Source organism: Paramormyrops kingsleyae, chromosome 6, assembly GCF_048594095.1.
Source record: "Paramormyrops kingsleyae isolate MSU_618 chromosome 6, PKINGS_0.4, whole genome shotgun sequence".
Classification (NCBI taxonomy): domain Eukaryota; kingdom Metazoa; phylum Chordata; class Actinopteri; order Osteoglossiformes; family Mormyridae; genus Paramormyrops; species Paramormyrops kingsleyae.
Genome location: NC_132802.1, coordinates 36,927,244 through 36,999,332, shown reverse-complemented (window position 1 = coordinate 36,999,332; position 72,089 = coordinate 36,927,244). Strand labels below are relative to the sequence as shown.

Genomic DNA, 72,089 nt, shown 5'->3' with positions numbered 1-72,089 from the left:
GAATCTGAGATTGAACGGTTTGGTTGAAAAAGCGGGAGAAGACACCAGAGAAACTGTCATTGGGATTCTAACCAGAGTGGTTCCCATTTCAGTGGAAAAGCTTCGTGAGGATGTGGACACGGTGCATCGCCTGGGCATAAAAGGTACTGCAGCAACCTCCAATAATCGTCCGCGGTCCATAATCATACAGTTTGCTAGGAGAACGCTCAAAGATGACGTCTGGAAAAGGTCTAGAGATGCCCTTGTCTGCAAGGAGCTGCACATCCACTTCAAGAAAGATTACATCAAAGAAGACAGAGAGGCACGTGCCAAACTGTACCCATTGGTCCAAGAAGCTAGGAAGAAAAACTTGAGAGCATACCTGTTGGAAGGATATGCTATGATTGATGGTCGACGTGTGGACCCTCCAACTTGAACAGGCACAGATAACTAAAGAACTGCACTGTAATACAAAAATGTTTAAAAGGACACAAATTGTCTCATTCCTGCGCATCAGAAGGTTCTTGCGCTTTACCTAAGTTTACTAGGTATGTTATCTTTCCTTTCTTTAAATGCTAGGGGGCTTAAAAACAATGTTAAGCGAAAAGCAATTTTTTTATTTTGTAAGGAGCAAAAAACAAATTGTGTTTTTTTACAAGAAACTCACTCCACTGTGGAAGATGTTAATTTTTGGAAAATGCAATGGGGTGACTCTATTTTTGTTAGTCATGGTACTTCACATTCTGCTGGTGTGATGATTTTGCTGAATAGATTTCCGGGAAATATTATTAATTACATGGGTGACACAAATGGCCATTGGTTGGTAGTGATTGCCGAAATTAATGATGAAAAATATATTTTGATTTGTGTTTATGGCTACAATGAAAGAGTTAGGAATAAAGCACTGATTGGTGACTTATGCGAGCAGATAAATGACTGTAGGAATACTTACTTAACTGATAAAATAATAGTTGGTGGTGACTTTAATTTAGCGCCAGATCTATGGTTGGATAGAAACCCTCCTAAAGCTCAATGCCATAAATATGATGATCTTCTTCTCACATTGATGAATAACGCAAACTTAATTGATTACTGGAGAGTTAAAAACCCACAAACATCTTGTTTTTCTTGGTTTAGTGCATCTGGAAATGGGCATAGCTCAAGAATAGACCTTTGGCTGATCTCTATGGCCTTGATCAATTTTATTAAGGATTGTATTATTTCTGCTTCTCCATTAACTGATCATTGTGTTATTACAATTTCTCTTCAAATTACAAAAACTGATCCTAGACTGACTCAAATTTGGAAATTCAATAATACTCTATTAGATAATTCTTTTTTTTGTAAAAAAGTTAAACAGTTGATAATTGAAACTGATGCCTTGGACATGTTGTCAGCTAGTAAGTGGGACTGGTTAAAGTTTAAAATCAAAGAATTAGCTATCCAAACTAGTAAATATTTGGCAAGACTAAAAAAGCAAATACAACTGGAAATTATAAATCAAATTAATAATCTGTCAGGAAAAAAACAACTGTCAGACAGTGAAACTGCTGAGCTAAATAAACTACAATCTGATTTGGACTCTCTGTACTTGGATAAAGCGAAAGGAGCATTTGTTCGATCCCGTGCTCGATGGCTGGAAGAGGGAGAAAAAAATACTTCTTATTTTTTCAATCTGGAAAAACATAGACAAGTCAAAAAGAAAATTACTAAAATGAATATAAATGATTATGTCACTGAAGACCTTAACTTGATTAACGAAGAAATTCATAGTTTTTATTCCAAGCTATATAAGTCAAATTACTCTGAAACTGACTGTCAAATGTTCCTGAATGCTTTAAAAGATCTTAAAAAAATTGATTTAGACTTCAAACAGTTCTTGGACCAACCATTAAGCATTGACGAAATGGATAAAGCTATTAAAAAAATGTCCTTGGGTAAATCTCCTGGTATGGATGGATTAACTGTCGAATTCTATAGGCATTTTTGGCAAGATCTCAGGAGTCTGTTGTATAAGGTTTTTTTGGAATGCATTTCTGCTGGGACTCTTTCTAATTCTATGAAGTTGGGGATCATCACTTTAATTCCAAAGCCAAAGAAAGATGCTCTGCATTTGGACAATTGGAGACCGATCACCTTATTATGCAATGATTATAAGATCCTAGCACACATTTTTGCTGAACGTTTGAACAGAGGACTGGAGAGCATAATTGATGAAAGCCAGTCTGCTTTTATTAAAGGGAGAAATATTCATAATCATATAAGGCTAATTTTTGATCTGTTGGATTATAACAATTTGATTGATGAAGATAATCTTATACTATTTTTAGATTTCTATAAGGCTTTTGATACGTTAGAGCATTCTTTCTTATTTCAAGCCCTAAATTACTTGGGATTTGGAGACTATTTTTGTGCAGTGATCAAAATGTTTTATAATGGTATATTCAGTGTGGTATCTCTTAATCCAGGACTTACTCCCAGATTCCAAGTGAGGCGTGGTATTCGTCAAGGATGTCCAATTTCCCCAAAATTATTTATCTTAGCAACACATCTTTTAGCTTCAGTTATTATGAATGACCCCACAATACAAGGAATCAATGTTCTTAACAGACAATTTAAAATAAGCCAATTTGCTGACGACACGGTTTTGTTTCTTAAAAATAGTCTGGTGGTGGGAAATGCTCTTGACTCGATCACTATGTTTTCGAAAGCTTCAGGTTTAAAGCTGAACTTTAAGAAGTGTGAAATTCTTCCTATTCATGCTTGTCACCTTGATATTATTTCATCAATAAGGGTTGTAGAAGAAGTTAAATATTTGGGTATATTGATTTCTAAAAATGTTATCAGAAGGGAGCATGTTAATATTACTGAACGGTTAATGAACATGAAAAAAGGTCTAAGTCATTGGTTGACTAGAGATTTAACTTTATTTGGCAGAAACTTATTAACTAAAGCAGAAGGTGTTTCTAGGGTAATCTACCCTTGCCACTCCATGTACATCTCACCAAAAAATATTAAGAAGGCTAATTCCATTATATTCCAGTTTCTATGGAGAAACAAAACTCATTACATTAAAAGATCACAATTGGTTAAAAGTTACGATAATGGTGGAATTAATGCCTTAGATTTTGAAGCCATGGTAGGCACATTTAAAATCAAATGGCTAAAATCCTTTTTAATGAACAAAAATTCAATGTGGTTTCACATCCCGAATTCTCTATTTAAAAATCTAGGAGGAATTGATTTTTTATTAAGTTGTGATTTTGAGACTACCAAAATACCATTAAGTCTATCGAAGTTTCACAAACAAATATTGCTATTTTGGAAAATGATTTTCAACCATAACTTTTCACCTCATAATTCAACTCTTTGGAATAACAGATCAATTTTAGCTGGAAGGAAATCATTATTTATACAGGAATGGTTTGATAAAAATATTATATTTGTTGGTGATATGTTAGATAATAATGGTAATTTTCTGAATTTTACATCCTTTGTGGACAAGTATAAGGTAGTTTGTGAATCTAAAATTTTTGATAAAGTATGTAAATCAATTCCAAAATCACTTCAACTAATCCAAAATACACTTTTGTATTCCCAGGTAACAATATCACTTCCTAAACTGACGATAAATGGTTGTGAATTAACTGCTTTCAAATGTAAAAATAAGGTTGTTAATGAAGGTTTGCGACAAGTAATATACCATGATTATCACGGAGCTTCTTTCAGGACATTGGGCTGTCCAAACGATTACTCAATTAAAGTTAAAGCTCATTCAGCTTTTGTTAAATGGCCGATTTCGCCAAAAGTTAAAGAAACCCACTTTAAAATTATTAATAATATATACCCTGTAAGCCAATTTCTTGAAAGAAGATTTAAATTTGATGTTGATCCATGTGTTTTTTGCAACCAGGAAAATGAAACTATAAATCATTTGTTTGCTGACTGCTTTTTTTCACAAATTTTTTGGAAAGATGTCCATAGTTGGGTTAACCTTAAAAAAGAAATTCCCCCTTTTAACGCCTCTCATATTTTGTATTACATGGAAAATTTGGACTCTTCATCAATAAATGTTATTAATGTGATACTGCTGTTAGCCAAATATCATATTCACTGCTGTAAGTGGAAGGGGAGAAAGCCATCCTTCATTTGTTTTATGAAAGAATTTAAATTGTATTATGGCTCCTTAAGGACTTTAAAAGATTGGAAAAATGCACGAATCCTTAGTCACCGAATGTCTAAGTTGCTCCTATTTTGATTTTTGTTTGATATGTCTTTTGTTGCTCCCTAGCATTGTTTCGTTTTGTTGGTTTGTTTTTATTCTCCTCTATGAGAGTTTGTATATGTTTGTATTGTGTCTTTTCTTGCAATAAAAAAAAAAAAAAAAAAAAAAAGAAAATGTCCTACCCCAGTTAACTGCGCATGCTCATGCGCTACTTAACACACGCCAATAAATAAATGCTGCTTTCGAGTCTCTGCCTTTCGAAGAAGAAACAAGGTTAGTTTTATCGCATTTTTAGTTTTTACATATATATATATATATATATATATATATATATATATGTATGTATGTATGTGTATATATATGTATGTATGTATATATATATATGTATGTATGTGTATATATATATGTATGTATGTGTTAACATGTATGTATCTATGTGTGTGTGTGCGTGTTTGAGTGTCATACATTCTCGACTTACCATGTGCATGTGCAGTTTGAATACACTCTTGCCTCAATTTTCACGCTGCTTTAGAACTTGGCTGTGTGCGAATTTAACAGTATCCATAGTTTGCATAACAGTTTACGTCTCTATGATCGCATTCTTATTATCTGTTAATAAAAAAAAAAAAATAAGATTTCTATTTCATGTACACGTTTTTACTCACGAAAAAGTGAACAGTATTTCTAATGATCCGAGCATAATGTTTGCATTAACAATCTAATACTGCACTTAGACCCTGGCTATAGATACATTATATGTGAAACGTAATGAAAACAAAATGTATGAATCGATAAAAACGGAATTTACTTAATTTTTTAGTGCTGAAAGTTATGTCGTGACTTCTCTATGCAAAGACTACATTTTATTCCAAGACACATGTGACCGGTAGTATGTTGAGGGGAGTTGATTCTCCCTTGTTGGGTATGTAAATTTGGATCAGGGGGGCGTGGTTTTTGACCGGTGTAGTCCTTCAGCTTAATTAAAAGACGTCCGGGTTTTCCTAGACCTTTGCCTATTAAAACACACGGGTTTCCGGTTAGTGTTTTGTGTGCTGCCGTAAGGGCGACGTTTAGACTGGTGTGGGCAAGTGTCTGGTGTCAATTTGGGCCAACGTAAGCGGAGGTATTTGCGAGGCTTGTGGGCGAAAGGTAGGAGATGAATAATTTTGGGTGTCGCTATCTATTGTAAAGCAGCCTATTAATTCCTGCATGTTTTGTAGGTATCGAGTACGGGCGGTTGGAGTGGTGTGTGGGGAGAGTGAATCTGGTCTCCGGATTGGGTAAAGTAAACTTAGTTTGCGGGTAATGTGATTAGTTGGAAATGTGCTTATGGGGTTTATGATTACTTCTAGGCTGTGCTGCCCTGCCGCTGTACCTCGCGGCTTTACCCTGCTGCTTGACTGATGCCCTGCTCTGCTGTGTGGCTGCTGTCCTGTTCTGCTGTGTAGCTGCTGTTTGGTGGCCATTTGGTCTTGTTTCTCTATTACGTTTTGCCTGGTTGCTTTGCTCCTACCGTCTTGCTATTGTTCCGCCCTGCTGCTTTGCCTTGGTTTGTCTTATACATTTTATTCGGACCACGGGTTTTATTTGATATTTGTGGTTTTTTTATATGTTTGGGTTATTTTATGGATGTATTTTAGGATAATTAAGGATTGTTTCTTTGTTTTGTTTGATGTATAAATTTATTGAGTTTGTGTTTGGTTGGATGTTTTCTTTTTGCTTTGATTCGGATTGTTTTCTGTGGTTCTTGTCTGGGTGGCCTTGTGGGCTGGGGGTGGCCGTATACTCTGTGGGGTGGAAGCCTTGGGTATAAGAGGCCGCTCGGGTTTGTGTGTGATTCGTGCGGTGTGGGTTTAGTTTTAGGTTTGTGGTAATGCTGTGATTTGTTAGCGCTAGCGGCCGGGTAGTACCTTTTGAACGTGTGGTTGTGTCCCCTTCTAGCGCATATTGCCTCCCTGCCTGGGGGATTTACGAGGAATCAAGACTCCGCAGCGTGTTTTATTTGTTTTACGTTTATTTCTGTATTGTTAAGGTTGTTTTATCTTTGCTGTGGTGTGAATAAAAGTGTGTGTTTTTATCTTTTGTCCCAGTCACGTCTCTGCAACAGTTACTGATAGAACCAGTGGGTGGGGCGTGTACGTGTCGGTATACCCTTGGGTGGGAGGCCCAGGGTGGTGTAGTCGGACTAGGTGGTAGTGGTGGGCGTCTGCCTGTCACACGCATTATATTGGAACACGCATGAATATATTATCCTTTCTGTTACCATTTCTGAAAATATCAGTTTTCTGAAGAATCATGGGTTATAAGAGTTTTATATTTTTTTCTTTTACAAGTATGTGCTGCTTTGTGTAACATTATTAAATTTCCTCTGTTTTCAGGTGCTGTGTAACTAATGAAGCTAGTGGGGACATTGTGATTGGACAAAAAAAAAAAAAACATTATTCCAGTTAATTAAATAACAACTTAATTAGTAAAACCTGTGTGATCCATTTATTGCTGTTCTTTTCTAAGGATATTTTTATATATACTTATTTATTTATATGCAGTGTATTCTATACTCTACACCAGGGGCCTGTACTACAAAGCGGGGTTACTGGCCTATCGGGGTAACTTTTCGGATTTAAGGTAGTCTTGGCAAAATGTAAGTGAGCGAATACGAAGTCCATTTAAACTGTGGTACCTTAAATCCGACAAGTTACCTCTAAGCCAGTAACCCCGCTTCGTAGTACAGGCCACAGGGCTCTTCAAATCTGGACCTTGATTCCAATTCCAAGGCCTTGTTTTCAGTTCTCCTAGGTAGTTTAATAATTACTGATTCTGATTGGTCAGAGGCTTCACATCTGGCTCACAGGTAAAGGAAGGCCCAAAGGGCTTTAAAAGGGATACAGCTGATGCATATGGCAGAGCCTCCTCCTGTACATGCTGAATGTATGTCAGATGGTCGCTCCCTGATTATAATCAGTCAAGAGAATAAACCGGTGATTTGCAACTTCTCCCCGTGTCAGCTGTGAATCTCGTCTCATCCACGGACTCGGTGGAAACGGCCTACTCCAACAATTTGGGGGCTCGTCCGGGATCCCCAGGAGATTCGCAGGATTCGGCTAAGTGTTGACGCAGCCTACTTGGACACAGAGACCTGCAGGGCCCAACCAGAAGAGGTAAGCAGAGCCTGTTATATCAAAATCTGCACATTGGATATGTCAAATTGAGCAGTTTGAAGTGTCCAGTGGTCTGGCGGTAAATTAAGACGGAGGAGAGGTTGCACGCACTGTGTTTATATATTGGGTATGTCTATGTATTGTGTATGCATTGTGTCTAGGGATTGTGTGCAGGCATCGTGTGTGAGGAAGTAGAACTTTAAGGAGTGGAGGGTATGGGACCCCCGCAGTGAAGTAGGATCTTAAGGAGCAGAGGGTATGGGACCCCCGCATTGTCCTTGGTGTGGCAACCCCACTACTTGCTGACAAGCGGTAGAAAAGCTGGGCTAGAGGCCCGGGGAATTCAGGACCCCCGAATCACTAATTTGGCAAGAGGGAAAAAGCTCCCCCTCTTTAAAACGGGTTGGAGTCCCTGGAGTAAAGTCCCAAAAGTACTGGGTTGGAGTCCCTGGGTTAGAAACCCAAAAGTACCGGGTTGGAGTCCCGAGATGAGGAGTCTCAAAGCTATTTGTGTGTAGTTGTACTGATTTGAGTGTGAGCAGCGTTGTGGGTTCTTCCTGTCCTGGGTGCTTATCACTCCCTCTCTGTTGGTTGAACTTGCCCGTGGCTCTGCTGTCACTGCTTGCGATCTTACAGTTTGTCAGAACCGAAGGGGAGTTCTCAGCAATTGGACGCCCAAAAGCGTGCCAGCCCGGCCGCACCCGCTGACTCAGTACGGGATTCATAACCCCGGTTGTAAAAGGAGCAAAAATGTGAGCTGCAGCACTTCCCTTCTAATGGTGATGATCCACTTCTCTGTGCCATCAAACTGGCTCATTTCCACCCCTTGATGGCCATACTGTATATTTGACAACAATTATACATTAACACTAGAACTCCCAGAGAGGGGCCATTTGGCCCGGTTGTTTTTACCTAATATCCTTAATCACGTGTGAACGGTTGCCTTTGTTCTGTAAATGTAGCAGACCCTCCTAACCAGAGCGACGTACAAAGTGCTACTGACTTTACAATCAGGGATCACAGTCATCTAGGAGCAATATGTAAGGGGCCACACCAAGGGTACAATTGGTGTAGAAAAAATTGATTCAAAGATTCCAAAGTTCAAAGCGTTTATTTTCATAAACAAAAACATTCAACATAAAAACTAATTCCACTAATAGAAAAATATATATTTACATAAATGTGCAACATCTGGTGTTTGTGTATGTGTGTGTGTGGGAGTGACCAGTATTTTAGCAGTTCATTGGTGTGATCTGTTGGCACATATCTGGCACTGCCACTCAGTCTGCTTTTTGCATTTTCCACATGTGTACTTGTAGCAGTCTACACAGCGTAAGGTTGCATGATTTTTCTTGCACTGGATGGTCACCTGACACTTGGCCCTTTTCCCTGGGTGTGGTGTGGCAGGTTGTTGCCAAAGCAACTGCTCCTTGTCCACCATCCTTTCTTGCATAAACCGCTTAGCAAGCTCAGTTGCAAGCTGCGCCAGGAAGTCCACCCTTCTCTCCTTCACTCCGGTGCATGCCTGATATAGCACGGGAGCATTCATTGCTGCCATATCAATCATGTTGTGAAACACGGCAACTGGCCATCGCCGTGTTCCTGCACGTACGGTGTACTGTCGAACCTTCTGGTCCATAATGTCCACGCCACACTTCATGGTGTTGTAGTCAGTGACTGTGTTTGGCTTCCTCTTTCGGTTATCCCCAATCCCAACTATGTTGTGCATGGTGCTGAGGATGCAGAAGGTCTTCCTCCGCTTGGGCGCATAAACTGTGAGTGTAGTGCCAGTTGTTGAAAACACCTGATAAGTAAGATAAGAAAAGATAAAACGTTATTGTTATTGCACTTTTATACACAGTATAATAGCACAATGAAATTGGAGCTCTTGCTCTAGGTGCAAAAAAGAAAAGAAAAAATAACACAGCACTTTATATAAATAAAGATAAAAATAGATAAAATATATATAAAAATAGATAAAAATAACGACAACATACCTGTGTGGTGAATTCGTTGTGGTTCGAAGATTGTTTGGCTGATTGTGGAAGCTCGCGACGAATCTTGTTTATGGTGCCAACAAGGGTAGTTTTCCGGCTGAGCAGTCGTCCAGCAAGTGACAATGAAGTGAAGTAATTGTCAGTGGTAACAGTTCTTCCCTTGTCCATGAAAGGCTCCATCAGCTTCATGACCACATTCTCGGACAGTCTCTCCCCAGAGGGACGACTGAGGTCCTTGCCAAGATGAGGGATGGCGTTGCACATGTATTTTGACTTCAAGTCACATGCAACCCAGAACTTGATTCCAAACTTGTCGGGTTTTGAGGCAATGTACTGCTGGAAAGGACAGCGAGACTTGGTTGGAAAAAGTTGCTCGTCGACAGTGATGTGCTGGCCTGGGTTGTAAGACTTGATGCAGTTAGTAACAAACATCTGCCAAACGTTTGAGACTGCTGCGAACTTGTCTGTTGCTACACGTTGTTTGGTGTGCATGTGTTATTTCCTTTAGCTATTTAGGATTAGTAGGACCTCAATCATAAAAACCAAATATTTTTTTGAACAATTAATAGTTTTAAACAAAAATGATGTCCTTATATGAGGACGTAGGGTCTCAGGAGGTTAAGGTAGCCTAACTCGACAAAGTAGCTCAACTCGACAGAACACCGGAACCATCCGCATCTGAATGTAACATGAAAGCGCAGGAAAGCACATGCAGAAAACTTAAATATCAATACGAAACTATAGCTAACTTGCACATAAAATTTTGATAGAATTAACGAAGTAGCCCGAAACAGTAAACATATTTTAATATACATGCAAGTTTGACAGATACTAAAAAATAAGATCATTTATATGATAATATGGGAGCAGAAACTTAACGTACCTCGCCATCTTGGTCCAGAAATGGAAGTGAGGCTGCGTGTTTCAAACTGGCAGTGTCCCACATGCCATATGATGCCTAATACGTAACCAAGCAAAGCGGCCATAATGTGATTAAATAATAACATACCAATAATTCGCGTTATGTAATAATAAGAACAGAATTCTATAAGATGAATTTTAAAGATTAGTATACAACAGCATAAAAATGATGACACTGAAAGGTTGATTAATTACACGATCAGCTCTGGATAATATCAAACAATGACTTAAAGAGACACGTGAAATGAACGCTACTGTCGGAGGGTGGCTCTCCCCAATGCGCTATGCAACATAACTTCTTAAACACGGAAATTTAAAAAAATGACTGAATCTTAACACTTAAAATGTTGTATTGCCATACCGATATAAAGTGATATCGGTATGTCAAAACGTTATGTTACACACACCGCCCAACAATTCAAGAAGCTGTAGCTAGATTAAGGCCGTATTCACAATTTACCCGTGTGCCTTTTACCGTAACCGAGCACGATTATCCCCGGCTGGTCTGCACTCTCCACATTGCACTTAATGATCCTGGCCTGAGCGATTTTTTTTGTGTTGAAGAAAACGAGCAAAGGGAAGTGCTGTGGCATAACTGACTGAAATTCATGATTAATGCCTTTACTGTACATTGGAGACTGAAAGGTTAGCATGTTTTCACTTTATTCATTTAATTCTATTAGCAATTTTTTTCAGTCAATTTTTTTTTATAAATAAAACAGAATTGTGTTTCCATATATTTTGTGAATGTGTGTCTTTCATATTTGCAGGTCAGTCAGTGTGTGGGATATTCTGTATAGATATAGCAGGTGTTTGTGAAGGTTTCCATTAGGGATGGCGAAAACTAAAAAATTTCTTGACCGACCACCGAGCCTCAGTAGCCGGTTGAAACCGGTTAACCGATTAGTTTAAAATATGGTACGCTATTTGAAATAACAGCCATTTCGAGCCGCGCCTGCAATTTCGCAACTCTGTCGCATCTCTCTGCCGCTCTGCCTCCCGCACACACACACACACACACACACTGCCACTCACGTCACTTTTTTAAAATCCCCTACAGCGCGAAACATGAGTCCCGCAAACGCGGCGCCGAAGAGCTTGTTGTATGTAATCGTAGGACAAATGGCTCCTTAGTTTCAAATGGTTTGGGTACAAGGTGATCGCTTTGAAAATAAAGGCGTTTGTCTAGGTTAGAAGCTCATTTGAAACATTGCCACGGCTCATTTAAGAAAATGACAGCTCCGAAGAGACGCCGCTTTAGTTGAGGTAGTGCTAACCATAATAAAGAAAGATGATGATCATCATCACCTTATCGGTTACCACTGAAATGTAGATGAAATGTATTTCCAAATCTAAGCCCATCTTATGCGGAATGTTGCCTACATGATAAAACCAATGGATAAAACAGGCACCTTCAGAATGCGTAAAAGACGCACCGGCCAAGGCAGGTCTAACTCACTGTGTGCCTTCTAATAACGGACAGGACAACTCTGTTGTATAATTAATATTATTTTTTTATTTTTCACCTAACCCTAACCCTTTCTCACCCGAAGAGGCTTGCGGGTGTCGCGTTTTCAGGTGATACATCATAGATGATGTGCTGCTACTATATTTAAGCACTGTATCACACAAGTTGCAACTTACATCTGTCTCATTCTTTTTGGTGAAATGGTCCCACACACTACTTTTCTTTGCACGCTTCATCCTATCGTCTGCCCTGGCTCTAACCTCGAGTGTTTTAGCCTGTTGCCTTTACTTTTCACAAACCTTGTGAGCGCGCGAACCCAAACGCTGTGACCTCGCGCCAAATGTTTTTATTGGTTTATTAAGTACAAACAGGCGAGTTATGAAAAATTGAGTGTGAGGGATAATTTGTTCACTTAACACAAAAAGATGAGGAATGAGATGGCTAACTGTAGTAGCGTATAGTCCACTGTCTATAATAGCCTAATTTAGATATCACTTTTTTTTTTAACCGACTACCGACAACTTTGACCGGTTAACGTTGATACGGTCAACCACCGGTCAAACGGTCATCGGTTAACATCCCTAGTTTCCATGTCATACACAGAGGTTTGGCCTGCCTTGGATTTGAGCTAATCTGAGTAAACAAATGTAAATGTGGCAGGCCTCACAGGTAATGGATGTGTTTGCACAACAAAAGACCTGCGAAAATCTCAGCAGGGGTGAAAAACACCTCGGGACTTTCACCAGAAAATAAAAACTCTAGATCTACTGACCTTTTTATTTTCTGGTGAAAAATACCTAGGACTCCTAAACCTGCGCAGGCCTTCAGCCCCATTGTCCTCCTGCTTTTGTTGTGCAAACACACAAATTACCTGTGAACCCTGGCACATTTGCATTTGTGTACTCAGACTGCTAGCTCAGATCCAAGGCAGCCTGAACCTGTGTGTGTCACATGGGAACCTTCACTGAAGCTTGTCATATCTATACAAAATATCCCACATGCTGACTGACCTGCAAAATGAAAGACACACATTCACTAAGTGTATGGAAACACAAGTCTGTTTTATTGTAAAAATAGAATGAAGAGTGAAAATCGAATGAAAAGTTGCTAATAGAATGAAATGAATAGATTGAAACCATGCTAAAACATCAGTCGCCAATGTATGTTTGTACACAAATGTCATAAGCTGCGTGAAGTCATGGTCCATGGTTGATGACGTGCCCGTACACTCTGTTCCAGGTTCATTTGTCTCAGTGGCCACTCTCCCACACAGTCTGTCTGTCTATCATAAGAACATAAGAAATTTACAAACGAGAGGAGGCCATTCGACCCATCAAGCTCGTTTAGCTCTGATTTAAAGGAACCCAGGGTTTTAGCTTCTGCTACACTAGCAGGAAGACTATTCCATACTCTAACTACACACTGTGTAAAGAAGTGCTTCCTCAATTTTGTTTTAAAATGTTCTCCCGCTAATTTCCACTTATGGCCACGAATTCTAGTATTTTGACTAATATTGAAATAGCCATTTGGCTGAACAGCATCCAGACCTGTTAGAATCTTATAGACCTGGATCATGTCCCCCCTTAATCTCCTTTGCTCAAGGCTAAACAGATTCAGCTCAGCTAACCTCTCCTCATAAGACATTCCTCTAAGACCAGGAATCATTCTCGTAGCCCTCCGTTGCACCTTTTCTAAGGCAGCAATGTCCTTCTTAAGGTATGGTCACCAAACCTGCACAAAATATTCTAGGTGGGGTCTTACCAAGGAATTATATAAATGTAACATCACCTCCCTTGACTTAAACTCCACACACCTAGAGATATAACCCAACATTCTATTGGCCTTTTTTATTGCTTCCCCACACTGGCGAGAGTGGGACATGGAAGCATCAACATACACACTGAGATCTTTCTCCTCTTTCTCAGCTACCTTTATTTCAGTGGAACCCATAAAATATCTGTACTTTATATTTCTGCTCCCAGCATGGATTACCTTACATTTATCTGTGTTAAATTTCATCTGCCAAGTATCAGCCCAGTCGCTAATTAAATCCAGATCCCGTTGAAGCCTCTCTGCTGCTAGATCAGTATCTGCTACACCGCCCACCTTAGTGTCGTCTGCAAATTTAACCAGTTTACTGTATGTATTGGTGTTAATATCATTAATGTAAATTAGGAACAATAGTGGTCCTAAAATTGAACCCTGCGGTGCCCCACTATGAACGTAGGCCCACTGTGACATCGTGCCTCTAATAACTACTCGCTGCTTCCTGTCAGTTAACCAGTTTTCGATCCAAGCTGCCACAGTTCCTAAAATCCCTGCACCTTTGAGCTTTAGCAAGAGCCGTTTGTGGGGGACAACATCAAAGGCCTTCTGGAAATTTAAGTAGATCACATTGCAAGTCTTCTTGTGATCAATTTCACTTGTAGCTTCCTCAAATAACTCAAGTAGATGCGTTAAACAGGATCTACCTCTCCTAAATCCATGTTGGCTATCCCTCAGAATGTTATTTGCATCCAGGTAATCTACCATTTTCACTTGGAAAATAGCTTCCATTATTTTTGCAGTAATGCTAGTTAAACTGATTGGCCTATAGTTTGCTGGATTACTTCTATCCCCTTTTTTGAATATGGGCATTATATTAGCATGCTTCCAATCTGAAGGTTCTAAAGGTGAAGATCTGAACCTTTTCAAATTTTGAGACAAATTGCACCAAAAGTTAAGCAACAGCACTTAATGACATCATAAAGAAGGATGAGATAATTAGAGGCTTGTGAACAGGATCACTCTATTTGTTATTTTTACTGTACTTTATATTACTGTTAACCCTGTTCTGTCTACGACTGTTTCAATTCCGTCCGTGACAGCTCTTGCCATGCCGCTGCTTGGCCCACCTGTGTATTCCACAGCTAAGCCCATGGGGGTCTTTCCTGCTCAGCCACCTGTGTCTCTTTTCACATTCAGTGTCAAGTCCCATAGTCTCTGGTCTGTAAACTGGCACCTCAAGGCAGCTGAGAGCAAAAATGTAGACTGCAGCCACCATCTTGTGAACACCGATATCTAAACTTATTCCATGGATCTTTATTAAATCTTCCCAGGAACACTGTACAGGTTAGTGACTCAAACTGTGGGGCGCAAGATGATTTTCTGAATATCAAATAATAAAATTTATAAATTTATAATTTATATTAGCCTCCCCCCCAGCTATATTTAACTTGGAGGAATTTTATTGTGTTAATTAGCCCTAGTCCCACACAGTGGTGACATAAGTAAGAAGAGGCGCAGATTTCCCCAACCTACACTGTATAAAAAGGCATGTAAAATTACAGTAAAATACTGGCAGCAGTGAGCAGGGACCACATGGTGGACAGAGAGACAGAGCAGGGACCCCAAGGCGGACAGAGAGACAGAGCAGGGACCCCACGGTGGACAGAGAGACAGAGCAGGGACCCCACGGTGGACAGAGAGACAGAGCAGGGACCTCACGGTGGACAGAGAGACAGAGCAGGATAGAGATACAGAGCAGGGACCCCACGGTGGACAGAGAGACAGAGCAGGATAGAGATACAGAGCAGGGACCCCACGGTGGACAGAGAGACAGAGCAGGATAGAGATACAGAGCAGGGACCCCACGGCGGATAGAGAGACAGAGCAGGGACCCCACGGCGGATAGAGATACAGAGCAGGGACCCCACGGCGGATAGAGAGACAGAGCAGGGACCCCACGGCGGATAGAGAGACAGAGCAGGGACCCCACGGCGGATAGAGAGACAGAGCAGGGACCCCACGGCGGATAGAGAGACAGAGCAGGGACCCCACGGCGGACAGAGAAGGGACTTCACGGCGGACAGAGAGACAGAGCAGGGACTCCACGGTGGACAGAGAGAAAGTGCAGGGACTCCACGGTGGACAGAGAGACAGAGCAGGGACCCCACGGTGGATAGAGAGACAGCGCAGGCACCCCACGGTGGATAGAGAGACAGCGCAGGGACATGCCCATCAGACAGACATACCCATCAGACAGACATACCCATGAGACATGCCCATCAGAAAGACATACCCATCAGAAAGACATACCTATCAGACAAATCCATCAGACATACCAATTCGACATACCAATCAGAATGACATCAGACATACCTATCAGAAAGACATACCGATCAGACAGACCTATCAGAAAGACATACCCATGAGACATATCCATCAGAAAGACATACCCATGAGACATATCCATCAGAAAGACATATCCATCAGAAAGACATATCCATCAGAAAGACATACCAATCAGAAAGACATACCAATCAGAAAGACATACCCATCAGAAAGACAGACCAATCAGACAGACCAATCAGACATACCCATCAGAAAGACAGACCAATCAGACAGACCAATCAGACATACCCATCAGAAAGACATACCTATCAGACAGACCAATCAGACATACCCATCAGAAAGACATACCGATCAGACAGACAGACCAATCAGACATACCCATCAGAAAGACATACCGATCAGACAGACAGACCAATCAGACATACCCATCAGAAAGACATACCGATCAGACATGCCGATGTTGTTGTCCTGGAAATACGGCCTTACTCTTGGGTGTTATTCTCTGGTGTTCCTCCCTCAGTGTTACACCTCCAGTGTTACTCCTTGATGTTATTGTCCTGGCAATACAGCCTTGGCACTGCTCTCAGATGTTACTCCCCCAGAGTTAATCTTCGGTGTTCCTCCCTCAGTGTTACACCTCCAGTGTTACTCGATGTTATTGTCCTGGAAATACGGCCTTACTCTTTGGTGTTATTCTCTGGTGTTCCTCCCTCAGTGTTACATCCCAAGTGTTACTGCCCCAGAGTTACCGTGCCGAGTTACTACTATTTAAACGCCAGGAGTATTAGGAATAAAATTCATGATTTAGAGGCTCTTATCTCATCAGACTCTTATGATATTATAGCAATAACTGAAACGTGGTTGAGTGATAAGGATGGACAAGAATATAATATGGATGGTTACACATTGTTCCGTAAAGACCGTATAGGTAAGAAGGGAGGTGGTGTTGCAGTATATGTAAAGGAAAACTTGCAAGCAAGGGAGCTTACTGATATAAGTAAAAGTACGGAAGCTATATGGGTAAAATTAGATGCTACAAACTCAAATAGCCTAATTGTCGGTGTTTGTTACAGAGCACCCAATGTAGCTGCTGAGGAAAGCAGATTGTTATACAGTGATATTAGGATTATGAGCAATAAAAATGATGTGGTAGTTATGGGTGATTTTAATCTACCGGGGATGCAGTGGGACATTGTTGCTGGCTCTTCTGAAAATGAACTTGAGATGGTGGAATTTAGTACAGGATTGTTTTTTTACTCAGTTTGTTAACACCCCTACCAGGGGAGATGCCATTCTTGATCTTGTTTTGTCTAATAACCAGGATAGGATTGGTAAATTAGACGTTTTAGAACCACTTGACAGTAGCGATCATAACATGGTTAAATTTGAGGTTAAGTTTAGTGCCCGAAGAGCAAAGTCCAAATCAAAAATATTTAATGTTAGGAAGGCTAACTTCAATTGTATGAGATTAAAACTAGAAACTGTGAACTGGATGGAGTTAAATAACCAAACTGTTGAAGAGGCATGGGAATTTTTTAAAAGCACATTATTGCAAGTGCAAGAGGACTTCATACCTGTTTCCAGCAAGAATAAATCTAGGAAATTGCAACCTAGGTGGTTTACTAGGGAAATAAAGTATAAAGTAAGGAGGAAAAGGGCTTTGTTCCAGAAATGGAAAATAACTGATGATGACAGAATAAAGCAAGAGTATCTAAATCTACAGGCTGAATTAAAAAATGACATTAGACGAGCTAAAAGGAATGTCGAAAGGAAGATCGCATTGGAAGCTAAGGATGACGTTAAAAGTTTCTTCCAGTATTTTAACTCTAAAAGAGCTCTAAAAGCTGAAATTACTAATCTGCAGGATAGTAATTGGGTCTTATAATTGAAAACGACATTGACATAGTAAATGAGTTCAATGATAGTTTTGCACGGGTATTCACTGTTGAGGACACTAGTAACTTACCAGTTCTTATTACTAATCCAACATCGTCTATAACTAATATACATATAACTGAAGCTGATGTTTTGCAAAGCCTAGCTAAGCTCAAAATAAATAAATCACAGGGCCCTGATGGCATCTTACCTATAGTATTAAAAGAGATGAGGGATATTATTTGCCGACCCTTAACATTACTGCTTCAAAAATCCTTATCTGAAGGTGTGGTACCTTCTGATTGGAAGCATGCCAACATAACGCCCATTTTCAAAAAAGGGGATAGAAGTACTTTGTCAAACTATAGGCCAATCAGTCTAACTTGTATAACTGGTAAAGTTATGGAGGCTATAATCAAAGAGAAAATGGTAGATTACCTGGACTCAAATAACATTTTGAGGGATAGCCAGCATGGATTTAGGAGAGGTAGATCCTGTTTAACAAATCTGTTGGAGTTTTTTGAGGAAGCTACTCAGGAAGTTGATGATAAGAAGGCCTATGATGTCATCTACTTAGATTTCCAAAAGGCTTTTGATGTTGTTCCCCACAAGAGGCTCTCACTTAAACTCAAAGCGACAGGTATTTTAGGAACTGTAGCGACCTGGATTGATAACTGCTTAACGGATAGGAAGCAGCGAGTAGTTATAAGAGGCTCAATGTCACAGTGGGCCTGCGTTCATAGTGGGGTACCGCAGGGTTCAATTTTAGGACCACTTTTGTTCCTAATTTACATAAATTATATAGACAGCAATATATACAGTAAACTGGTGAAATTTGCAGATGACACCAAGGTGGGTGGTGTAGCAGATACTGAACTAGCGGCTCAGCAGCTACAGCGGGATCTTAATTTAATTAGTGACTGGGCTGACACCTGGCAGATGAAATTTAACATAGACAAATGTAAGGTACTCCATGTAGGGAGCAGAAATATAAAGTACAGGTATTTTATGGGACCTACTGAAATAAAGGTAGCTGATTATGAGAAAGACCTTGGTGTGTATGTTGATGCTTCCATGTCTCATTCTCGCCAGTGCGGGGAAGCAATAAAAAAGGCCAATAGGATGTTGGGGTATATCTCCAGGTGTGTGGAGTTTAAGTCAAGGGAGGTAATGCTAAGATTATACAATTCCTTGGTGAGACCTCACCTAGAATATTGTGTACAGGTTTGGTCACCATATCTTAAAAAGGACATAGCGGCCTTAGAAAAGGTGCAGCGTAGGGCCACAAGAATGATTCCTGGTCTTAGAGGAATGTCATACGAGGAAAGGTTATTTGAGCTAAATCTGTTCAGCCTCAAGCAAAGGAGACTGAGGGGGGACATGATCCAAGTCTATAAGATTCTAACAGGTTTGGATGCTGTTCAACCGAATAGTTACTTCAGCATTAGTTCAGATACAAGAACTCGTGGAAATTAGCGGGAGAACATTTCAAACTGGATTTAAGGAAGCACTTCTTTACACAGCGTGTAGTCAGAGTATGGAATAGTCTTCCTGATAACGTAGTGCAAGCTGAATCCTTGGGTTCCTTTAAATCAGAGCTAGATAAGATTTTAACAACTCTGAGCTATTAGTTAAGTTCTCCCCAAGCGAGCTCGATGGGCCGAATGGCCTCCTCTCGTTTGTATAGTTCTTATGTTCTTATGTTCTAGATCTCACTGACTTTTTGACTTGGAAAATGCAGTGGTTAAATTAACTTCATATTTGATATTCCGTTTTCCAGCTTTAATATTTTTAACAGAAGCATGTTATGCAGGTTTTAATGACAGAATTGTGATGTCCAGTACAGAGACAATGACACACACTGATTTTTTTGGCCATTTCACAAATGCTACTCGTTGAATCTTATGAGCCATATTATACATAATGGTTGAAAAAGGGCGAGCCTGGAGTACTTCATGTCTTTGCTGAATGAAAATACTGTAGTCCAGTGGCAGCAGAATCCTACTGCATGTGGCACCCTAGGCTTCACCCCCATGTGCCAGCCATCCCCACCTCCTCCTAGCCGTCAAATAAAGATGTCGACTAAGGGGGTGGCGAGGGTAAAATTATCAAGTGGGTAATGGAGCAATTTGGCGCCCATGGTTTAAGTCGGCACGCCCTCGGAACATGCAGCTGCCCTGGGCAATTGCAGATATTCCCGTTGCCAGGATCCGCCACTGCTGTAGTCTAAAGAAAATATTAGGTGAACCTCAATACCAAGAATGCAAAGACTATACTTGTGGTATTGGCAATACCGTTATTGCGAACTTATCTTCCAAGAATGAACTTGGGGTGAAGTGAATCATGGGATTGGTCTTGTTGGGGAGGATGCAACTGATGTATCCTTGATATTTGGGGCGGAGCAAGACCAACATTCAGGGATTTTTACCATCCTCATCTTCTGGTATTCTTAGTATTGGAACTGGTCTTCGGCAATGGAAGATGATGTAAAACAGGTACACGAGAACACAAGTACGCATATTGAAATTCAGCCATTATTACAAGCCTACTTTACACACTCTCCCCATGTTTCAAAAAAGTGACATAATTAAATTCTTTTAAAATACATTTCCCCAGCTGGCTATCAGACTGATAGGGATAAAGTTAGTCAAACTTTATTACAGAATATTCAGAAAGTAATTTAGTGTCCTACAGTTTTAGAACCACAGACCTATACAATGTTCCTGGGAAGTTTGCTGAAAATTCAAGGAATTTGTTTAGATGGCAGATGGTTGTGTTCACAAGATGGCAGCTGCAGGCTTTATTTTTGGTCTTGGCTGCCCTCTGCTGGCAGCTCCAATTTTGTCCTTAAAGTTAAAAAATTGATTCTGATCAAGTGCACATTTTTAGGTGATTTTCATCTATACCAAATAATGTTTTTTGAAGTGGTGAAAAGACCCATAAAAGATAAAATAGTATAGTAATAATGACAAAAATTTGATCCTGTTCACAAGGATATGCTTCCAATCATTCTCATCCTTCTCTTTGCTGTCACTAAGCACAGTTGCTTCAATTTTGATGCCATTTGTCTCAAAATCTAAGGTTGTCCAGGTCTTCACCCATACAATATTTCTGCAAAGTTTGGAAAAGGTGAACCAAAAAAATTTTTGAATTATCATGCTTGTCACGCCCAGCTCCGTCCGATCCTAATGTGTATTGTTGAATGTTCGTCGCCTGTCTGCCCCGATTAAACTCCGTATTCCTGAGGTTACGGCTCTCTCACCTACTTCCTCGTTCGCCCGTCCGCCGAACGTGACAGAATGACAGATCTCCTAAACAACGCACTGCAGCAGGAGGAAGATCACTGGCTCCTCCTGCTGCATGAGGTGATGTATTGGCGCGAGCAACCGGAGATCCAAGAGGACCCCGGCTTGTTCGCCCTGGCAGACCAAAGCTGGACCCTGCTACAAGAGATTACCCTGCACACAGAAGAACGCGGAAGTGCGCGTAAACCTCCAGCGGCTTGTCGGCACGGTAAAGGAGAAGCGGCTCCAGCCGCTCGCCCCCACAGAGGCAACCCCGCCTCAACCTACCTGTCTGGGTCGGCGTAAAAAGAAGAGGCGAAGGGGAAAAGGAAAGGAAGCCACCCCGACGCTCTTCCTGGGAGCGTGCTCGCTTTTCCCCGCCTGGGAGGACCCCGCTGCTGCAGAGCTACTTGGCGCCGGTGAAAAGCCACCCCCTATGGAGGCTTACTTTTATCGGCCGGAGCGTCTGGGCCACGGAGGAATACGTGCCGTGAGAGACGCTATTCCCCGGGTCCCTAAAGCCCTTAAAGGGGCAGTTCCAGGCTTACCTGCTCCGGACCTGCCCGCAGCAATGCCTGCTGCTGCTGCCGCCGCTCTGCCCGCGGCAACGCCTGCTGCTGCTGTCGCCGCTCTGCCCGCGGCAATGCCTGTCCGGCCTGAACCGCCTGTCCAGCCTGACGCCGCTCTGGCTGAAGCGCCCACTGAGGCGCCCCCTGCTGGCTGCATGTCGGAGAGGCCCGCTGAGGTGCCCCCTGCTGGCTGCGTGTCAGAGGCGCCCGCCGAGGCAGCCCCTGCTGCCTGCTCTTCGGTCCAGCCCGGCTCTCCAGTCCTGCCCGTCCAGCCCGGCTCGCCTGTCTTGACTGCCTCTCCGGCTGCACCGCCCGCGGCTCCGGCTGCAGTCCCCCCAGCTCAGGTCCTAGTCCCTGAGGAGGTCCCGGACAGCCTGACTGCCGCTTCCACCTCCATAGAGGAGGAGCTCGAATGGGACCCCTCAGGGACCTTCCTTATGACTTCTCCTCTCTCGCCTCGACGAGGGCGACCCCAACTAGGACCCCGCCTATCTGTGTCACGCAAGGGGAGGGGACATAGACGTTGGGCCGGGGTCCCGCCCGCCCTACCCCCTGGCTTGCCCTCGCTCGCTTTGGCTGGGGCTCGGGGCCCGCCTGCGGTTCCTCCTGCTCCGGGCCGGCGGTCGCCTGTGGGTCCCCCTCCGCGGCCTCATCCCCTGGCCTCGGTCCCGCCTCCGACTCCGCGTCGGTCGCCTGCAGGTCCCCCTTCGCTGGCTGCGGCTTCCCCCTTCTCCTTCCCTTTGCTGTTGGCCCCTCCGACTCCCTTCTTGTCTCCTTCGTCTGTCCCTCGTCCTGTCTCCTTTTTCCCTTCGTGGTCCCCTCCTGCTCCCTCCTTCCTCTCGCCTGCGGCCCCTCCGGCCGCCGCCCGTCTGGGCTCCCTCGGGCTCCCTTTTGTCCCCCGTCCATTCCTGTCTGGTCTCCCCTGTCTGCTCCTCCTCCCTTTGTCCCGCCTGTTATTGCTCCTCGTCCCTCTGTTCCTCCTCTGTTCCCTCCTGGCCCCTTCGTGTCGCCTGTGGGTGTTCCCTCCGTGTCACCCTCCTGGCCCGGTGTGCGTGCCTTTGGGGGGGGGGTTCTGTCATGCGCAGCTCCATCCGATCCTAATGTGTATTGTTGAATGTTCGTCGCCTGTCTGCCCCGATTAAACTCCGTATTCCTGAAGTTACGGCTCTCTCGCCCGCTTCCTCGTTCGCCCGTCCGCCGAACGTGACAATGCTGACAGGATCAAATGTCTGAGCTGGCCTTGTTTTTGTTATCACTATGCAGATGTCTGCATAGGTTGAAAAAGATCTGTCAAACACTTTTTGAGTTATCTTGGTTACGGGATCAAATGTCTGAAACTACCGCCTTTTTTGTTTTGCTATCACTATGGGTGAGTTTTGGGGTGATCTGTCTCAAAATTTGATCACTTTCAGTTTGTCACCTCTACAATATGCTGCAAAGTTTGAAAAAGATCCATCAAAAACCTTTTCCGTTATCGTGCTAATGGTATCAAATGTTAAAACTGCCGAATGACCATATCCTCCTGAGACCAAAGGAAAAAAGTGTCCTTCAGTTGTAGGTTATTTGTCTTTGGAGGAAATGACATCTCAATTTAGATTTTTTCAAATTTATTTTTATTTTTAATTTCACAGCATGTCCTCTTTAGTGTACAACAGGAATAAATATGTTTCCTTACATCAGTGAAAAGATAAATGCAAAAACAAAATGTCCACTACAATGGACATAAATGAATGGGTGGGGTCTCAGGAGGATATGTCTTCCCACGGGTCTATCCATTTAGTGAGAAATAAAATTATTAATAACGTTCACATAAAACAATTTTTCAATTAGTACAATTTTTTTTATATTACAACCTTACAACAGATAAATCTGGGTCCTTAAGGACTGCATGTTTAAACCTAATGCCATGCCATACCTGCCAACATTCCAGTTTTTCCCTGGTTTCTCCTGTATTTCAAGGCCATCTCCCAGTGCCCTCCTGTTTTGTTGTTTTCGCCTGGAAAACTCTCAGAATTGGCATGGTTCTCAAACTATACTACTGTAAGTGCGCTGAGCATGCTGGGTAATTGTAAATATCCCTCTGTTTTGGTCATTGTTAATACTTGTGTTTTCGATTGTTGTGTGTGTATTTGCCTGTGTCTTGTGTGAACCCTGTCTGATCCTCGCGTGTCTCTAGTTATTGTGTAAATTGCCCACCATATGTGTATCTTATTGTTCGGTGTCTGACCTCCCTGCTTTTCCCTAGCATGTGCGGTTCCAGTGCTTGTTTGGTGCCTGTGTTTGTCTTTTTAAGGGCTGAACAAAAGAACAGTCTTTTCTCCTTCAAGCAAGCCTCATTTTTCACTGCTGCAATGCCAGAGTGAATGTGTGACTATGAATAATCATCATACATGGATCCGTAAGTTTTGTATGTTTGTCTGATGTTACCCAAGTGTCTATGAAACAAAGTCCACATACCAGGTCTATGATTTCAACCCAACTGTCACCACAACCCACAACCCGATTCAAGGGATGCAATGTTTTGTCATAACATAAATGAAAATTAAATCATAAATAAATCTGGTTATTTTTTTTTTACATATTCATCCTTAGTTATTTGTTTATGCACCCTTCATCCCTGCCCAATATCTTATGCCCAGAACCATATCACTACAAAAGGGTCGGCTGTGATTGTATAGTAGTGAGCACTGTGTGTTGTGGCCACAGCAACCGTGGTTCAAATCTGGTGCACAGCAAATTACTGCAAGTTATTGCAATGACCTGCTTGATTGCCAAGATTTTTTTTTTTGTTATAAACTCAGGTGAATAGAACCAGAACCACCAAGTATATCTTAACATTTATTGAAGAGTATGAAAAACAGGAAATACTGTAATAAGTTACTTTGACTTTTCACTTATAGCAGACATACGTTTTGCACACATCAAGCCCACACTGAAATTTAAATCTCTTAAATTTCTGTTCTCAGTGTACATAACACTCAGTATACAATTTCTCTGAAGATCCTGCAATTCAGCATCTTTGTGGCAATCACGTTAATCAGCTTTCCTTCAAGTTTCAGTTAAATGCAAGTGTTTTCCCATCTTCAAACATGGAAATCGGTGTATGTGACACAAAAATGGTTCTATTATATAAGCTACAATGTACATGTTACTATTTACCTTTTTTGAATCATTCTCTGGAGAATACTTTGTGGATACGTTGTGGCATGTCCTGCTTAATCTTGACCTTCAACAGTAGGAAAATGGATGGATGGATGTCTTATTTACAATTCAACCTGAATAGAAATTTGGTAGAAACCGATTACAATAAAATCATGTTCTGTGAGTATAAAGCTCTTAAGTGTAGGTCATGAACTTGGAAGAAATCTTGAATTTGTAGAAGGCACCCTTATAACTTAATTTTACTGAAGATAATGTCAATACCATGTCCCATTAAAGTGTGAAATGTGAAAATGTAAAAAGTATTTTAAAAATGTGATTTTTTTTTATTTGATTCTTTGTGTCTGAACAAGATATGTCTGTTGGCCATTATTCAGAACATTTATTGAAGTTACTGGACGTTAGGACTTTTTTGTGTAATACACAAATGTGATTAATTAATTTGCTGCTGAAATACATGGATGGCTTTTCAGTGAAATCTTCTGGCTTCTTAAGGGGTCGATATCACAATGCTTTGCAGAGAAAGCTGCGGGTGGAGATTAACCTTTGGGAGTCATGAGAGGATGCAATTCTTATCTTTCCCACTGAAGCTGTGCGTCCTTCCCCGTTCCCTCCTCTTGTGAGAGTTCTGCAAGCCATCTTCTGTTTCTCCACGTTTCCCTCTTTCCCTCTCCCCAACACCTGCTTGGCTTCGACACAGCTGTGGGGGTAGTGGGATAGGCTGACCCAGGAAGTAGCCCTCTTCCTCAGACTCGGAGGAGGAGGAGCAGGTGGAGCAGCAGTCTTCATGCTTAAAGTATCCGGGGCAGAGGGAGAGGGGTGGAGTCGCTGGGATGCTGCAGCCCTTCTCAAGCTCTCCCCGCCAGTCCAGAGAGTCCAAGCGCGGCCTGTCAGACTGCCCCTGTCGGAACCGCGTCTCAGTGCCAATGGTGACAGCGCAATCGGAGGCAAGGTGCTCACGCTTGCAGCTCTGCGGCCCTCGTCGGTAACTGCGATGTGGGAACGGGCCATCCACTGGGAGGTGTGCAATCAGAGGGGCATCGGGACCATGTGGGACAGGATAGTGGGGTATGAATTAAAAGTCACGTACAACATATTTTTAAGAGGACAAGAAAACACCAAGCAAAAGGCAGGAGGAACAAAGAGATAGAAAACAAAGAGAACAAATAAGTCATTAAATATCAGAACTGACTTTTCCTTGTTTCTTAACAGACATGAAACGTTAGCAAAGAAATATAGAATACAGTTACATGAAGAACTAAGTACACCCCACGTAAAGTTTACATTTTTCAACATATTTCAACATCATCTTTGTTTCAACAATATTGATACACAAAGGTGATACAACAAATAACATGCAACATTTATATTATGCAGTCCCTTGTATAATTTAAATAATCGTAAATACAAATTTTGTGTGCGTAAAAAGTACATTATCACTGCCTAAAATAACTAAAATTACTATCAAATGATTATAATATTGTTAGAGTAGATCTTGGAGGAAGATGGATTATTAAAACCTCAGACATTTAGTTTGGCTTGCTTGTTGTTGTATGATGTAGTATTACCATGCCTAGATGAAAAGAGCTCCCTGATGCCTTCAGAAAGAAGGTTATTGTCAAGATCAGTCTCTGCCTGGATACTTTTTTCTGCTGTTTCCCCATTTGGCCAGCAGGTGTCTCTGGTTATTCCATTCCGCCTAACATAGTCCTTAGTCTGGTCCCCTGCCACATGGCTGAATGGGCTAAATGTGCCACAGTGATCCCCTACTATCCTGAAGTATGTTGATCTGTTCATCTATTAGTTTTCCTTTTTCCTCTTGTTAATATGTCTTTGTATTTTATTTTGGTATAGGTCCTTGTTTTTGTACCCCTGTCCAAATATTCCTACCTTTGCTTAGTTTTGCAGTAATGTCATTTATCCTTGCTTCTAGTCTCACCTAGTGTCAGAGTCCATCATGTTTGTTAATACCCTTCACCTGTTTCCTTTAGCCCTGAGTTCCTTGTGTGTAATTAGTAACTGGCCCACAACTGTCCTTCATCTAGCTTTGTTAGAGTATACAGTGGTACCTCAGAAGTTGAACTCAATCCATTCAGAACTTGGCTTCGAATCTTAAAAAGTTCGAGTTCTGATTGAATTTTCCCCATAAGAAATAATGGAAAACCAATTAAGTGGTTCCCGCCCCCTCAAAAAATACACCTAAATATGTTTTTTTAGCATTTAAACACAAAATGAACAAGATAAAACAAGAGCAGCATTTTTTTATTGGCTTCCAAAACGATAAAGAATGTACCCCAACACTACCCCTGTCCTACCCTGATCATCCGCTCCATCCGTGTGCCACGCCCCCTCGTTAACCTCGTGTGGGATCCCCGTGTGATCGGCTGTTTCTGGTTGTTATCATTAGTCCTCTGTATTTAGTCCGCGTTTCAGTTTGTTTCCCCAGTCCAGTCATTGTAACGTCATTGTGTTGTTCTGCCTGTTCTCAATTAAACCCTGTGTTTCCTGATCGCTTGAGTCCAGTCCCTGCTTCCCTGGTCCCGGCTCGGCAGATCGTGACAACCCCAAGCCATGCTCCAACACTGCGCCAACACTAGACTATGCCATGCGGTCCATTGTTTATTTTTATTATTACTCTGTATTCGTTAATTTGTACATTTGAACAACTATTGCACAACTTTTTGGTGAGCAATGGCTACCAAAATGATATAAAGTACAGTGTATTACCTGATGCAGTATTTTCAATTAAAAAAGCACTATCACCAACAGACGATGCTGTCACAGCGAATGCGAGGCTGAAGGTGAAGTGTTACCCTTTGTTTCCGCCGAGTGCTGCGTGACTCACTTCCCCACGCGTACAAGTTATCTTAGGTCGGCGTTCACAGTTTGACTTCTGAGATTCAGATCGAGTTTGAGAACTGAGGTACCACTGTATATGTGCCTGTCCTTGCCCTGTTCCTTTGTTGGTCATTGTGAATGTTGTTGATGAAGATACCTTTGTAATGCGTTATAATGGTCAGTATAAGCCATTATAATGCATTATGAAGGTATTTATAGTGCATTATAGATGAGAGCTTCATAGAACATTCATGATGCATAATAAATGAGGCTATCATGTGTTTTGCCTTTTAATAAATAGCTATAGCCATGTTTATAATACTTTATGAATGCGTTATAATGCATTATGAAGGTATCTATAATGCCGTATACATGGGTGCTTTAAATATTACCTAAATGTTTTATCAATCATTGTAAAATCAAATTAAACTTTTTTTGTTATATCATTTATATCTATAGATACTGTTTAAATGAAGATATAATCTTGATGTCCACATATGTTAAAAAAGAGAGACCTTTACATGGGGGTACTTACTCTTTCACACAAATGTACTTGACATTAATGAAACTTTAAACGATACACCTTGTATAAATTAATTAATTCAAAAGGGTGTTATGTTCTTACCAAAGAGATCCATCTGAGGTGGGAAACTCGACAACTTTCTTCTAAACCCTCCAGGCACCACCTGGCCCTGGTCTCCTTGCTGAAGCACCTCTTCTTTTTCCTCAGTCTTCTCTTCATTATCTCCCACCATGTAGCTGCAGCTGACTGGTTCTTTGAAGCAGACCCTGCTGATTCCGGTGCGAGCCAGTTGGGTCCCAGGGGTTGTGGGCTTGGCTTCAGCGGTTGTGGTCTTTGCTTGGCAACACTGGGAGTAGCCAGACTCTACAGAGTGAGGGGGGTTGGCAGGAGAGAGAGGACCACCCACATCTGGCACAGAGTAATGCTGGGGTGAAAACTCTGGAAAAGGGAGCGGTGACAATTAGAAAAAAAATAGTTTCCATAGATGTTCATTCAAGATTAAACCAGTGATATTATTGGACTGATAGGACCATGTCCACATCACATTTAGTATTATATAATTTTCCTAAGAGCATTGTTATCTGTTCAGTTTCCATTGTGAACATACCAGCGTCCCTCTGCTCTGCCTCACTGCTCCAGCTCCTTGCAGTTGTTGTCCCTCTTGATGTGCTGTTTGGGTAGAAGTGCTCCAGAAGCGATTGCTCCAGCTCCCGCTCTGTGGCCTTGGCCTGATTCTTGTTGCCGGTGGTTACGTTTACTGGCTCAGGATGCTGCTCATGGGAGGGCTGGCTGAGGGGATCTGGGGATGGCGTCGTTCTGCTGTGTCCATTGGCTAATGTCTCTGCATTCTCCAAAGTCTGCTGCGGTGTGAAGCCAGGCAGACCTGAGGACGGGGGAGAGACAACATGACTGCAAACTGGAAGCTTCTAATAGGCCTTAATGAGACTCAACACCCTGGTGCCCTCATAAACACCTATCCATGCTTACAAATATACACACACTGGTCACTTTATTTTTATTCATCTATTTATTGTCAATCAACTGACACTATATTTATTGCACTATATTGCTGTATATGCATGGTATGACACATGAAATGTGTTTTTCAGTCTTCTGACACTAGAGGGCACTTTAGCGCTTTATATATTGTCTGTTCTTCCATTTCTCACACACATTCCTCTCTTTCACTTTCCCGTACTTCTGTTTTCCAATTCCCCATTCCCTCCGGTCTTCCCGGGTGCCACTGAGGGTTCGTATTCCGTTCTGGGCTGTGGATGGGCCTGTGGTTTTGCTTCTGCACTGGCAGCTTGGAGTACTTTGGGCTTGGAGAGGCTGCTCTGGAAGGCTGAGTCACAGGAGTCAGAGTTGTTGGGATCCTCCCCCAGGGAACAGGGGCGGGAGCAGAAAATGAGGCCTCCGCGTGGAAGGAAGGGTCTGCCCAGCAGGGGGAGCTGGCAGTGGGCACAGCAGAAGCACGCCTCTGTGGCATGCCAGTGCTGGCCCTCATACGTCATCTGGCCCTGGTCAATGCCTGGAGGGCAGACAAAACAACAGGGGGACATTTACACTCGGAACTGGCGGATTTACTTTAATCAGAATGTTTTTTTGGTTTTTTTTGGAATGAGTGCTTCTGAACTTCTTACCCAGACCATTCACTAAATGTCTTGATTTTTTGCAGCTGAAAGTAGTACACAAATCAGCATTCTGTGCAGTGCACGTCACAGCACAATGCACAGTGATCCCCTATTTGCTGATATGTAATTCTATACTTGTATCATAGTTAAGTATTGTTATATTACTTGTAGCTACAATATGATGCGCATTGCTTGTGTGTCGACTTTCAGCTTAAGGGTGAACATAAACCTGCCTCGTGTTCCGTCTGGGAAAGAAGAAAATGATGGGTGGGATTATCATGCACTGTGAATCACCAACTGACCTATCACTCTTCTCATTGGTTACTTGGTTGTTTTCCATTGGTTTCGATCAGGCAGTGACTGCAATTTAACTGCTGTGAGTTCCAGAGTCTGGCTCCTCCTATCACCAGCCTGTGTAGCCAGTTTGCATTTGGTACACTCACTGAGCATATGGCAAATGAGACTTAAAGTATTTAGACTAGCTACCCCACTCATCTCATATTAATGGTGCTGCTGGAATTTCTTTCCCATCATGTGTCAACATGTTAAGAATGACAATAAATAAACCTTGAGCCCTCGATTGCTCCCTACTCCCTAAAAAGTGCACTATACAGTGCACCTGCCATTTTGTAGTGTTTTTTTAGTTCTCAACAGCAAATCAGGGGTACTTTATAGCAAACAATAAAATACACACTAAGTACTGCAAATGTTGTGCAGAGGTTGCGTGCTAGCATGCTCCCTGAGTACCGTAATGCAGTGCAACGGTGATGTATGTTGCACAAACAACGCATTTTTAAAATAAAAAAAAAACTTAAAAAGCCACCTCTGCAAAAAAGTTGACACTTCAATTTTAAATAATAATATTGCATTATTATTATTCACGATAATAAATAATAATAATAATAATAATAATGATGATGATGATGATTAAAATAAATGACAGGCTTAGGCATCCATATCCACTTCATCGCCTTTATGTCATCTCTGTTAGGTTTCCAACACGGGGTCTTTAAATGTAGCTTCTGAAACCATTGTCTTGTTTCACTAATTTCCCATATAGTGCACTACACAGATTCTCCAACAAAGGGGATAGTGAGTGAGCCATTAAAAAATAAAAAAACACAGCCATAGCTTTCACTTAAACGATGCTGCGAGCGCAGAGGAGCATTCCCAGGCTGCTACCCTTCCACTTCCCACCACTTGAGGGCAGCACTGAGAGGTCATACCTATGTTCTCCCCGCAGGTGTCGCAGTACTCGGTGTAGAGCGACTCGTAACAGGAGCAGCAGTAGGGCCGGCTCTCCCGCATGATGTAGCGGCGACCGCCCAGCGCCACCTCGCACTCGAAGCAGCAGAAGTGCCGCATGTGCCAGTGACGACCCTCGGCCTCCGTGCACTCATCCGCCAGGATGATCTGAATACGAGAGAGAGGCAGGGTGACAAAGAGCCTCGGCAAGATCTGTGAAAAGCTCACCACAAATATCCATTAAAGTTTACAAAGAGAATGTAGAAAAGGGGAATACGTGACATGAGCAGAATTGGAACAGTTCTGATTCATAAATCAACTTTAAAAATGTATAATCATGTTGGGCTGACTTAATCATTGATATCAAAAGTCCATTCAGTGCCAGATTAGAACTGCTCTCCTGCTCCATCACACTTCATTAATCCTGTCTGGTCAGAGCCCAAAATGAGGAGGACAGGAACTGCTGAACCAGGATCAGAATACTGTATAACCAAAGCCAAGCCACCACACAGACCTGACCTGAAAAATGGTCCCCACAATGTAATACAAGCACAATCCACACACATTCACGTACACAGCCAAATCTTAGTGTTTTAATGCGTCGTGGTAACAGACAGGTGGGTCATGCCTGACCAGCTTCATTATGAACCAGAGCAGCAGGCCAGTAGCCAGAAATAAATCTCATGTGGGGGTCTGAAAACCGTACCCTCAGTAGGGTTGGGAGTGGGGGGTGGTCTCCCTCAGTAGATTTTGTCGGCCAAGGTGGGAGTTAAACACAAACTTTGGTAGGGGTTTAAACCAGAGCAGTACAATCAGATTATGACTGAGTCCAGGTTTAAACAAACTGATTGTATGATTTTAATCCTTATTATCTAAAAAACATGGACATGCAGCTTGCAATAAAAATGTGGCGTGTGGGTGCCCACCTCGTCGCAGGCCTGGCACCGCGGTTTCAGCTGCTCGGCGTGGTGCCGCCCGCAGTACACCTTGCCATCCTGGTAGAAGTAGATGAGGTCCACCAGCAGCTCGTGGCAGTGGGCGCACAGGAAGCACTGGGGGTGCCAGCAGGCACCCAGCCCCGCCCTGCTGGCAAACACGGCGATGTCACCGCCCCGGATCTGCCTGCCACACTAAGACATGGGGGGGAAGACAACGTGAGCACCCACCCCCCTAAAAAACTGCCACTCGTCATCCCCGGGGCTCTTTCACGATGGCTGCCTGACGCCGCTCCTCACCTGCTGACAGACGGCACCCATCATGGTAACGGGGAAAATCCTGACGGAGCCTCTGCCCAGGTTTTCCCGTTTCCTCTTCTGACTGAAAAGTCGCAGTTCCTTCTTCTCCTCCTCATCCAGGGAGTTACAGTACTGGGGCTGGACACACACAAAACACAATCACAAGAGGGATACCCATGCAGTGGACGTGCGTGCATACATGTGAGTTCTGGCGCCCCCTACCTCGCTGTCATGGGCCGGCAGCTGGTGGAGGAGCTGCTTGATACGGTATCGCTCCCCAGGGCTGTTTACATATGGGACCCTGTCCTCAGGAATACAGCTGAAATACTGATACACCTATAGGGGGTGCAAGGAAGAGCGAGTTCGTGTCAAGAGGCGGGATCGTAACCCCACACCCAGCCGGGACCCTGCTGACACCACACATGCAACGCCAGGGCGCAGAGGGAGTGCGGCTTCCATGAAAAATTCATGGCTGCTTTCGGGTTGTTAAGGGACCCAGCTGGCAGTCAGAGATGCAGTAAAGGTGGCTGTTACAGCTCTGAGGAGACGCTGGAGGTGATCTGGGGCAGGCAGGGACAGCGGAGACATGCTGCTTGGCACCTGAAATGCCCCAGGAAAGTGCACAAGCGTGGCTCCGTGTCTGTATGTGGGCATGACTGATGCACACAGACTGATCCGACTCCCAGCGGAAGCGCGGCCCTCTCCACATGCCGCCTGCCTAGAACTCGCCCTGTCCCGTCCCACTCTTCCTGCTCTCCCACTTTCCATTTCCCCCAGCGGACGGATCTCGGGCTCTGACCTGCTCCGGTTTTAGCCCGGGTGGGACCCAGGAGTATTCCTCGGAGGCGCACCCAGAGTCATCGTCGGAGATGGAGTGCCGTTGAAAGTCGAACACCAGCTTGGTCATCATCCTCTCCAGCTGGCCCGGTGCGGGCCGAACAGCATGCTCCTCACGCACGCACTTACAGTGGATGCAGATCTTCCTGCGAGAGAGGGGGCGGGGGGCTTGTGTTGGTATGCGTCCAGCAGATCAGCGCAACAATGGAAAGAGTGAGAGTGACAGGCACAGAAGAAGATTCACAGAAATGGAGCATGACTACAGCTGCATTTGATTCCGCCCAGAAGAGGAAAACAGAAAGTGGGTGAGAGATGGAGAGTGAGAGGCTGGGGAAGCGGAGGGTTCAAATCCCACCAGCAGAAAAAGAGGCAGCTTGTTTGATTTAGTAACTACAACTCAACGGACAATGAGGGAATTCCAGGGTAGGAAGGGTAGTGAGATCAGGGAGAACCTGTGATACAGCACGCGCACACACACAGACACAGACTCACGCACACACACAGCCACATGCGTGCACACACACACAGACACATACACCCGTGTGCACACACAAGTCTCATGCGCGCGCACACACACACACACACAAACATACACATGTATGTACACACATACACGCACACACACACACACACGCACAAACACAGCGCTTGACTATAATATGATGTGATGTGAAGCCTTCAATAAAATTTCATAGGCTGAGTTCCTCCTCCTACCAGTGTCCATCCTGTAAACTTTTACTTTAAAAAATGGCTTTCGGTGATCTTTGAAGACCCATAAAAGCTTCCTTAACATTCACATTCACATGAAAAGCTCCTTCCATACTGCAAGCCTCATAGATACAGAGTTAATACTCGCACTAGTGGCAAACATACAAAGTTGAGCAGCATGAGTCGATCTGAAAAACACAAAGACAAAAAGACTTCAGCTGATCAGCTGCCAACTGCTGCTGGACGTAGATCCAACAGGACGAAGTCTAATGTAAACAACGTCCCAATTATATTTTTTTTAGTGACCTCCATTTCATCTGCACTTTGTGAGATCTCCAATCTTCATTCCAGTCCCAAAGCATGACGCGGTTTAGCAGCTTGAGCACATTACGCGACACGTTTCCGTGTGATACTTTCCCCTCTCTGTCACTGCAATGCTCATCAGACACAGAATGCCTGCCAGCTGAAAGAAACGCGGACTGACGCTGGTGCATGTCTGTCACCGTACCTAAAGCAAACGGTCCTGCAGGGACTCACCAGCGTTTGCATGGTGGGATAGGTTGCAGGCGGGATGTTTGGTGATTTACAGAAACGTAAAGAAAACAGGCTGAACAACTTACAGTGACCATCATACACAGTCCAAAAAAATCACCCTGCTTGAAAAAGACGAGAGGTTCAAGGAGGAAACAAGGAGGTTCATGAAAGGGACCCTAATAGCTTTTTTTAAACTTTGGATACTACTGGAGTGCATTCACAGTGACACGCTCTCCCAGAGCAGTGTCTCCGTGTCAGGAAGTGAGCCAGCCAGAATCTCTGGGCTCTCCACTCCACAATTGGGTCTGAATTGGCTGAAGCCTTTTTGGAGAGGCACCCTCTGATTGCGTAACAGTGGGCCATTTCAGCATTTGTGGCACAAGGCCCCATGTCGAGACATATATGGGAACAAAGCAGCTTTACTCGGGCTTTTCATCCCTGTTGGACTGCACTCTCAGTACAAACCCCACACCTTCCTGCCACTCTCTAGGGAACTCCCACCATATTCACATTAGACAAAGGCCACCAAATGCAGCCACAACAGTCAAAGCCTGATGGAAAAGGACCTTAGAAGTTCATGAAAGTTCAGTACTTAACTCATAAATATATTCAATCTAGAACCTGCACAGGCCCAGTGGTGCAGCAGGCAGCACAGTCAGCTCAGGCCTCTGCAGAGTGACTCTCATACCGCTCTGTGCTCCCTCTGTGTTGCATATTCTGCTCCTAACAATGCTGTTTGGCATTTCTAAATTTCCCACGGATTGTGTGCCCTGCGACGGACCGGCATCCCATTTAGGGTGTTCTAATGCCTTACGCTGCATAACATAAGCTCCATGCCTCTGCAGACCTATACTGGAAAAGTAAATAGAAAGTGGATGAACACAGCAATGGATAGTTCAGGTCCAGAAGGTAAAAATCCAGACCAAGATTTTGTTTCAACCAACCAGTTGAGTATGAAGAATCACAGTCACGGAGTACTCAACTGGTTGGCTGGAAAAAAATCTTGGTCTGGATTTTTACTTTCTGGACCTGAACTATCCACCTCTGGATGGGCATAATCTTTACATCAGCCACACTAACATGGGTGTAAACAAAGAAACATGTGAAAAGCAAGGCTGGAACAAATAATGACAAACACAGTAGATCAGGTTATGCCCAAGTCTAGTCTTTCTTCTCGCTATCTATAATCCATTTTCTGTGACCTTGCCCTGACACTGACAATGGCCCAGGAGGCTACATGATGATCTCACAGATTAATATTTATACTCCTATGGAGTGCATAAATGCCTATTTATTAAGGAACACACAATTTAAAAACTTCACATGATCCAGTCCCCAGTCATTATTATACTGACAGCGAGATGGAAAGACTGCAGGATTTCAAATGAGTCAGAATGGGCCCCATCGCTGGCTCTCATTCAGGCAGAGTAAAGGCTCCTAGCTAGGAGGTGAGTGAGATAACGCGAAGGCCTTTCTGCCTCCCTTATCTCCTTTCACTTCCTGTGTTCCACTGATCTGGCCGCATTCTGCACACTTGTGCTTAAAAACACCCTCCTGCTGCCCTATAATGTGAAGACAGGGAGTTTTCTCCAACTTACTAGAAGGTGCTATTTGTGGCCTGAAAAGCATACAGCAAACATACTGCCTTCCCAAATGCAGGACATCGTAATGAACAACAGGCAGAGCAGAAGAACTCTCTGTAATTGTTCATGGGTCTTGCATCCTACAGACAAAGGTGCCTCAGAACTCAGTTTCCACATTCCCAGAGTAGACATGGCACCTGGCCTCAGTCAAAAACTCTGCAGCAAATAAAGCTTCAGATTACCTCCACCGTTACATCTGTACACTTCCCAGTCACCAAATCTGTTCATGTAATAAGGTCAAGCTACAACCCCAATTCTCAACCTAAAAGTTAATGCAATTTGGTTACCCACCCATTATCATCATCATCATCATCATCATCACTACAGTGTACCTTCAACACAAACCCCTTAAACCATCAGGCAAAAGTAAAGAATACAAAACACAACAAGCAGATTAGTTAAAATGTACACAGGAGCTGTTTTAATCTTTCGCTCTTCTAACAAACGAGATACGTTCCGAATGGCCGCTCGTAACTTGAAATGTCGTAAGTCGTTATTCAACATCATTTTAAGGGTATACGCAAGTTCAAAGAACAAGAAGCAAAACCTATCAACAATTAAACGTGTTTATTTTATGTAGCAGACCCTTTTACCCAAAATAACATACAGTTGAGAAAGCAGGGTCAGACATTCCCTGGAGCAATTGGTTTTAAGGCTCTTGCTTAGGTGAAACTACTCTGCAGTCCACAGGGCTTGAACCAGCAACCTTCCGAGTTCAAACCCACAGAGCAGCACACCACCTCATACAGTCATTTATGGGCTGAGTCAAGTATGGGCTCAACTTAAACCAAAACAAAGACACTAAACAAAGCCAACACTGCAGATGATGGGAGGAGAGACTGAAACTCTCTGTAACTCTGTTTAAAATCTGTCCAACCCTTTACCTACATTTCAAACACTTTGGTAGTGACGTGAAACAAATAAAACCCACCATTCCAGGTCAGGCTTCTCTCTCCTAGAAGCAAGACAGACAAGCAGCCGGGGAAGAAAATCTGGATGGAAGCCAATGGCAAAGGTGTGAAGAGCCAGTCTTCCACAGTGTATACAATTAATCACAAAATGTAGGTCTTAGTTACTCGGTTACATAGCAACCAGATGACGGGGCTCCAGGGACAACCTGAGTTCTGGTGCATATCACAGGAACTTCAAATTAGCTGCATCACAGATGCAGCCCAATAGATTGTAGGTTCCTAAGTTAATTGGCAACAAGTCATTCTTGATCTTTGGCGTTATGATCTAACCGCAAACCTTCCAAACATATGACTATATGCCAGGCAACTCCGATTTCAGCCACTGAGAAATCTATAATGTTATATTCAGATGTTATATATATTGTTATATATCGTTGATAACATCCCAAAAAGCAAAAAGGAAAAGCAAGGAAACAGTCTTACCTTCTTCAGTAGAAATCCCGTCCTTTCTAAGCTGAAAACAGAATGGATTTGTTGGATTGTTCTAGGCACTATCCAAAACTGTCTGTTGTGGTTTATAAAAAAGCAGCTCAATTACATTAAACAGACAAGGTCAGGAAGTAAAAGGTAAAGAACTTTCTACAGAAATCCAGCTGAATGTCTTCTGGGGCATCTAAGCTAACTGCATCCCAACAGAAATCAGGAGAAAATAAGTTTTAGGACTAGCTTTTCTCAAAGGTGAACGAAAGTTTCTTATGTATCATCATCCTCAATAAAATGCCTAAAAAATAATTTTAAGTCGAAGGTTCTTATTGGCCCATTGTGCCATGGTAATACCTCCAGCTGTCACAGATCAGAGCAGGACTCGGTGTCCTTCTTGCTCTGTCGCACTGCTCTCTCCTTTCTTAAACTGACACTGTGCTGACACACAATGGACAATGCACACCCCCAGCGGTCTGTCCCACCCTCTCTCTCTCTCCCTCCCTCCCTCCTTCTCTCTCTCTCTCTCTCTCTCTCTCTCACACACACACACACCCATAAACAAACTCTTAGGGGCAGAATAACTATTTACTCAATCACAAAGCTCGGCAGCACAATGGGTACAACCAACATGACAGCTATTCTGTACCAAGAAAGCCTAAAAGCACTGCATCCCTGCATGGCTGCTAATATACTTCATTAATATGCTCCGGTTTCTTGAGCCACGTAATGTTGTCCACCTTCCACGTTGCTCAGCAGTGGCAAGTTTTTCACCAATATTCACCCTCTCAGCATTTAGCGCTCTGCAGAACCGAGTGACCTTCACACAAATGAGATTCAACTTGAAAAAAGGTTAAAGTTAAGGTATCACTAAATGTACACCTGAGTGTTTGAACCAATTATATATATCACTTGTCCCGTGGAAACTTGCTTCCATTTCTGAGACCGTAGCTGCTGGTAACCGCCTGAGACCCCACCCATTCATTTATGTACATTGTAGTGGACATTTTGTTTTTGCATCTATCTTTTCACTGATGTAAGGAAACATATTTATTCCAGTTGTACACTAAAGAGGACAAAATAAATAAAAATAAATTTGAAAAAATCTAAATTGTAAGATTTTCTTATTTCCTCCAAAGACAAATAACCTACAATTGAAGGACACTTTTTTCCTTGGGTCTCAGGATATATAAATAAATTGTCAGGCAAAGACCATCAGGCAAATAACTCGACCCTGACAAAGAGCTCGATAAAGGAGAGTAAACGAGGGACAGGGATGTTGAAAACCTCCTTCAGGGAGCATGAGGCGCTGTGAGGCACTGTGAGGCGCTGTGAGGCTCTGTGAGGCTCTGTGAGGCTCTGTGAGGCTCTGTGAGGCACTGTGAGGCACTGTGAGGCACTGTGAGGCACTGTGAGGCGCTGTGAGGCTCTGTGAGGCGCTGTGAGGCTCTGTGAGGCGCTGTGAGGCACCGTGAGGCTCTGTGAGGCACCGTGAGTCTCCGTGAGTCTCCGTGAGTCTCCGTGAGGCACCGTCAGGCTCTGCTCGTTTCCTTGCTCATCACACTGTCAATCACACTGCAGCCACCTGCCAATCAAGAGCCTCACACGAAGAGCCCATTGTCAGTGTGTGTGTCAGGTCCCCATGCCTGTCCATCTCCCCGTCTCTCCTCTTCATCAGCGCCTCCCTCTCCTTCACCTCCCACACACCTCCCCCCTTGTTCGCCCGCGTTACTCGCTGCCCGCTGCCCTGTCACTCATGTGCCTCCTCTCTCCCTCCTCGTAAGACAGATGGGAGCTGGGCTTCGGGTCAGGCGCTGCTGATGCACAATTAAATGAATGATAATGCCCTGTCGCTCCCAGTCATTATTTGTCCTAATAAGTCTGCTGAAAGCACAGAACACAATGCTGCTTAATGCGGCAGCGACCACCTTGGATGCAGGAGGCTGGGGAACAGAAAAGGTTTTACAAAATGGAATATTTCCTTAAACGAGCACAGGGATGACAAACCAACATTTACATTTTAGATCGAAGGTCCCTTCCACCATTTACCAGGATTTTACTTCATGTTCAGCCCTCTCCCAGGCTGGCAGCCTCATCATACGTACATACAGTAAACAGCTTAAAACATCAGAACTATTGCTGCTGACCTGCCTGCTCACACGCAGCTGTAATAGAAAGAAAAATGGAGGGTTATGTTAATTTCTCCCTCTCTTCTGTGGTGATGGTGGCGCTAACGTGTCAGAGTGTCCCCTCCCCCCTCACCGATCTGAGCTAATTGGACCTGCAGTCCTGGGCGGGTCACCGCTAACTCAATGGGTCCCTCCGCACGTCTCCGCTGCGCTCCGCACCGGGCCGTCTGGCCGCGTATTTACAGAGATTGATGAGCGGCTGTGACACGGACAGTCGCCCGCTGACGGGGTGATTTACTGCCGTCTCCCACTGACTGCGCTGAAGACGAGCAGATGCGGCCCAAATTATAATAATTAAAAAGAGGAGCTTTGCCCCCCATGAAGTGTGCCCAGAATGTCTTTATGTCCCAGCAGAAGCAGCCCATTTCTCGTCCAGATTCCCCAGCACCGCCCCCCCCCCCCCCCAACATCTAAAGGCTGATTTTGTCTGATATGCTGAGTGAGAGACTCACGGCCCCTAACTTTGCCATACTGCTGAAAGTTCAATACATCACCCCCCCTGCCGAGAAACATACCGCAAGCTGGGAAACTCACGTGCACCACCAGTTAGAAAGCGAAAGCTGACAGGAGTCAACAATGTTGGAAAAACCCAGAGTGCAAAGTGATAAATGTGCTGCGTTTCAGGTGCTGCCTGTGTCCCGTCCCAAGTATCAAGCAAGACTAACACAATGGGACAAAATGCCCCCCCCCCCCATTCACTTTACTGCTATTGTACCCAGAAGCTACAAGGCCAATCAAGGCCGCACAAGGACAAATGACTAGCGGTCAGGCTGGATTCATTTGTTCTCCCAAAATAAAAAAATAAGGGAAAACAAAAGGATTGTGCTGGTTTATTGTTTTGGCCAGACTATTCTTTCCCCCATAGCAATTAAGAAACATAATACACATGGGCTAACAGCCCACACACTACACAAACTGCCAGAAACTGCTAGCAAGAACCTGCAACATGCCCACTTTACGGGGCTTCAGAAGTTAGTGCCCTGCAGTAACCCTTCCTGCTGGACTGAATGTGGACTCTGAAGTAATGCTGGTCAGTCTCTCTCTCTGACACACCGATATATGCTCACATCTTTCACTTTGCGCAAACAGGAGCACCAAAAGTCAGAAAATACCAGAATAAACATTTTCTGCATGCAGCGATTGCATTACAGTGTTTCCTTAAAAGCCACAGTTTTCATCAATAATAACCAACAACAAAAAAAAAACAATCTTTGGCCACTAAGCATTTGACAGCATTTGTGTGAGTTGACCTCAATGAGTGACAGATGAATAGAAACTCGCTGTATGTGTGGGGAGGGCCTAGTGTCCCAGGGTTTGGTCTCACTAGACCAGGAAGATCTCTTGACCTTGAGCCATTAATGAATGACTTACCATGGTCTTACCATTAACAGGCAACTGAACCACTTTTCTGTACAAATATATTCAGATGCCTTTCATTTGGAAAGGAGAAGGAACCCCATTGTTTCCAAAAAAAAATCATGCTACCTTTAAATAGAAATAAAAACTACTTTTAAGAGCATGACCCTGGCTTGGATAAGTAATTAGATAGATGGATGGACACTGGTTTATATTTTCTTGATATTTATAAATGAAAGGACGTTTAATTTATTGAAAACCATCAGTGCTGAGATGTATGGGTGACAGAGCTCTTTCATGCTTCTGTAAACGGTGTCCGAGGTTTATTTCTAGACACGCCGACTCTCTAACGCATGCCTTGAGAGAAACGTCACCTTTGACTCAGTACAATTAAAAAATTAGACTGGCAAGCCTCAGCCTGAGGCTCCCTACACAGATCCAATGGCAGCACGCATCAGCGCAACACTCCATCTCAGCCCTGTCTTCTCCTCTTTCATTCACTATCATAGCCCCACGTACGCATATTTCTAATACTGTGCCATCTAGTATTGCGTTTCTTCATCTGGTCTTTGTGGACCCCCAGACAGTACAGGTTTTTGCTCCCTCCCAGCTTACACTGTCCGCCTAGAGAAACTCCCTTCCGGCTGGGGGATTTTTGCTCCCACGGTGTTTAACCCGATACCTCTGCTGCGCAGTCTGACCTCAGGGCCTCCCCCCAGGCTGTAGGGGCTGACCGCTGGGGCTTCTAGCGTGACTGCAGGTGTCTGCTCCACTGACACTCGCCATGTGGCGTGTCCCGGGGGGTGCTGGGGGGGTGGGGCACAGTGCGTATCACAACATGAACTGTGATAATTACAGTGCTGGCTTATGCGCAGCAGGAATCTCAAACCAAAGTGTAAAAAAGAAAAGAAAAAACAGGCCTGAAACAGTCACAGAAGATTACACAGAGCCGCTATTATTAGGCTAAAGGGGTAAGATGGGCTGACGGCACTATCACATCGGATCTAGCGGCAGCAGAGGCTTGGGGGGGTTAATCTTGTTAGTGTAGTGTGACGGGCAGGATTAGGGCATTAGAGAGGCGGGCAGCCAGAGTGACAGGAATGTGGGGTATGCCGGAAAAAAGAAAGAGAATATTGAGGCATTCTGAAGTGTCAAAGGGCCACCAAGGCACATGGCAAAGACACGCAGTAGTGAAGAGCAAATGATTCAGCTTGGTGTGAAGAAGAGCGGAGCGGCATGGGCCTCACGCTGCACTGACTGGGCAGACAGAGAATAATGAAGGGGCCAGGAGGAGGGGCCCGCTGCCGACCCACTAACTCAATTACAGCAGCGTCTCTATCCCGTCTCAGCTTTCTGCAGATCACAGCTGCATCCACAGGACTCCTGCATGCTGTTGAAGCACACGCACACACGCAAGTGCACATACACAGGTATGCATGCACACGCAAGTGAACATACACAGTTATGCACGCACACACGCAAGTGAACATACACAGGTATGCACGTACACACGCACACACGGAAATGAACATATACAGGTATGCATGTACACACACACACATGCAAGTGCACATATACAGGTATGCACGCACACAAGGAAATGAACATACACAGGTATGCATGTACACACGCACACACGCAAGTGCACATATACAGGTATGCACGCACACACGCAAATTAACATATACAGGTATGCACGTACACACGCACACAAGGAAATGAACATACACAGGTATGCATATACACACGCACACACGCAAGTGCACATATACAGGTATGCACGCACACACGCAAATTAACATATACAGGTATGCACGTACACACGCACACAAGGAAATGAACATACACAGGTATGCATATACACACGCACACACGCAAGTGCACATATACAGGTATGCACGCACACACGCAAATTAACATATACAGGTATGCACGTACACACGCACACACGGAAATAAACATATACAGGTATGCACACACACACGAAAGTGCACATACACAGGTATGCACGGACACACGGAAATGAACATATACAGGTATGCACGTACACACAGAAATGAACATATACAGGTATGCATGCACGCACGCACACACACACAGATCTGTACTCATACCTTTATGGGGACTGTCCATTGGCAATCCCAACAATGACAACCTTAACCCCTACCCAGCCCTAACCTTAACCATAAGTAACCAAACAAAATACAAGTCTTTTGGCATTTTTACTTTTTTGATTGCAGTCACAGATTTTTATAATACTGAATTTCCTCTTGTGGAGACTGAAAAAATGGTCCCCACTATGTTAAAATAACAGGTTATTGTCACATTTGGTCCCCACAATGTAATGTATATCTCACCCACATATACATGGAGGCGCACATGCACACACACACAAACAAGCATACATATAAAAACGCATGCGAGCACACGCACACACATGTAAGTACACACATACACATATGCATACACACACACACAAGTATGCATGTACATGTGTGTACACACACACCCATACAAATGCACAAACATAAGGAAAAATACACATATGTGAATACACGCACACACATAAGTACACATAAAGACGTATGTGCACACACACACACACACACACACACACACACACACACACATGTATAAACACGTTTTCAAAGAACTCTGAACGCAGTTTAATTACAGTATTTACACCATTCTCAAGTCAATCCTAGTTTGCTCTCACAACAAACACCAACTATTTTATATGTCTGATGTAAAGTGTGCCACTATAGTGAATTGGGGGTGATTTATTCATAATCATGTTGCGAAAACATTTTTTCTTTGAAAAAACTGCACAGCACCTCTTATAGAAAGGTTGTTGCCAGTTTCAGTTCTAAATGCTTACTTAACACCGTGTGAGCGATTACTCTGGAACATGCATTAAACCATAAGGACTGTCACTTGGAGGGGAGCCCAAGTTCAGGGCTGTCACTGTTAAAGCCAGAGCTCTTCAGAATTAAATTAATTTACTTAATGAATTAACACTGTAAACAAACACCATTTGAAATAACTGTCAGCTGTTATACAGATATATTTCAAGGTATCATTAAGAAAAGATTTAGGCCTACAGTTTATATAGCACAAAACAGCATATGGTTAAAACCCTGAGAGATTGTATGAGGACCAGGCATTTATTAAAAGTAAATGAGACTTCATAATATTGTACAAACAATGAAAGCGGTGCATCACCTCACACATAACAGACAATAAAACCATTTAAAAGATATTGGCTCATTCAGAACCGTCACTTGCAATACGAAACCTAACTGGAGTTTATTAGAAGAAATGGGCAGCTCTAAACGGACGCAGGTCGGCTAAGGAAGCAGAGATCCAAGACAAAGACCTAAAATGCCAAACACAAAGCAGAGCGGAGTTGGGGAGGGGAGGAGCCCGCATGCCACACACAGGCACCACTTCCCTCCGCACCCCTCCGGCTCTCTGCCCGCACACCCCTGACGCACACCCCTGCCGCTGGCTTAGGCGCGACCACAGATCACCCAGACCCAGCCTTGTGCTGGCGCTGAGTCGCCGCCAACACAGAAACCCAATAATAACTTCAACAGGTGTGAAATGAGGACTGGCTGCAGCCGGGATCTCGAGGTGTTGCAGGCCTTACACCAGGAGTATCTGCATGTCAGCTCCCACTCACAAGTGTCTCAAAATCCCATGAAGAGCGAGCAGTAACAGTAAGACAAGGAGGCATTTGATTTATTGGTAAGAGATCTGACGGACACCCAAGAAAATAGCTGGTGTTCAGTGCAGCGTTTCCCAGCTGGCTCTGGTCAGCGAGTCTGGGCTGTAAAGAGCCAGCTGGACTGGAAGACCGACAAAGGAATGGAGGAGGGGGGCGGGGGCAAGATTTTTAGGAGAAGCAAGATATTTCAAGAGATTTTTGTTTAAAAAGCAGTTTCCATGCAGTTCCTAAAATATCAGAGAAGCCCTTGACACGTCCAGGCACATAATGGCAGAACATGTGACGCACAACACTGAACTAGAGATACAATCTGATGAAAATGAAAAGGGACCAAAACTGCTGAAACACACAGACTTAATTACTACAAACTGATAGATTATTAGGCAGCTAAAGTGACAGTGGTTCTCACTGGAAAGACACACTGGGCCAACCCTGGATATACACCACTTACTTGGACCTTACCCTGCCTCACCTGGAGAAGGAGCAGAATAAAAGCACAGGGATGTGTTTTATATTTCAGCGTCACTACTTATGTTTGTAACTCAGCTTCCCGCTGATGGCAGAATTCCCACCGTACCGAATGTGACAGTGAACGAGGCTGACCGACGCGGGTCGTACCTCCAGCCATGCACGCGGAAGCCTGGGCACTGGTCACCACACCGGTTACAGGGCTGCCCCCAGTCTGGGTCCTCATCTCCTGCCTGCTGGGGTGACAGTGCAGAAGACCATTAGTCAGTTTGCCAATGCTGGCGTTACCACAGCAGCAGCCAATCACAGGCTGGTCAGTGCTCCGTTACAAACACAATGCAGTGGATCAACAATTCAGATGGAATTATTTTTTCACAAACAGTATGAATGCAGCTTTTGGGGACAGCATCATAGTTGCTGGTATACGTTGGGCACATAGTCATGACTTAGCTGAAGACAATCGGTCTGTTAAATAATTTTTTTATTGATTATGAATGATTTTAGCTCATTTTTGTATTTTTTATTCCCAAAAACACACTTATTTGAGCATTTAAGGAGCCAGACCTTCTCCACAATGTACTTTCTCAAAACCATTAATCCAACACTCCTAACAATTATTGTTATTAATACCGTCATACATTGGTTGCTTCAGCAGCTATTGTAAGACAGACTTGGAACACATTAATATACTTTTCCAAGTTAAAAAAAATAATAAAAAGCGTAGTCTTTTAAACTTTGAATGTATGGTCAGAAACTTTGAATATGTGCATACTTAACTGTGTCGTTCCGTATGTTTGAACTTGCATTAAAAATGGCAGCAGGGCTCAACTCAAAAATGACATCAGGATGACAAAGAACAACAATGACTGCCATCGTGATCAAAAAAACAAAGTACCAAATATATCAAAGAGAAATCCTGAAAAAGTGTTTCTCCCCATTATCACCTCCGTTAAAAGCCTGCAATGCGTATAGAATGTTTCGTTGTTTTATTACATCCTGCGTCCCCCGAACCCCGCGGTCAAAGCTGAGCCTGCACACTGGGCTGTTTGTTTCAGGGCCTGTGTGGCGAGCGAGCTGGAAGAGCAGCCTGCCCCATTCGCCTGCCAGGGGATCAGCTTCTGAGCGCTGCCGGTACGGGGGGGGGGGGCATGGCCATAATGAAGAGCTTTGGGGAAGAGCATGACACTTAGCCCAGAAAGCCTCCAGTAATCACAATGACGGCTAGACTGTAAATCGCCGTTTAAACATTTGTCAGGGCACTAAAATCAGTGCAACATGATCAGCTTTTGTCTATCCATTTTCCGAAACCGCTTAATCCCAACTGGGGTCGCGGGGGGGGGGACTGGAGCCTATCCCGGGAACAATGGCCGCAGGCAGGAGCAAAACCATGATGATGTCCTATTTTACCGGTGCTTCCACTGTGCTTCGCCTGGGTTGTGTGGGAACCAACAGGGTCTCATGTCTAAACCTGGGGGGTTTGGATAAAAGCGTGCCGGAGCCAGGCTCTGCCACAGGCAGGGAAAAACCTCACCTAACAAGCATCGGAAGCAGTAGCCAAATACTGTGTCCAAATAATGACATCAAAAGGAGTACATGTTATTAACTCAGAGCTACACAATCTGTATTTTAGTCCTACTACAAACATGTCAAATGGGGTGTTGCCTTTAGTTTGGCTTCAAGACAATGTTAGCGACTGAATGAATATCTACTTAGCATACTGTCAGCACAAAACACACGACTTCCCATTTCAATGATTAATTTATGGTGAGAAAGAAGTGCTATCAGGTGTTTTCTACTTCTTTTGTTTCACAGCCAAATTTAAATTGCTATATATCATGCCTGCTATGGAATGAAGGTACATTGCTTCTACCTGACTTTCAGGTTTTCAGGTTTAATTAGCCCCAAACATCGTTCAACTCCGCAAAGTAAAGGTTACGTAAGAGACAAATCGGCACCGCAGGAGGTGAACAGCTGGACCAAATCAAAGTACCTCACTGTCTTCAGATGAATCCTTCAGGCTTTCCAGATGACCTTGCAATTTTAATCACAAAGCCACAATGGAAGTTATATCTCAAACCAGAGTCTCACCAAACAGTTCTGACATCCCAGACCAATCCTGCTTGCGAAGAACAACAAGTTGGGTGCTGCAGGATTATAAATCACTCAGAAGAGAGCCTGCTCATACAGGCAGACCCACGACGGCTCAGAGTCGCGCGGAGAAACAGATGGTTGCTACCCTTCCTAAAAGGTATAAATTTTGTTTGACCGGATTTGACTGTTCACATCAGGGAGAACTCCGACACTAAAAGTGCACAAAGAAGGTTTCCAGAACTGGATAGGCCAGTTTAAAGTGTGAAAACACAGACTCTGGTACTCTGTAGAAGTGTTAATATCACCTGAGAAGTTTAGAAAAACAGATACCGCTGCTGACTTTAAAGACACAACACAAGAAGGTAAATTTGTAAAGCAAACATTACACCCTTCTCTCTCCAGCTCACTCTGCAAACCCCCAGTTCTGCCCTCCCCTCTCCTCCCCTCCCCTCCCCTCCGAACAGCTCCACTGAAGCTGGGTCTTGTCCCTTTACTTAAGAGGACGGTCAATGACAATCCGTAAGCAGCCTGTCAGTGCTCCAGTCATGACACACAAAGGACACTTTCTCAACATTGTACTGCACCACATTATGAAAAAGCATAACCTGAATGTGAGCTGCCAGCTTCTTAATTAGCCCACCTCATTATTCCAGACCTTCACTGCCCTCCAGAGCCAGACCTGATGACAAACTAATTCACACTGAGGGTTCAGATGACCGAATAAGTCGGCATATCCTGTACGGCTGCTGATTAAGGTCCAGCAGGCTGCAATAATTCAGCTGCTGTTTCTGGCGGTTACTGAACAGCTCTGTAGTCGTAAAAATCCCAAATGCTGAAACTTAATTAGACGCGTTGTAACCAAGCAGAGGTTTCGCGCCGCCTCACCCACAAGCCAAATCAGAAATGGCGCATAGGAAACTATTTTAACTCTAAAATTACATTTAAATTCAACAATTAAGCAAATTCTCAGAAAACACAACAACAAGAAAATCAATGGTTTAGAAAACAGATGAAAACCGTTGACATTTATCCTTACACATTAAAAAGAGGAACGTCTTTAAAGTGGTGGGGAGTGAGCTGAAATGGAACACTTAATGTGTGAGGTCTTTTAAGGAAGGACAGTGAGTTAATGAGATTGTATATTTACCTCTCACATAGTACTTTGATATTAATTGACAAATTAATACTTAAGCATTCTCTTAATTATGAAACACCTCATTACAAACATAGAGTTAAATGAACAAAAACTACATCAAGGCATTCCATAGAAGATTCTACGTCCTTGTTTAGTAGTGCAGATGAAATCCACACACTGACAGCTGTGGCAAGACGTCTGAAGATTTTTCAAAATTTAAGAATCTTTGCTTAGAAGCAATATTGCATTTTCCAAAATTTTGTCAGCAAAGTGCCATTTTTTTCCATGCTTAGGAAAAAACAATTTCCAAATCTTAATTTGACTGATTACACTAATTAGCTGGACATTTTCTAAATGCTTTAAGAAGTTCATTTAATTCACCTGCAATTCACAGTCTGAGGATCACTAAATAGGCATTTGATCAGAGAACACACCTTCACAACACAGCCACAAGTGATGGATGACATTGCTTCAGTAATTTATACTGACCAAAGAAAGATCCACATCTGGAAACTTGCAATGCTTTAAGTCAATGAGATGCCAGATGCTAAAAAGAAATAAACAGCTAAAATATCACATCTCCTTTCAGTTAAGCCTATAATACATAACCAGGAAATTCAACAATATTTTTATTTATTATTATTGGGGGGGTTGAAAACGGGGTCCACTACTACGTTCCTTGAGCTCTGCCGAGACCCTGCAAGAACTTGTTATTGGGCGAGTGATTTGTTAAGGGCAGTAACTCAACAAGACGATATTTCCAGCAGGCCAGTTCCTTTCAGACGAGAGCATGCAAGGTGCACCTGGTCATGTTGATGACTGCTTTCCACCATCGAACCTGATAATCTGGCAGCTGAATGGGTCACGCACCGCACTGCTCCCTTATAGGAGACTTCATGGATCAAACTGAGCCATCTTCCCTCTGACGTTTGGCTTGGTGCTACAGGATGTATCTGGAGCCTGGAAAAGGGCCACACTAGCACAGAGCAGCCTGCGAGAGAGGCTCTGGTACTGAGACAGTGAAAACCAGATGGACTTGCTATCATATCACTATTTCTGTCCATGAGTCAAAAGCTTAAGGCCTTAATTAGACTTGATTTTTCAGGTAATTGAAAAACTTGTCCATCCATCCATGCATACATTTCTATGGGCGCTTTTCCTATGCAGGGTCATGGGGGCACCGAGCCTATCCCATAATCTACGAGCACAAAGCAGGAAATGGCCTGGAATTTGTAGTCAATTTTCTTTGTCTTCAAATATTTTAATAATAATTACGTCAGACTTAATGTCTGATCTAAATAAAATAAATGAGAAAATCTACTTTTGGTATTTTACAAATTAGCAATTAAAAAAAATGTTTAAAAAGTACAAAAACAGGTGCCCCGATCTGATTTCCTTACTTATTAATGGCCTACATGCTTCTGTGCTGAGCAGCAAGGGGTCAGACATCTTTGTATGGTGAGTGAGGAGTCAGACCCTCAGCCTACTTCCAAGGTCAGGCAGCACCAGAAGGAGAAAAAGCCCCTTGACCAGCTTCAGGAGGCCAGGGTGGAGAGGAAACAACTTACATCTGTCAGCTGGGGACTGCTGCTCTTTTTTAATGCCCAAGTAAAGAAAAATGCAAGCGCTGAGTGTAATATTAACTATTAGTATGTAAATATGTAATCACATTTTGTGTAGAAATGCTCTTTCAAGTACTTCTATCCAAAAATCTATGCAGATTTTTACGTGATTGTCAGAAAAAGTGTACAATCGCTTTACGAAAAATACAATTAGCTGTATTCAACACACTCTGAACTCCGATTAAGTGACTACTTAAGGAGCAATTAAGGCTTCCTAAATGGGAAACAGTAGCTTTTGGGCTGGATATACTGTGGACGTTTTGGATACAAAATGTTCCACAACAAAACCGAGAACGCAAAGTGTCACGGCGGGATTTGCCTGATTCGGCACATAAATCTTAGAGGAAACATATTTTCAGTAACTTTAAAAGAGTAAAAGCATTTAATTCGCAAGAAGCATATACCGGATTTATTCATAGTTACAACCTCCATCTAACTTTTGATTCCAAAAAATGTTTCATAATAAAATAACATATTTATTAGTTAGGGCAGCTAAACATGATCCAAATGCATACAGGAGAAAAGGGGAAAATACAGGTTAGGCTACGGAAAACTGTTACTGCGGCTACCGATGGAAGCAACATGTATCTGAAAAACGTATACATGAGCTCCAAACGACCACTCTTCGGACAATAATAATAATAATATGAAGAAGAAGAATCGCATACTCCATAAAGTAATATTAAGTTCGGCTCTTAGAGAGACCTATAATTCAACATGATTTAACATGATTTTCCAATATTACTATATTGATATGGGTCTACAGATAAGAAGCGAATTTTAAAACCAGCATGCAGCTTCCCAAATAATAAAAGTTCAGTGTCCAGTCGTGGTTAGTGTCTCCGAAGAATTTTTATAATAAATTCTAAAAGTTAATACTAAGACTTATCATACACAATGTAAATGTGTATTAAAACCAGCGTCATAAAAGTGTATAAAAATGTAAATAAATACTTACCGAACGATTGGAGCGTCTCTTTTTGGATCCACGCGTGAACATGACAGGGGGGCTTCCGAGGACGAGGCGCTTAGCTCGGCAGTTAGCTATCCGGCTAAGTGCTGCACGCTTACCGTCAAAAGTAACACTGCGCCGGTGAGAACCGCGCCGAGGAATCAGTCTGATAAAGGGAGAACTACCTAAGATCCATCTGACATTCTGTAAGTAAATAAGATATGAAATGTAAGAATGTCTGGGGGACAATGGGGCGAAAAGAATCGCCTGGGACTCGCGTATCACCAAGTTGATTTGGAGTGACTCACAGGCACGAAAGTTACACCTATTGTCCGAAGCGGCGTATTTTTACAGTGCCGTGCATGACGCTCAGGCCGTGCCCCCGCCCCCCGGCGCTCCGCGCCCCGTGCAGAGCGCTCGCTCCCGGCCGGAGTTGGGTTACCGAGCGCCGCCGACTCGGGCAGGCGGAGCTCTTATCTTAAAGGCACAAAAACCCGACTGGTGCGGGGATGGCGGTGGCACCTGGCATCCCGGAGCGGTCGCGCACCGACGGGCACGGGTCACGGTTCAACGAATATGTAAGCATTAACTAATGAGTTAATACAAAACTAAAATAAAGGTGGAGCAGCATGATGACATGTAAAATTGATGTTACTAAAGCATCGGTGTAACTAAACAGTCCCCTGCTTTAGAGTTCAGTATAAAACATTAAAAGTACAACTGTACAAGAATGTAGTGAAATGTAGTGAATTGGATAGGGAAACATAGCTTAATTAGGAGGGGCGCGTATACGTGCTATATAATCTTTATATTCTCTTTAATTTCATTCAGCGTTTTCAGAAAGACGTTGGAGTGATGAATCATGCAGAGTTTTAATATTTTTGAGCAGTTATCCCAAAATGATTCTTTGAAAAGCATTATTATTTATTTACCAAAGTTCCAAAGCAACAACATAAAACCACAACTTCTCAACTTACTGCAGAATTAAATGTGTACCTTGACTCTCCTGTTTCCAAGAAAATTGTTCATCAGGAGCTCCAAAGGGTCAATATTCATGGTCGGACTACTATAGCCAAACCTTTGTCACTCAGGCCAATGCAAACGTTGGTTTCAATGGTAACAGTAGTGCAAATCTTGGGCTGTGTACAACATGAAACATATATTGTTCTCTGATGAGTCCACCTTCACTGTCTTTCCCACATCCAGGAGAGTTATGGTGAGGAGAAGCGAGGCTTAGCACCTGGATTGTTACATACCCAGAGTGCAGCATGATGGTGGATCAGTGATGGTTTGGGCTGCAATATTAGGGCATTCCCTAGGCCCACTACTTGTTCTAGATGTGCATGTCAGTGCCAAGGACCAAACCGTTCTGGAGGACCATGTTCACCCAGTGGTTCAAACATCGTACCCTGAAAGCGGTGCTGTGTATCAGGACGATAATGCACCAATACATACAGTAAGACTGGTGACAGAGTGGTTTGATGAACATGAAAGTGAAGTTGAACATCTCCCATGACCTGCACAGTAACCAGATCTGAATATTATTGAGCCACTTTTGGGTGTTTTGCAGGAACGAGTCAGGAAACGTTTTCCACCACCAGCATCACATAGTGACCTGGCCACTGTTCTGCAAGAGAAATGACTCAGAATCCCTCTGGCCTCTGTGCAGGACTTGTATCTGACATTCCCAAGACAATTTGATGCTGTATTGGCTGCAAAAGGAGGTCATAAACCATATTAATAAATTATTGTGGTATATTAAACAATATCTGTTATTAATAGGTGCTGTCAAGTTGATGATGTTGACTCCTGGAGACCACATAGATGTTTTTTCTCCAGAATGTTCTCCACAATCTTCTGTTGTGGTCTTCAGGTTTCCCAGTGTCTTGCTCACTGTGGTGATACCTGAGTGCATCCACCTTGTTGCTGGTTGGTCTCTCCAATGCACTGGGTCTTCTTATAATACATCAAAAATGAGATCCTATTGTACTGCATGTTGAGGCAATGGGTCCATTAGGGTTCTTCTGCAGTAGCTGTATTTGCTGGTCCATCTCACAATATATGTGTCTCTCTATGTGTGCTCAACTTAAGGTGCCTGTCTCTAACTGGGAGTTCAGCAGAGATCAGCAACCCCAGGCCTCGATTCTTTGTACTCTGCTATTCATTGTGATCAGTGATTTAATTATTTAGGATCAGCCATTAAACTGACTGGCACCTCATACAATATTAGGTGACTTCACATAAGCTGTGGGCTAGATTGATGGTTAAGGAGACAGTCAAAGCTACATGCCAGTTTAAATAAGGAACCTCCTCAAGTATTCCATTTCACCAAATACCTCTGTAAGAAGTACATCTGTATAAGTGGTGCATTTCTAACTTACACAGGATTGTCCTGTGACTTGGCTCTTTACCTAGCATTGAAGAGGGAGGTACTCAGCTCCCACACAAGCAGCCTCTGTTGCCACCTTGTGGAAATCTGTGACTCCTTCTAACTTGGGAAAGCTTGAACGAACAGCATAAGTCGATTGTGTTCCTCTGCCTTGGTCTTTAGGTTTCCCAGTGCCATTTTCATTGATGTGATGCTTGAGTCCATCCACCTTGAACACCGCAAACACTTATGAAATCATAATTTACTTTACATAGCTGTGCATTAGCTGTGGTTGCACTGGCCCATTGTAACCTTAACTAAAAACAGATTGCTGTTGAATTGAATACAATAAGCTATCCATCCTTCAACCCATAGTTTTCCAGTCTGCTTTTTCTGGGGAATGTTGCAGTGGCAGCACACCAATGAGATGAGACCAGACTTCAATCTCTCTAAGTTCAGTTACTCCAATTCATTTTGTAGAGACATAATTCCTCCAGCCATGAGGCCTCCACATGACATCCCAAAGACAGATCCCTGGCATTCTTCAGAGACTAAACAGATTAAACATTAAACCAATACATAATAAGGCAATGTTATAAGAGTTGTGTTTTCAGAGTCAATTATCTCTTTTTTTTATTGTTGGTTCCCTAGGGGGCTTTGTTGGCACCAGTAGCTTCAGTGTTGTTCTAATCCAGTGGTCCCCAAACTTTCTCTGCAGGGCCCCCTTTTCTAGATAGGAACATTATTGAGCCCCCCCCCCCCCCCCCATTCAAACTACACAGGTTCAGATTCAAACTTTATTTGAAATACAACTCCCTTTTCTAATTGAGCGAAACAAATGCAATTACAAAATACAAATGGTGCAATTTCACCACTGTGGGAGAAAAAAGATCAATCAATTAAAAATAAAAGTGCAGCATAAGTTTGAAATTATGCTAATGCATATTTCAATTAATTGGTTTTCCATTATTTCATATGGGGAAAATTCGATCAAAACTCGAACTTTTTAGGATTCGAACCCGAGTTCTGAACGGATTAAGTTCGAGTTCTGAGGTACCACTGTAAATGTATAGATATATTTTCAAGCTACCTAGAGACACTTGCAAACTATACATGGATGCCATGATTATTCTGAGATGATCATTTATCATGTTGGTCCTAAGAAGTAAAATACCACTACAAGAAGGTTGGGACAATAATCAGTTGCTGAAGATTTAAGATAAAAGCCAGCTACTATTCATTGTTCTATACTTAGGAAGATCTTTCAGAGCATTGACTTATGTTCACTTTGCAAACTTACTGTTTAATTTATAAAATGTTTCATGGTACAGCTCCACTGATTCTGAAAGAACTATGCTGTACTCTGTATAACAAACATTAGTCAAGTAATTACTACACAAAATGGGTATGTGTTATACAACAGCAATTTGTTTTGTCATTTAGAGTAGCTTGTGCCTTGTATCACTTGTCCTGGGTTGGCATATTAAATTTAGCTTGTAGTTAATTACAAGATGGGGAGTTACCTATTTGTTGTCAAATAAACATTGTAAAAAAATTCTCAGTTGGTAAGAAGTATTCAAAACTTTAGTCGACATGAACACATGAAGATTTTGTGTAATTAAAAGATAAAAAAACAAAATAATAATAAACTGTTAACACTAAAAATTAAGTCAACAAAGTATGGGAAGATCCATTTTGACTGATGGTGTTAATTATAAACTTTACATTACCCAAGCCTCACAGATCATACGATGACACTCAAGGGCATTGCTAAAGATGTTGCCCCCCCCCCCCATTCCAAAACAACTCAGTTATTTTCCAAATTTTTAGGGCCCCTGTCAATCTGGGGCCCTTGGAATCATCCTAACTCTCCCCCCCCCTCCTTACAGCACCCCTGATGACACTTAATGACCTAAACAGGTTTTGTGTTATCTTAATTTATGGGTTACTGAGGTACAAACTTAATTCATTAGTAGGTGAGGTCAATTAACTGCACCATTCCGACTGATGTGTTAAGGAATTAATTACATCATAATTTGGAATCATAAGTTGGAACAATATGTTATGTATGTTTCTAGTAGCATAATTAGAGGTTTTTCAGCATACATTTTTTCAGTTGTATTTACTAGTTTTAAAATAATAATTATATTATATAATATATTAATATTTATATATTCATTTATTATATTAAAATATTAAAGTACAAAGAACTCTCGTATTGGAATTTATATTAGTATAGGCAGTTGTGTATAAAATCAGATCAGTACTGAAAAAATGTGGATTGGCCCATATCTAATCATATTCCATCATATAAAAAATAAGACACACAAACTGGATTTCAAAAGCATGTTATTATCCAGACTACAGTAATTTGAACGTATTCTATGTGAATCATAAATATCTTTAAACCAAAAAAAAAAATAAAAATTCAAAAACACATGAACAAGGTTCTTGAAAACACGTAAATCTCTTCTTTTGCGCATAAAAAAAGACCACTGACAGTGTACGTTGCTGTAAAAATGTAGAGTAAAAAGAGACAGCTTTTAAAGTACAATATTTTGTATCCTTTCTCAAAACAAACTGAATGTAAAATGGTCAAAATATATGTTTTTATGCACAGGAGTCAGAATAACAAAACTTATACCACGGCATTGTTGAATTATCGAACCTGATTGGTTAGAATGGTGTTTAATTTTCTACAACTGTACACATATGTAATTTACCTGGCAGGCACTAAGTAAATTATAATCCTAAATTCTAATTAATGTTACTTAAATTCCAGATGTAGGGCACATTTCAAATTACAAGAAAATATATGGAAATGTTTTATCTTTGGAGCAAGAAAATATTTCTATAGTATTTGTATTAATTGTGTTTTCAAGTCGTAACTGTGAAAATAATGTCCAATGTTAAACCAAATGTGTTGTGACCGTGGTATAAGAGGGTTAATGAACTCCAAGCTGTGCATTATATGTTTTTATAAACACTGTGGTTCTATACCTTAAGAGCCTGTCATACATTATCCTGTACATAATACGCCTGGATATAAAACAAAGGGACTGAGACAAGGTTTCTATAAACTACAACAGCAGGAAGCAGCCTTCAGGCTAGTGAATACATACATTGTTCAAACATTTAAATATACATGGAGCATCTCTCTGAAAATTTGGCATGATTCCCTCCAGGTTATGGATCATTTTAACCATTCCATTCTGCTAACTACTACTATATACTATTCTAAGCACCACTTTTTGCCCATCCTCAGCTGTGGTCTTGCCATCTTTTGCTTTGTCCATGTTGTTTTTTCAAATGGGTGTTTTATTTATGCCACCTGTAAAAGAAAAAAAATGGTCTTTAAAATGCTGAGTAATTTCTGCTGCCCGTACTGATTTAATGGTGCATATTACCTATCTGAGTGCTGGAGTGTGTATGCTTTAGTAAATTTGCTATGTCAATCTTTGTTGTGCTTTATTGGAAGGTCAAATCAGCTATACTGGACTTGAAGGGTGCACGTAACAATCGTACAGACCGCGGAGTGTACATTTAAATTTGCTAATATTTTCAGAGGCAGACGAAAAATTGCTTTAAATTCTTGACCGACAACAAATACATCCCTTGAAAAACTGATGGTTAGCAATCAGTATTGGATGGAGGACTTGGATTAAATATTGCAGTCAAGGCTGCAGGGAAATCCTGGAAGAAATGTAAGTTACTGTCTACAGATTAAATGGTTTATTTTCACTTTGATTTACATCCTTTCCACTCCCCATTCATCTCACTAGATTTTCTGGAGTAATACGTTAAAAAAGTTATATGTTAGCTACTGCATGCATAGCTGGTCAGGTAAAAATCAAGTTCACCTTCATCAGGGACATGCTGCCGGCTAAAATTGCAAGGGTGTACATTTTAAAACTAACCAGGTAAAGAGGCTAATGATAGCATCAGTCACCCAAAGAACATTGGCTTTGTCCAAATTCAGGGGCTGCATCCTTCAAAGACTGCTTTTGAAGACCGAATGTGTCACAACAGCACAACAAGGTTATCCCATTTTGAAGGCTCCTTCATATGCAACCCAGAGATGCATTATTCTTTTGCCAAAATCCCAAGGTTAACTGCACAAACCTTTGAAGGACACAGCCTACAAAGACTACCAAGACCACGTCGTTCGAAGGATACAACCCCTGAATTTGGACACAGCCATTGACACAACACACTAGCCATACCGTGGTAGCTGGGACCTGCTGACGTCTGTCCTTAAGGGCCATGAAGGAGAGGTAACTATCATATGCAAATAAGACAGTAGCCAGCAAACCGAACACCTGAGAGAGAGAAGAACAATCAGCATGTTTACTGGACGACTTCACCTCTCTGCATGCATTTCAGGGAAAAGAAGCTTAGTCGTCCTAAAAACCCCAGTTAGGCTGTGGTGGTGAATCTCCACCAGGCGATTCTGAGGGCCAGACTGCTTTCCCTACTGCGTTTCCTTATCATGGTCATGAGTACAAAGGTCATGCCCATTTGAAGGAAGTGGGCCTTGAGGAAGGGAGCAGCCAGTAATGTAGAGAATGCATTACATATGTGTAGGACAGGGGCAGGCAGAAACAAGTATGCTGAAGTAATGTCATGGGCCTGGCTGTTTAAGGCCAGGGGACAGTGGTGAACTCTTACCCCACCAGCTAAAAGGGCCGCATCTTTCGATCCACTGATCACACAGATGAGAGAGGTAATGAGGTAGAGGACAGCACCGACCACAACTCTAAAGAAGTCCTGCAGGGAAAATGAGAATGTATCCTTCCCTTTTGGTCTATGTAACATTTTAAACAGGCAGGTATTAAAGTAATCGTTGATTTGACAGGTACATTGCAGGCACCTTTCCAACGAAAAACAACTTACGCTCCAGACCCAGCTGACAAATGGAAACTGCTTGTCCCAATCCATCATAAAGACAAAGAAGAAGATGCCGGCGAACACCATCTCACAGATGGCCACAGTTACATAGCCAGAGTATATCGAGGCTGCGTAGCAGATGAGAACCACCAGGCTGATGACCTGAGAAAGAGGAAGGGAGGGAGAGTAAGCATATCCATATTCACCGCTCTATTACATGCTAAGCCATATTCCATTGTCAAAATGCCACTGGGGGCAGAAAGAAAGGCTAGCTGGGATTTGGCCTTAGGATCATTCCATGCCTTTGCTCATATTAAGCCTTTCTGGTTCCTCTTTGTCTGGGTTACTCTGCCTCATCATTAATCTCCATTATATATCTTTTCGCAAATATTATACTGAAAAACAAAATTAGCTCAACTTAAATACTGTAATTACCAGATTAATTTCTAAGGGCGGTTTTCCACCGCACCAGGTACCATACTTTGTACGGTACTTTTGGTACTCTCCCTTTTCCATTGACTTCTGGTTGAGTACCAGTACCAAAAGTTCCAGTACCTGAAATGCCAAACCAAGGGCGTTTTTCCACCGCACCAGGTACCGTACTTTCGGTACTTCCATAAAGTGCCGAAAGTTTGGTACTTCTTTCATGTCGGTTTTCCACTGGCGTAAAACATGGTACCGGTGCCAAATGACATCATCAGTGACCGCCCCTGACTGACAGCCCAAAATTAAAACTAACAGTTGAGGCTGGAAATTGCGGTTTATTGTTATGTCAGCTTCTATCACAGTATAAGATTTAGTAAAATCCAAATCATGCTGCCATCAATTACATTTACGTAGGTACACTTACTTTGGCTAAGCCGATCAAAGCAGTAAGAGTTAGCTTACTGCTAATTCAGTCTTTTGAAAGCAAACAAATGATTTAATTATGTTTTTTGATTTTCAAGCGGCATTGTTCGGTGTTTCGCGTGTGCCGCATTTCTTCCAAGCGGCTTGGTATTACGGTGTTCCCGGCAATTAAGTTTCCCTATATTTCTCCTGTCTATCAGGAAATAATGTTTCCCCTAATATTAAAGCAAAGAGGTATGTGAAATGTCTGAAAATCACTCAGGTACATTATTACATGTGAATACAGTAGATCGTCACGCATAATATAGTCTTATAAGCAATACTATACCGTTTTCATCAAGAAATATCTCTATCGAGTGAAATAAGTAATTTCATTTATTATCTGTAAAAACAAAAAACATAGAAAAGGCATGTGATGCTTTAAAATTAATATATGGCTTGTTTACAGCGAAACCGTGTACAAATCAGCGCGCGACAGGGGAAACATAGGGAAACTGAATTGCCCGGAACGGCAAAAACTTTTTTATTTCGAGTCGTGCCATCCAAATACCACTGGATCTGTTCATCCGACCATATGGCGATTAAAGCCTGTGTTTCCTCGTTTGTCCATCCTTCAATTTTACTTTTTTATATTTTTGTTTCTACTGCTTTTTATTTTGTTTCTCGCTGTGATCGCTCTGTGTGTTTCAAAAGATGGCGGTTGTATTTTGTGTTTCAGCGGCAGGCTATTTGCATAACCAAATCGATAGCAAATACGTTTGCAAGTCCCACCCCAAAGTACCAAAGAAGTACCCCAACTGGTTTGGCACTTTTGGTACTCGAGATTTCGGTACTGGTACTCGACCAGAAGTCAATGGAAAAGCGAAAGTACCGAAAGTACCGTACCGAAAGTACTGTACTTTGTGCGGTGGAAAAGCGCCCCAATTGGGGTACTTTTTTGGTACTTCGGTAGTTTAGGTTGGGACTTGAAACGCTTTCTTTGTTGATTGGTTATACAAGTAGCCTGCCTCTTAAACACAATACAACAGCCATCTTCAAAAAATTGTGAAACCAACAATAAATGATTAAAAATAAAATGGTCAAAGTAAAAGGTGACGGTGAACCTGGAGCTCACCTCAGAAAAGCCCAGGGAATAAGGCAGGGTACACCCTAGACAAGATGCCAGTCAATCACAGGGCAAACACACACAGAAACACAATCACACACTATGGGAAATTTAGAGATAACAATTCCTCCTGCAGGAGGAAAGTGTAATATAATTTATTTTATATATTGGGTATACCTGGATAAAACCAGGCAGGACCCACATTTGCCTCCAGAACCAGTGAGGGTAGACAAGTTGAGAAGAACCAGAGAACCAAGTCAGAAGAACCTTGCTATAGTCTTTACAAGTTAGCGCTACTACACTGATGTCTCACTGCCCGCATGTATGATGTAGTTGCTTCACAGAGTCACGCTAGGCTTGGGTGGTGTTATGTTAATATGGTACGTTAAACATAAGGATACACCAAATTTATACAGATCACTAACTTTTGGGCATCACAATATGCATCTCATAAATATCTTAGGCACACTAATAAACTCCTTACCAAACTGTGGGTGTAAGCATACGTCTGTATAGTAGCCGGCGTGCAATGCAATATTTAGATATAATGGAGATGTAATTGGCCTGGGGGGGCGGTATTCACTATTCTGGGAAATATATCATGGGGAAAAGCCCCCACCCTCCTCAGTCAATGAAATTTATCTTCAAGATTTCAAAATACTGGAATAGCATTGCTGAGAATACCATCAAAATACCATATACTTTAGTATAATGTCGGTCAGTACCATGGTATAAAAATTTTTTTAAACCGGCAAAGCATAATTCACATAATCTTAAGTGTCATCGGGGTCTAAAACTTAAATATCCCGAAGGTTAAGTTAAGACTGTATTAAATCAACATAAACTTCAGAGACTTCTGAAGTAATGTCATTGACATCAGTTTCATTACAGGTTTGTGGAGCTCAAAGGTCAGCCAATTATCAGTATCGGAATTAAAAAAAAATAAATAAAAATGTATCAGTTATCCTTATTGGCCAAAACTTTCACATTGGTGCACCACTGATATTTATACATCATTTGAGAATTTATACACAGCAAAGTAAAGTAGTAAACAATATATGGTGTTATCAGCAAGTTCTAACTACCATGACAATGCTTAGCAACTTAAGTTACCATGGCAATAACCTACAGCGCTAACAGGATATGGTCAGCAGGAAAATTTGGCATTGGTCGAAGTCAAGTTTTACTCGCAAATAGGCATGTGCCGGTATCACATTTTCATGCTGCGATTAATTGATTGAGCTTTTATCACGGTATACGGTATTATCACGATATTGTAATTTTACAAGAGAAACAGGTAAAAAAACACAAAAAACTTCAGTTTCATCAACTTAGTAACTTTAATAACTTTTTAATTAACTAAAAGTACTTCAAACATTTAAATACAAATAAATATAAATAAAACAATACACAATATAAAAGTAAACTTGAGCAATTATATCAAAGTGAATGTGCAAACTGCAAAAGAACATATAACATTTGTTATATGTTTTTAAATAGATTTAAGAAATAGTGATAGTTAAGTCTTTTTTCGCTCAGCCGAGCCTTCTCTGTTACTGTGTGGAGCAGCCTGTGTCAGTCACCTCTTTTACACCCCCCCCCCCCCCCCCCCCCCGAACTCACTCACTCACTCACTCACTCATCCGGGCATGCACTGCGGTCTCAAGAGGAAACGCAGCTTTTTGATATAAAGTTTTTCTTGTTCCCGAATACAAATATTTTTTTAAGTATTTGTTCGAAATAAGTATTCGTAAAAACACATTATTTGTGCCTTTCCGAATACCGTATTCGGGTTCGGCTCCACCCCTAATTACAAGCAAAGTAAATTTTCGTTTTTTTGTTTTTAGATTAAAAATAACCCAAGTTCCAACTTTCAACTAAATGCATCTGTCATTTCATACTATATTTTAGTAATAGAAAACACACGATGATGAGCTTAAGTTTTGCACTTTACTTGTACTCTCTTGTAAACATGTAAACATCAAGTTTACTCGCACTGTGTGAAAATGTATGATTGTGTTGCATTCCTTTTTTAAATTAAAATCAAATTATTCTGCCTAACTTCCATTATTAATTACAGAACTTACTTTTAGCTGAGTATTGTATTTTGTTGTTAAAATACGAGACGCAAACTTAAGTGTAGCAAGTGGAGTTCATGCTAACTCTTAAACTAACGTTACATGGAAGCAAGCAACATGCAGCAAATGGAAATAAGTTAACGTAATTTTGCCATCCTGTCTTTCAAATAGTTGTTTTATGTGGTATTCAGCATGAGAAATGAAGTGTCTTACCTTTATCTCCCTGAATTGCAGTGGATGGTTGTCGCGAATATGAGCGAACATGTTAGACGTGTTCCCGTGTTTAGCAGCCACTTTCCGTCCACATGTTTTACACAAAGGGAAACCGTCTTCGATCAGCAATCCCTCTGCATTTTTTTGGAACCCAAAATATTTCCAAACCTCTGACTTTACCCTTTTTGAAGGGGGATAAATTGTCGGCAGCGTTTCTCCTTCCGCCATGCTTCTTCTTCGTGTGAGGATTAGAGTGCGGTGGCAGCGGCGGCGCGCACTGCGTGCACACAGTGCTTCTACATGTGGGGATTGTTTACATCAGAGTGCGCATCAGTTCTGCGCAGCATATACGCAGTGTTTCTTCAAGCGGTTGATGGAAATAAGCTAATGCGCGTTCTAAAAATATAAATTCGGATCTATTATTTTTCACGGTATTTTGAAGTGCCCGCGATAACAATATCGTGCATATTCATTACCGCGATTTATCGCATTACCGAATACCGGCACAAGCCTACTCGCAAAAAAAACCTGCATATACGTGAGAAGTTACCACTGAATTTGGGGCACTATTATTTCCTTCTCATTAAGATTTTTCTTATCCAGAAAGAATCCTGAGGGCCACGGCAAGAGCAGAGGGTTCATACTGATGTACCACTTTCTCACGGACTGTGGGATCTCCAAAGCCAGACACTCAGAACCGTGTAAAGACGATCTGAAGTGTTTCATTCCATCCTTCCATGCATTTATACATCTCTAAAAAGTTCTGAATCTACATCAGCCACCTAAACCTGACCACACTGAGAAGGAAGTTATATTAATATAGGACGTACCTCAATGTAGTGCAGTAAACACTAGTATATTTCTGTATGAAAGCAGGCTAATTTGGCTAATTTTTGTCACAGGAAATAAAAGTGAACACCCCTAACACCAGCATTTAAAAGGGTTGTACAAACAAATATAATGGAAAAATACTGCATTAAGCAACTATAAGAACACTTTCCTATACTGTATATAGTCATATACTGTACACATCTTTGCCATATATCTAGCTGCAAAATGTTTGAAGATCATACGAGGAAGGCTACATAAATCGCCTCCAGCTTTTACCTTTCTTAATTTATGAGATATATATTCTAAAACATTGTGACTGTCAAAGCACATACATGTGAAGGCAATGTATTAATTTATGTTACAACTATCTGGACTGCACGGTTCTTTTAAAATACCACTTTACCCAAAGAAAGCCACTGCCATCATTCAAAAAGAAAAATAATAATAATAAAAAAAAACTTTTTAAACCAGACATAACTTTAACAGCATGATACAGTGTATAATGAGGACAGTATGACCCCACACATTCCAATAACTGCCCTGAGCTAACAGATACACATGTTTCACATGGACAGGCCATAAGGACCCTACTGTTCTGAGTCTATCATTTAGCAGGCATACCTTTGGCATTCACATCTACCGGTTACACCCAATGTACTAATCATTTACATGGTGTTACGCAACTGTAGGGCAAAAAATTTGCACAATCAAACTGTCCATCCCTACCCTAAATTAAACGAATGTGTCTGAGGAATACTACCTACACTAATTTTGCACATGGACAAAATTCTGACAGAATGGCTGAACAATGATCAACAGAAACAGAAGCTATGGTTACATTCACACATCAGCAACCAGACAGTTTACAGTTAACGAGGAGCAGTAGACCAGGAACTCAGAGAAGAAACAATAGGCAAGTTCTGCCTAAAACGGGATGCACCAGGCTGTGGGCCATGTGCTGTAAACCATGCCTTGGTTTCCAAACGCGTGCAACAATGACTGTGTGCTCTAGGTGAACCAAGACCAGCCCTGAGGTAGGAAGAAGTCAAAGATCCACTGACATTAGAAAGACAATCTAAACCAGGGATGGGGAACCTCTTCCATGGAGGGCCGGTGTGGGTGCAGGTTTTTGGGATGGCCTCTCAATCAGCCAATAATTAAACATCTCAAAAACCCGCACCCACATCGGCCCTCCATGGAAGAGGTTCCCCACCCCTGATCTAAACATTATCACAGAGAGCAGTTTGTATCTCGTAAGTGGCAGAACTAAAGTCGCACATAGTGCTTTTCCACTGTACCCAGCCCGTACCATGAACTGGCAGTTTTCCATTGCAAAGTATGCAAGCCATACCCAGCCCATACCTGAGCTGACATGGGCCTGTTAATAGGTGTGACCAAACTGAGCTGTTTGCGTCACCACTAGGGCTGTCGCTGTGTAATCGTGAATATATGGCACATGCGCAACAACTAGTAGGGCCTTAGATGACAGGTGAAACATCTGTACAGACGCTGGTTTTTTGGTACTTTATGGACATTTACTTATGCCCACAGTTTGATAAGCAGATCAATAGTGTGCCTAAGATATTAATGTGATTTTTATTGTGAGGCCCAAAAGTCAATAGTCTGTATAAATTCAGCATATCCTTATGCTAATTAAGTTTAGTTGCCACATGTTATGGTTCTAGTAAATCATGGAAGCAATAAGCACTGAAGTGGCACTGAAGAAAAGAACAGCTGCATTTATGTCAGAAAATGCACCAATACCAAAGCATTTGTAATTGCAAAAGTGGTGCGTTTTCTGACATAAATGCAGGGGTGCCAATATTTTAGGCCGTGACTGTAGGTATTAGACCCGAAGCACACCACAGAGTTGGATCAATAACAAAATTTTGGCTTTAATACCAATACTAGCTGCAGTACCTCAATAGCAATACCAATCTGATACTGTTTTTAAAGCCATTTTCCAAATAGGTTTTAGATTTTATTTATTTTTTTGTTCATGAACATTCACCTTCTGTTTTAAGACCAATGTCATAAACTGACAAAAAAATACTGTTAGACATAGTGGAGTGGAAAGAGTTTTTGAGGCCTAGGCATCATTTATTTTTGCCTTTATTTGTTAGACTTCCGTTTGCAATAATGAAAATGTCTGCACTGAAGAGTTTTAGTTTTGTATTTGCAAAGGAAACCCTGTGCTTCCATTTCGTTTTACAAGTCTATGCATGAATTAAAACAGCAGCAATAGTCTGTAAGAAGCATACTCTATCCCCAAAGCTCCAATTTCATCAGCCACACCAAGCCAGGGTAAGCAGAGGGGTCTGGGGGAGGGTTCCCTTCAATAGACTTCTGTGACTCCGGTCCCTTTAGGTAAATTTTGCTGTTATGCTTAGGGTAGAATCCACCATTTGACTGCCCAATAATTTTAACATTAAAAGTGAAATTTGCAGAGATTAATTAAAACTCTGTTCAGTACAGATTCTGATATTAATTTGGCCTCATCTGTTACCTCATTGACAACAATGGTCAACAAATTTTGTTATTTGAAATAGGTGAATCTTACAGTATTTTTTGTGCTGAGAAGGATATCTCTAAAATCCCCAATCAAATTTTAAGTGACACACAATTAAACTTTACACTATATTTACAGTATATTTGCATTAGGCTTGGGCATTGGCACAGATGCCCCAATTTGAATTGATTCCAGTTTACAAGCTAATGATTCGATTCAGATTGATTCAAATCCGATTCAATATAAATCCGATAGGAATAAGATATGAAATACTATATAGCAGCTTTCCATACTGGAAGAGATGTTTAAGAAAGTTTTTGTTTCCCAGTAAATTACAGTAGCACCGGAAAGAGACTATGCCAAGTGGATAAGCCCAAGCCACTTTAGATACGATGCTGGAAACATATTCAACATGCTAACTCATTTGAGACATCATCCGAGTGTGTGTACGACTGGAGCAGGGCAGGACAGCCCCATGGCATTTAAGGTGACTTTGCCAGGAAATTCAGGAAATTGTGTTTATCGCTGCAGTTACTTTCAAAACAAATTCTGTTTTCCCTGCTGTACTGAAGTTGCACCAAACCATGAACACAACCTGAGGTTTGTACTAAACTGGGAATTCTGTGTACAGTGGTACGGGACACATACTCACTCCAAACGTTCAGGGTGTTTAGTGTGCCTCCTATAACCTAACTGTACTGTTTTGCTTCTGTAACACCTGAAATTTCATCTGGGATCATGGAACTTCCTTCCTTCACTCCATCTCTATCTATGTATCCATCCTTATCTGCAGAGGTGCAGCGACAGGACAGGCAATGGCCAATTACATAGTACATTGCAACAACAAATCTGCTTTATTTGTGTATTCTGTTTGTCAGAAAAGTGAAAACAAAGGTCTTGTGTTTATTAAATTCTCTTTGATTATTTTATAAATGTACACTTCACAGTAAAATAAAAGTAAGAAATTTTACCACACTGGTGGAGGGAGAGTTGAAAGGCCCAAAGGAGTTCTTTGCCAAGGGCCCCAGAACAGGGGTACCCAATCTTATCCGCAAAGGGCGGGTGTGTATGCAGGTTTTTGGGATAACTTGTAGGTCAGCTGTTCAAACCCAGGTGTGAGTATTCTTTCAGCCAATCAGTTCTCTAATTAGTAATCCAATTAGGGAGTTGCAGCGAAAACCCGCATACACACCGGCCCTTTGTGGATGAGATTGGGTACCCTTGCCCTAGAATCTCCTCTGCTTATCTGTATCTGCACCCAAAAATCCAATGCAGTATGTTACAACACGTTACAACCTCCAGCAGTGCATGACACTCCAGACCTCACCTCAGTTCACCTATCATTCAACACTGGCTGTATGGTGATTTTTTTGGCTGTTACACAATGGCACACTTTAAGTAAAAAAAAAAAACAAAAAACAATTTACCTCAGAATTACCCTTGAAGCTCAAACACAACATGTAATTACAGATATTGCCTCTACAAACCATACCACTATAGTCACTCGTGCTGTCATGTACACATTTACTTCATACTATGACCCCATGGTAGGGTTTTGTGCTGAGTGAAACTGTTACCAGAAGGTCAGCAGAGTCAAAGGCTGGGTTTGGAAATAGCTCACCCGTTGGCATAGAATGTCAGGAAGCCATCCTCTAAATTCGGATGTGCCACTTAAAGTTATTTACAGAGCATTATTATAATCTGTATTCTATATCCTATTATGTCACAAATGGAGATCTGTTATACTACAATAATATTTGGACTGTTTTGGTACCTCCTTTCATAAACAACTCATTCAATTTAATCTATTAGTTTACAGAGAAGCATAGATTGTAACTACACAATTCTGCCATTCAGCACTGTAAACTGGCAGCATGAAAAAGTGCTTCAAGAGCAATGAGTGATCACATTCACTTGCTGTAATATACGTAATTCTTGAAAATGGAAAAAAAAAAAAGCTGCCAGCCAGAACAGCAGCATGAAACTGAAGTGACTCATACATCTTTCCACAGAAAGGGGGACTTTCCATTCCAAAAACTGTCCACTTTGGCCAACTGCAGCATTTACCCAACTGAAATTGCTGCTGTAAATTCATGTGGCCATGTTTTGCCCATTTCAGCTCCATTCCTTTTCCCACCATACATGTGTTCTAAGAAAACCAAATAAAACTGGGAACAGTACCAGTGGAAATCCTGCAGATGCATTTTATAAAAAGATGTACAAGACTCCACCTTGGATTAAGTCGTTTTTAATGTCAGTGATTACTTCAAAATCTAAAAATAGCATAATCCAGAGGTTTAAGTAAGGACCTATGCATCGTGTTTAATGCTATGGCCTTCCTTCTAATATGATTTCCTACCCCAGAGTAAAAAAGTAATTTAGTATTGATCGTCTAATCTCAGCCACTGCATTTCCTGATCCGTGAACTTAATCAGTGTATTAGATGCATTTAAATGTTTGTAGATATCTTCCGACTTATCTAATCAGCATATTCTAATGGACACTCGTGTTAGTATAGCTGTTTATTGGTATTTAAATAATTTATGTGGTGGAGTATACACCAGTTGAGCACAAGTTTTCTTCAACAGGTCATAACAAAATCGCAGCACCTACTACACACGTTTTATGTAAATGCATTCGGGTAAAGGCATATATAGATATTCCATTCCCTATCGCCTTCAATTTCAAATCGGAAAATAACATTCACTTAGCATTTTATATGAATATTTTCCACATCTCATTAATTGCCTTGGAAATTTGTGAGCGTTCTTTTATAGTCAAGTAAGAACATTTCAAACGGCACAATTTATGAAATGCTATTTCAACGTTTGATATTTTTTTTAACCTCCGGAAAACTTTCCATCTGAATGCAACACGAAAGACCCGCGCGTTAAAACGCTCCAGTGCCAAAACCACACCCTTCTCATAACGACCACTTTTCCGGCGCATTTACTCTATCTGTGCAGGCGTACTGCCTTTTATTGTCGTTATTTAGTATTTTGCCACACAAAAAATATTTTTGTGTGAAACTATGGAAGATGCCATAAAATAGGCATACTTTCGCACCGGAACAGCATTTAGGGAGATACTTCTTAATTCATCTACACAAATCTCTTTATGCATCCGCTACCAGAGCTTCCGAATACTGACTTGCGTTGTATTGTCCTATTTCTTATTCTGATGCTTCGTAAAAATGTAATAAATGGATCCAACAAGCAAGCAAATTTAACCCAGCCAAAGAAGAAAAGGTTATTTCACTGTTATCAAGGATATACTGTAGGAAGTCGGTAGCCTACTTACAGTTTCTGCGAGTAGAATACCTCCTTTTCTGGACCGCGAGTAACTGATGAATCTCTCCTTAGGGCTCGCTGAATTGTTAGGTTCTGTGCTGTCTGACATTGTTCGGCTCTCTTAACCGTTTCAAATAAACTATTCGCACTACAGTCTATATACAGAAGTTTAAAAGCTGAACACTCAAGCAGTCTGAATCCACAAGCCAAATTTAAAACGACGGAGCGAAATACAGCTTAGCTAAAAACTTGTCTGGATATTTAAAAAAAATAAAATAAAATATATATATATGCATATATAAATATTGAAATGAGACGAGAGAGAATTGCCAAATTTCTTAACTTAAAGCTTAAAAGCTTGATCAAAAAAAACATGGAGTTCGCGGATCCACCCCCTCTTCCCAACCGAAGAAACTTTAAGTGTCGTTGGTAACCACGCCTTCAGGGAGGAGCACTGGAGGCACTGGGCAGATAAAAAAGATATTTTAATAAGTTCTCCAGCGCCGTGCTGTTACCATAAGTGTACGTATAGCTATAACTAATAGCTTAAATTATTAGCATAGATAATAATACTGACCCCTTGATGAACCTGGATAATATAACTCGAATAGGACTGCACGATATTGTGGGTAAAATATCTCTATTAATAATAATAATAATAATAATAATAATAATAATAATAATAATAATACTTTTTTCCAAGATTCAAATTTGGCAGCACCAAAGCTAAATACATTACTACTGAAATAATAGAAATGACTGTACTATAGACATTTTCTATAGTGGGGAACGAGGGATCTCGTCGACTCATTCACCACTTATAAGAGATCTCAAAGTACCGCCCGCAGCATGTTCACAATTCAGTCATTACTAAGTCTGGCCCACAAATCGACCTTTAGATTTCTACAGAAAAAGAAACAATGTACTGTAACATGATTGCACTAATCTGCGTCGGCAAACGCGGCAAGTTGCTTACGGAAAGACATACAGCAAATAGTGTGCACATAGCAAGTAATTCAGCATTTGAATGCACGAATAAGACGTATGAATATACGTAAATAAAACATACAGTACGGTAAATGGCAATTCTGTGGGCAAAATTACCTTGTTCGTAAGGGAGGTCAAACTAGAATAACCAGACTTGTGACCAATTACAGGTGATGTATAGATGCAGAAATAACAGCTCAGTACAACACTGGTGTGCAGACAGGCATCACTGAATGAAAAATGTCTTGGAAAGTTGAAGAGTAGAAAAAATAGTTATTGATGTAAACTGCATAAATCCAGGTATCAATTCTGCCTTATTTCGTTATAAGTTACAGGCTGCTGGTGGCGAGGGTATAATGTGTTTACTCCAATGTCATGCAAAGTATCCAGATCTCAAACCTAAAATACACTTTAAATTACAATGGTGACAACCAGTGGCGTGCACAGACATTTTGGGGGGCAAGTGCTCCAGGGGGAAAAAAGGGCACTTTTTGCATATGTGGAAAACCTTTTCTTTTTATAATAAAAAAAACGCACAGGTTAAATGCAATTTGACTTTTATTTCAAAACATTCTCTAAAAATAGACCAAAATGTATGAGAACGAATAAGACTGACTGTGGTCATTACAAGAACAGGGCAGAATGGTCGTTTTCACAGGCAATTGGGAACTGCCTATTTTTCCTTTAGCAAATTAATGTGTTAATGTTGCCAATATGTTACACCAAAAAAAATTAACATGTCTAACCAGTGCTTCTCAAAACTTTTAACATGCACCCCCAACACCGTACCCTTCAAACTACCAATAACAACGTCACTGTTCTGTCACAATCAGGTCACAACACAGTGCGTAAATGTCTGCGAGCATCGCTGAGTCAGTAACAACCAGTTAGGCTAAAGACTGCATCTTTAGACAGTTGGACGGTGTTCTAACTTTCTCACAGGAGACACCTACTAAAGACAGTCAAAGACATTAATTTAAATCTTACCAAAGTAGGACAGTAGTTGACGTTAGTTATGGAAAGGCTAATCCACAAAAACGGAGAAACGTCCATAATTCTATTATTCATAATCATGTCAAGGTTTTAGGTTTTTCTGCAGTTCCATCTCTAAAAAGTGTGATGTCTTCCCGTCACTGACTTCAGTTTGAAAACTTTGTATTTATTCACAGATTTCCGTGAGATCATCCTAAAATTTGTAACGAAAAATGGGCTCAAAAGAGCCCTCTGCCTAACGGCATGTAGCCTATAGCATAACGTGATATTTTCAATAGTGTATGCAAAAAGGTCGGAATTGATGGAGAGTGGGGTTGCCTAAATGGTTTAGGTTACATTTTAAATGTGTCGTTTTTTTGTTTATCCATATGGATGGATGGAGGGGGCAAGCTGGCAAAGTTTGTCATGTGCAGTTTCTGACAGGCTACTTCACAACAAAACAATTGCAGGTTGGTCTTAGAGGGCAAACAGAATAATTTCACTCGATTCATGGGTTACCTGACTGGTTGGGAAGGGAAAGAGCTGCCGTGTTGTCCGCCGTGGCTCCCAGTCGCTATAGTTAGCCTACTACAGTATGCCTACTCCAAGTAGTCCTATGTCATGCCGCTGCTACACGCCTCACAACAAATGAACTGCAAGCGTGTTCACGTGACACGGTGACAGTGAAAAAGCGACAGGGTTCGGGTGTCTTTGAAGAAGGGGCACAAATCAAGCCATTATTTTCACACCTTTTTAAATCGCGCAGCTTTAAAAAAAAAATAAAAATCACGTCTTTCAAAAGGGCACTTTTTTGGACTGAGGGCAAAAGGGCAAGTGCTTCAGCACCACCTCGTCTCTATCTGTGCACGCCAGTGGTGACAACGTAAACCTACTGAGATTATTTACTCTAGGCAGCAATATATGTTATTGCAGTCTTACTCATATCTGTATCTTGAACAGGAAAGGAGGATGACTTGATGCGGCTATTACCTGGCTTTGTTGTGACAACAGGAGAAAATAATTATAACAAAATTCTGCTGTTTCCAAGAAAACATTTTCTGTTTATAGTGATATGTAGTGCTGTCACAATTACTCGATAAAACTCGATTATTAAAAGGCTTCAA

At 42.0% G+C, this 72,089-nt stretch overlaps 2 protein-coding genes and 1 long non-coding RNA gene across 6 annotated transcripts; 1 reads left to right on the top strand and 2 right to left on the bottom strand.

The window, feature by feature from the left end:
• Nucleotides 1-5,252: 5,252 nt before the first annotated feature.
• Nucleotides 5,253-6,281, top strand: LOC111833682 (uncharacterized). Its single transcript, XR_002835816.2, has 2 exons — nucleotides 5,253-5,353; nucleotides 5,425-6,281. It is a non-coding gene; the product is annotated as an uncharacterized lncRNA (long non-coding RNA).
• Nucleotides 6,282-24,414: 18,133 nt separating this feature from the next.
• On the bottom strand, nucleotides 24,415-51,267 carry prickle3 (prickle homolog 3). 4 transcript variants are annotated; one of them, XM_023819355.2, is made up of 11 exons: nucleotides 50,883-51,267; nucleotides 45,227-45,312; nucleotides 33,023-33,206; nucleotides 32,446-32,559; nucleotides 32,224-32,361; nucleotides 31,915-32,118; nucleotides 30,970-31,156; nucleotides 29,308-29,640; nucleotides 28,717-28,992; nucleotides 28,212-28,547; nucleotides 24,415-25,762 (listed from the first exon to the last, which is right to left on the bottom strand). In XM_023819355.2, the coding sequence occupies exons 1-11, from the start codon at nucleotides 50,922-50,924 to the stop codon at nucleotides 25,302-25,304; spliced, it is 2,361 nt and encodes a 786-aa protein (XP_023675123.2). In that variant the 5' UTR covers nucleotides 50,925-51,267; the 3' UTR covers nucleotides 24,415-25,301. The 4 variants fall into 4 exon arrangements, with proteins under 4 accessions (XP_023675123.2, XP_072569281.1, XP_072569282.1 ...); XM_072713180.1 differs by lacking the exon at nucleotides 50,883-51,267 and adding an exon at nucleotides 37,340-37,370 and having other exon boundaries at nucleotides 45,227-45,314; XM_072713181.1 differs by lacking the exon at nucleotides 45,227-45,312 and having other exon boundaries at nucleotides 50,883-50,963.
• Nucleotides 51,268-54,027: 2,760 nt separating this feature from the next.
• LOC111847821 (proteolipid protein 2-like) lies at nucleotides 54,028-69,422 on the bottom strand. Its single transcript, XM_023819370.2, has 5 exons — nucleotides 69,017-69,422; nucleotides 58,138-58,293; nucleotides 57,913-58,011; nucleotides 57,468-57,563; nucleotides 54,028-56,575 (listed from the first exon to the last, which is right to left on the bottom strand). Exons 1-5 carry the CDS (start codon nucleotides 69,113-69,115, stop codon nucleotides 56,567-56,569), a joined length of 459 nt encoding a protein of 152 aa, XP_023675138.2. The 5' UTR covers nucleotides 69,116-69,422; the 3' UTR covers nucleotides 54,028-56,566.
• Nucleotides 69,423-72,089: the final 2,667 nt, after the last annotated feature.

Excerpts from the sequence above, each read along its gene's own strand:
- prickle3 (XM_023819355.2), bottom strand. The coding sequence starts at position 50,924 with ATGTTCACGCGTGGATCCAAAAAGAGACGCTCCAATCGTTCG. Across the intron at positions 45,313-50,882 it reads AGAGACGCTCCAATCGTTCG|CAGGCAGGAGATGAGGACCC; the intron begins GTAAGTATTTAT and ends CTGTCACCCCAG. Across the intron at positions 28,993-29,307 it reads TGGGGAATTGGAAAACAGAA|GTCTGCCTGGCTTCACACCG; the intron begins GTACGGGAAAGT and ends CCCCGTCCTCAG.
- LOC111847821 (XM_023819370.2), bottom strand. The coding sequence starts at position 69,115 with ATGTCAGACAGCACAGAACCTAACAATTCAGCGAGCCCTAAGGAGAGA. Across the intron at positions 58,294-69,016 it reads GTATTCTACTCGCAGAAACT|GTCATCAGCCTGGTGGTTCT; the intron begins GTAAGTAGGCTA and ends CCTCTTTCTCAG. Across the intron at positions 58,012-58,137 it reads TTGTCAGCTGGGTCTGGAGC|GACTTCTTTAGAGTTGTGGT; the intron begins GTAAGTTGTTTT and ends TTTTCCCTGCAG.